The sequence below is a fragment of the Emydura macquarii genome, unplaced genomic scaffold (assembly GCF_026122565.2).
Source record: "Emydura macquarii macquarii isolate MOO-44397 ecotype Brisbane River unplaced genomic scaffold, CSIRO-AGI_Emac_v2 contig_320, whole genome shotgun sequence".
In the NCBI taxonomy this organism is placed as follows: domain Eukaryota; kingdom Metazoa; phylum Chordata; order Testudines; family Chelidae; genus Emydura; species Emydura macquarii.
In genome coordinates this window covers 6279648-6351736 of record NW_027130457.1, presented here as the reverse complement: position 1 = coordinate 6351736, position 72089 = coordinate 6279648, and the positions used below count along the sequence as shown (strand labels likewise).

General features: G+C 40.5%; 1 protein-coding gene across 1 annotated transcript; it reads right to left on the bottom strand.

The window, feature by feature from the left end:
- Positions 1-11988: 11988 nt before the first annotated feature.
- Positions 11989-43141, bottom strand: MARCHF11 (membrane associated ring-CH-type finger 11). Its single transcript, XM_067569271.1, has 4 exons — positions 42815-43141; positions 41236-41391; positions 19742-19934; positions 11989-12698 (listed from the first exon to the last, which is right to left on the bottom strand). The coding sequence occupies exons 1-4, from the start codon at positions 43139-43141 to the stop codon at positions 12376-12378; spliced, it is 999 nt and encodes a 332-aa protein (XP_067425372.1). The 3' UTR covers positions 11989-12375.
- Positions 43142-72089: the final 28948 nt, after the last annotated feature.

The following is a 72089-nucleotide window of genomic DNA, read 5'->3' as shown; positions in this document are numbered from 1 at the left end:
GCTTTTAAGTTCAACTTATAATTATCTGGTATTAGGAAGGAAGCATTACAGTTTCCCCTAGAGAGTGGGAAAAAGACCTAAATATTAGTTGGTTTCAGGTGGCTTGTTAGTGGTAGCCCAATACTTTCCTGACCAAAAAAAGGAAAGTTTTAAAAAAAAGTTTACTGGGGGAGCAGTGGTGGGAATATATAAATAGACTGTTTAAAAATACATTAAGAGGTAGAGAGGGATGGCTGCCTAAAACCAATAAGGTATGGAGCCAAGTGTCTATAAAGCTTGCTTTAGTAGTATTGCAAAAACTGTTTAGGAGCTCAGGACTCAGTATAGGTTAAATTTCAGCTCAAGGATTTCAGTCATATGTCTTCTTGGCCTTAGGGAAGAATTTTATGAAGGGAGGACTATTTCATATGTGTTGCTATTGAGACACTGTAAGTGAAAAAATCACTTTTTAAGGCTCTTAAATCCCTTATTTTGATATTTGTAACGGACTCCTGACTACTTTCAGTCTACTCGCTCTTCTGTATTTGAGTCTATATTCCACATTTCACATATTATAATTGTAGTGTGCTAATTTTAGAAGGGACTTATAATGTACTTTACACTGCTTGGCAGAATACAGTGACTTGTGATGGTCTCCTCTAGTGTCTGGAGCTCTTGAAAAAATTCCTACCACTAATTGCTATTGGTTATCTTTCTTTAGTGCAAGTAACAAAGCTGATGCTTTTAAATTAGCAGAATCTGATTCCTTTTTGACTGAATGAGAGTACAAACATATAGATCATTGCAAAAGATACTCTGTCATCTTCCACCAGATCCCATCAATAGGTTGTTTAAAATAAATAACTTGAAAAAACCAAAACTGTCATAACAGATCTGACAGCTCCATCTAGTCCAGTGTCCTGTTTCCAACAGTGGATTGTATCAGGTGTTTCAGAAGATAGACCATTAATTATGTAATAACCTGCCCGTCATGCCTTCTAAGAAGCTACTGGATAAAAAATGGTAGTACTGCATCTTCACTGAACTCTCAGTCCCTCTGCAGTCTAATAAATCAAACAGGAATTATGACTTATTTAGCACCACTCAAAGTTTTCCCTAATGGCTGATTACATTTATGTTGCTCTCTTTGGAACACTGTCAGTCAGGGCTTCAGTGGACCTTGAATGGAGTCTTGCATAACATTAACACTATGGTGTCTATTAACATTGTGCAGGTTTTTTAAAGGCTAAATAAAAAGTTCTCATATCATTGCACTTTAGAACAATGAAGAACTTAAAGTTCCTGTGAAATACGAAAAAATAAAAATGCTAAAAATCAATTTAAATAAAAATTAATAAAAACTTACTTTATCAATGCAAGATTAGTGAGCTGGCTAGATATAACAGTGATAGATGCCTAAAACAGATTGGACAAAATTAAGAAATTATTTACTTCTGACTGCTCTTTTCTTTTGCGCTCATGAAAAGGTGGTTGTGGTTAAGGCACAGAACTGGAATCCAGGGGATCTCGGCTCTACTCCCAGCTCTACCATGGGCTTCCTATGTGACCTTGGCCAAATCAATTAATCTCTGTGTAGCTCTGTACCTCCTCTGTAAATGGGGATAACAATAGCAACCACTGTCCTCCATACAACCCACCTCTTCAAACACGCTCTTCTCCCTTATCAATAATATTCTCATCCTCCATCCCATGTCCTATTGTTCTGTGCTATGAGTTTACTTATTTTGATTAGATTAGAAACTCTTATTGTAAACTCTTCAGGAAAGCGAACTTACCTTTATATGTGCGTATAAATTGCTGTGTATAGCGATGGTGCTATGTAAATGTTTCATCATGACAAATCTCACTGTTGCAAAGACTTTACTGATATTGGACTTAAAGTGTCCTTTAATTAGTAATTTTCATTACTCCTATTGTACCTTCTTGCTCCATCCTAAATAATTTCAATTCTTCCTTTATGCGTGCATCCTTCAAATATTTGTAAATGGTTATCTTGTCATCTCTTAGTCTCGGTTGACTGATCTTTCAATCTTTTCTTGTAAATCAATCCCTCCAACATCCTAATCACTTTTATTCCTTTTTTCCGAGTGCCTTTTAATGCCAGGGTATTTCTGATAATGAGGTGCCCAGAATATAAGAAGACATGTGATCTTCTAAATGCTGTTTAATATTGTATGTCCTGAAGAATGAAACGCTTGTATGGAAAGCAGAAGAGAGGGTTACTCACCTGGTGAAGGAGCTGAGATTTTTCAAGAGGTGTGTTCCTATGGGTGCTCAACTTTAGGTGTCATCATGTCCCTCACCCTCAATCAGAGATCTTTGCAACAACACTCGTCCAGGTCATGCATGCGCAGCTCTTGTCGCTTTTGGCGCATGTGCAAACCAATCGCCTCAGTTCCTTCTCTACCAAAGGGTCCTGTACAAGAACTACGAAGTAGAGGGAAGGAGAGTGGGTAATGGAACACCCACAGGGCTACACATATCTTGAAGAACCTCAGCTACTGCACCAGGTGAGTAACCCTTTCTTCTTCTTCAAGTGATGTCCCTGTGGGTGCTCCACTTTAGGTGACTATAGAGCAATACCCCTCATTTGGCAGAGGGACTTCAGGATCACTTGTTTGTACGGATGAGACAACAGTTAGTCCTAGTATGGCATCCCTACTAGATGCATGATCAATTGCACAGTATGTTGTGAAAGTGTATACAGAGGCCCATGTAGCTGCCTTGCATATGTCTGTTATGGGAATGTTGTTAAGGAACGTTACACAAGTGGATATTGCCCTGGTTGAGTGTGTTCTGGTTCCTACAGCGGCTTGTAAGTTCTTTTGTTTATAAATAGCTGGATGCATTCTTTTATCCATTTGGATAGTCTTTGACTAGATATAACTTGTACTTCTGTACATTCTGTGATTGATACAAAGAGCTTATCTGACTTTCAGAATGTTTTCGTTCTCTGTAACTAAAAGGCTAGCACTCCTCTGACGTCTAATGTGTGTAGCACCTCTTCTTGCACATTATTATGTGGTTTCTGGATAAAAGATAGATAACTTTATAGATTAGTTAATGTGAAAATCTGATACTATTTTTGCTAAAAATTTTGGGTAGGGTCTAAGAGTGATTTTATCTTTGTGAAAAATCATGTAGAGTAGGTGGGCCATAAGCGTGTTGATTTCTCCTATACGTCTGGCCGATGTGAAAGCTACTAAAACTGACACTTTCACTGACGTGGAGAAGTGAACATGTTGCTATGGGTTCAAATGGTGGCCTGGTAACGGCCTTTAATACTAAATATAGATCCCATGATGTGGTTGGAAATACTCTACGTAATACATTGAGGAAACGTTTTACCATTAGGTGAGTGAATACCATTGCATGATTAATCTTGTCATGGAAAACAGAAATTGCTGCTAGATGGACCTTCACGGAGCTAATTGATAAGCCTGATATTTTTAGTCCTAGGATATATTCTAAGATGGATGGATGGAATAGATGAAGATGCAGTGAGGATTTGTCTATGCTTGCACCAGGCATTGAATCTTCTCCATTTCTGCTGGTAAGTTTTTCTTATTGATGGTTTTCTACTATTTATTAATATATGGTTAACCTCTTCAGAGCATTCTAGCTCCTCTGGGCCGAAACAGTTAGGAACCATGCCGTTAGATGAAGTTTCTGTATTTCCGGGTGATAAATTCGACTGTTGTCCTGGTAAAGGAGATCACATCATAGAGGCAACATGATTGATTTGTATGTTGACATGTGCAGCAGGTCTGAATGCCATGTCTGTCTGGGCCAAGCAAGTACTATCATTATCACCGTCGCTTTGTCTACCCTGATTTCGTGAATGGCCTTGGTTATCATTGGGATGTCAAGTAGGACTGCATCTCCCATTGAGTTTGGCCCAAGTCCTGCCCTTAAGCAGAAGCGATGGCATTTGCAGTTTTGCTTTGTGGCAAAAAGGTCGACAGCTAGATAATCCCACTTCCAAAAAATGTTGTTCAGGACCTCGTTGTTCAGTTCCTACTCATGGTTCTGGCCAAAGCGCCTGCTGAGGCTGTCTGCAGTGATGTTCTGATTTCCAGGTAGGTATGCTTGCTGATATGTTGATGTTGTGTTGTATTCACCAGTTCCAGAGCTTTATTGCTTCACTGCATAGGGAGTGGGATCTTGCTGCTCCCTGATGATTGACATAAAACGTGCATGCGATTTTGTCTGTCATTATCCTTATTGACCTGTTTGTTATGAGTAGTAGACAGCATGCATTGTGCACTGCTTAGATCTCTAAGATATTTATGTGTAGTTTGGTCTCCATCTTTGACCATTGTCACTGTATCATATGGTCATGGAGGTGCGCTCTCCACCTCAATAGTGATGCATCTGTGGTGATCATAACTGATGGGGGACGTTGTGAGAATTGGACTTTGGCCATCATGTTGTTTTTTCTCTGGTCCACCAGAGTAGGGAATCTTTGACTTTGTCTGGTATTGTTAATATTCTGTTTAGATCGTGTCTGTAAGGACTGTAGTCGAGCATATTGGACCATGAATGTTGTTGCCGCCATGTGTCCCAGGAGTTGCATGACAATATGTGCTGTTATTGTTGCCTTGGCTATTCTTGTGTCCACTTGTGCTCATATGAATTCCAACCACTGTGTTGGATTGAAATTGGACTTTTTGTTTATATTGAGTCCTAGTTTTCTAAACAACACTCTGGTTTGGCAAGTGGCTTGTGTTGCTAGGGTTTGGCTGGTTGCTTTTATGAGATAATCATCCAGATATGGGAAAATTGTGATTCCCTTTCTCCTCAGATGAGCTGCAACTACTCCCAGCACCTTGGAAAAGACCCTCGGTGCTGTAGAGAGGCCAAATGGCAATACCTTGTATTGGTGATGATTGCCGGCCACCGTAAATCTTAGAAAGCAGCTGTGTGCGGTATGGATCATAATATGGAAATAAGCATCCTGCAGGTTGAGGGCTGAGAACCAGTCCCCTCTACAGTGCTGATATTATGGTGGACAATGTGACCATCTTGAATTTTGTTTCCTTGTGAACTTGTTTAGTGTCTCAGATCTAGTATTGGTCTCCATCCTCTGGTCTTTTTCTGAATCACAAAATAGTGGGAATAGAACCCTTTCCCTCTGTGTTGTAACGGTACATGCTCTATTGCTCCTAGTTGTACGAGATGTTCTACTTCTTGATGAAGTATTTACACGTGAGATGGGTCCCTGAAGACGGACGGGGAAGAGCTGTGGGTAGGAGGAATGGATGTGAATGGGATAGTGTATCCTGATTCAATGATTTCTAACACCCATCTGTCTGCTGTGATTGATGACCAATTGTGATGGAATTTTTGGAGGCAGAATTCAAAGTGTATGGTCAGTGATGGTGGCACTGTTTGATGAGTGGGGTCTCTCAGATTCTTAACCAAATTTTCAAAACTGCTGTTTGGACAACGCTGTTTGAGAGGTCGAAGGTGTTTGCTGTGACAGTCTACGTCTCTGTGTTCTTTGCTTCCCTCTTTCTGTTTCGTATTGTCTATACTGGGAAGGAAAAGGATATTTGCGGGTATATGGTTGAAATCTATGCTGTTTCCTCTTTGTTCCAGACATGTAGGTGCCTAGGATTCCAAGTGTTGCTCACGAATCCTTCATGGAATGAAGGACTTCATCTGTCTTTTCTGCGAAAAGCTGGACCTTGTCAAATAGGAGGTCTTCTATTTTCATTTGTAGCTCCCTGGGAAGGTCCGCCGAGTGGAACCATGAAGCCCTGTGCATAACAATGGCTGTGGCTGTTGTACTGGCCACAGTATCAGCTACATCTAATGAAGCCTGTAGTGATGTTCTAGTTACGAGATGACCTTCGTTAATGAGTGACCTAAACTGTTCTCTTTTGTTCTCCAGTATGCTGTTGGTAAATTCTGATACCTTCTCATAGATTTTTATGATCATAATTAGAGAGTAGAGCTGCATAATTAAATACTTTCATTAATACAATAATAATACAATACAATACAATACAATAATAAAATGGATGAGGAATAAACTTTTCTGCCTAGCAAATCTAGTTTCTTCCAATCTTTATCCTGTGGTGTTGGCTTGTAATTTGTTTGCTTGCCCTTCTGGTTTGCAGCATCAGTAACAAGGGAATTTGGAGGTGAATGGGTAAATAGGAATTCCATCCCCTTGGCAGGGATATAGTATTTCCTATCATTTCTTTTATTAATAGGTGGGATGGTGGCTGGTGTCTGCCATATTGTATTAGCTGGCTCCATCAGTGCTTTGTCCATAGGAAGTACAATTTTTGATGATGTTGCTGTATGAAAAATCTTCAGCAACTTATGATGTGATTCAGTAACCTCTTCAAGGGGAATTTCTAGATTTTCTGTGACCCTCTTGAAGAGGTCATAGATGACTCCAAACAATTCTATCTGTGTAAGTGTCGGAGGGATTACAGCTTTGTCCGGGGAGGATGAAGAGTGGTGTGTGGGAAGAGAGGTTTCTTGCTCCAGTCTCATGTCCCCTACCTGTATGTCTTCCACAGCTGTTGTTGATGCAGCTGGGAGTGAATGTCTGGAGGATCTCGCCCTGCATGTATGGGAACTGGGTGGTTTACTGTATGCCTTAGAGTAGGCTGATGAGGCATTCCAATTGTGCCATTGCATGTGTTATGGCATAGGAAGCTCGACCCATGGCAGAGTGTACCAAGGATATGCCCTGGTTCCCCTGCGAGGCACATATTCAGGTGCCTCTAATGATGGTCTGGTGGGGGAGGAGTGCTCCGATGAAAACTGAGCTTCCTCTACCTCACTGTCTTCTCTACTGAGAGAGTGCATTGGGGAGAATGCTTCGATGATTCCATCATCCCTAGTGTGGGTGACTGTGGGGATGATGTCACTATAGTCTCTGTTTGCTAGCAGTGGTGTTGTTTGTCCTTTTTCTTTAAGGATGGTGCTGCTGTCGGTGTCGCACTTCTTGTCGGCTCCATATTGGTGAATGGTGCCATCATCGGTACCTTGGAGATTTTCGGTGCTGTCATTGATTCCGGTGCCGACATGGATGCTGTGATCTCAACCGGTACCATGCTTTTTCTTGGTGCCGCACTCAGTGCTGTGGCCTCTGATGGTGCCATAGTCGGTGCCATTGACCATTGATCCAACAGTTTCTGCACCGTATCCTTCTTTGGTGCCATGCTGGAGAGGACCGTTTTTGTTTGTCTCTTGATTCTGCATCCGAACGTTTCGAGTCCTTAGTGCCATGGACTTGAGGAACCTGTCACCTCTGGTACTGGGCAAAGGGGATATCGACAGCCTTTTGGGTGAACGCCTTTTATTTGGTGCAGTAGTGGCTGGAAGCGTTGAGGCTCTCTTTCTTGGAGTGTGCTCAGTTTTTTCTGAGGATGGCTTGTCTGGTTAGAGGAGGGTCTGAGAGAGTTCGCCATAAGTCTGAGCTTCAACCTCAGGTCCCTATCACTCCTGGCCCTGGCCATAAGATTCTTACGAGTGCACTTCTGTGGCACATGTGTTTCACCCAGGCAGCATACACTTTGTGAATGGCCATCCGATGCTGGCATGACATCTCTACATGAGGTGCACCTTTTAAATCCTGGGTAACCTGGCAAATCTTATGCTTCTAATCTATTCTATTAGGAGAAAAAATTAACCTTTTTTGGCAGGGGGGTTAGGAAGGGAGGTAGGTAGGATAAATTACTGAACTGATCTAAACTAATCTAATTATAACTAAACTAAACTACTCCCTAATACTATTCTAGGTAAGACAAGTGAAAACTAAAGCTGCTGTTCTTGCTCCGTCTCCAGACTATGGACGGTTGAGAAGGAACCGAGGGGGTCGGGTTGCACATGCACCAAAAAAGCCACCAACAGTACCGCGAGACAAGAGCTGTGCGTGCACAACCCAGACAAGTACTGCTGCAATGATCTATGATTGAGGGCATGTGATGCGACAACATCTAAAGAGGAGCACCCACAGGGACATCACTTGAAGAAGGACTAGACTTCTTGGCTCTGCAAATCTCATGAGTACATGCTCTTACACAAGATAACTTATATATATCTACATATAGGCCAAAATTAGTCTACCTCATGGAATATTGGCTTTAAGTCATCAAAGATTTTGTTTGACCTTCCAAAAGTGTTGGTATGAGTTTTAGCAGAAGATTCAGGGAAGTTTTTATTTTATCCAGGCCATTTTGCCCATCCGAAAAACCATACTTACCTTTCATCCCTTAAGTCTCACTACATGATGCTCAAATGAGATAGGAGGATAATGCAGAATATATTATACATCCGTAAGCGTACAAGGATTCCATTATATTGGTTGGCTATTATGGGTTTCATTCTCCACTGCCTTGTACAGGTCTCATTACTTACACCTGTCCAAAGGGAGTGGTAGCATTTAACACCCACTTTGTATTTATTGTTACTCCAGTTTTATGGCAATGTAATTTTAATGGAATCAGTGGTTGTATCTTGGGTCCACTAGACACAGGTGAAAATTATTGTATAAAACGTGAGGCAGTAGAGACTCGTTCTTCATATATCCGTTGTGCACAGAATGGGTTATACCATGAGATGCTTTAATAAAGCTCTGTGTGTGTGTGTGTGTGTGTGTGTGTGTGTGTGTGTGTGTGTGTGTGTGTGTGTGTGCGCGTGTGCGCACGTGCACACAAAGCAGAGCTGTGATTATATTGGGCCTGATTTACTGCTGTTTCTCTCCAGTTTTATGCAGCTATAATTCCATTGGTTTCAAATAATTTACATTGGTGTAAAAGTCAAGCTCATATCTAATGATTCAAACTCTAAACTTTGTATAATGTATATATCTTATTCAGCAATGCAGTGAAAACAGCCATAATATAGTTCACTGTACATAAGTTGGCGCTTTAAATGACATTTCACAACAAACTTGTTTTTTCTTAATATATATATACAAATTTCAGTGACTATATCATGTTAAATAGAATCTCCTCCCTCTCCCATTTAGTTTCTGTTGGAGGGGAAGGATGCTTCAGTCCCCTTTCTTAGTTTGCCTGGAGGCACCAAGGAACCATCTCCCTGTTAGGTCTCTTATGCTCTTTTGTAGAAAATCCATAACTTTGCAATATCTGCCAATTCTTAAAATAAAATGTAATGTATTGAGTTATATGCATAATAGAATTTAAAAAATATCTAAAGTGATGGTGTGTCACCTGCTTGTCTCACTTAACTGATTGTCTTGTGACTCAAAAATGACTGAATAAGGTTTAATCACCCCAAGAAATATTTCTTTACGCTTTTTTGTTTACTCTTTAGTAAGTTGCAAGAGAACCACTGAAAATATGGTTTAGGTACATTACACTTTTATAATTCAGATTTTCCATTAAATTTCATTCAACTGGCATCTACAAAACTGTGGAAACTAAAGTGCTTAGGACACAACTCTGAGTATGTTGTGGTTGTGGAATTCCTGTCTTTGGAGGTTTTTAAGAACAGGTTAAACACACATCTGTCAGGAATGGTCTAGACTAGATAGCCTTCTTGAGCATCTCTGGCAATCCTAGTTTGGGCCAGTCCTTGTTCAGTTGATGACTACAAATGACATTAAATTGTTTGAAAAGTTCCAGAGGGGTAACCATGTTAGTCTGTATACAGCAAAAACAACGAGAGTCCTGTAGCACCTTAAAGACTGACAAATGGGAGGCAGGCCTATCTTTGCTTACAGACAGCCCCCCAACCTGAAGCAAATACTCACTAGCAACCGTACACCATACAACAAGAACACTAACCCAGGAAGCTATCCCTGCAACAAACCCCATTGACACCTCTGCCTGCACATCGACTCTAGTGACACCATCACAGGTCCTAACCACACCAGCCACACCATAAAGAGCTCATTCACCTGCACGTCTACTAATGTAATATATGCCATCACGTGCCAGCAATGCCCCTCTGCCATGTACATTGGCCAAACCGGGCTGTCACTATGCAAAAGAATAAATGGACACAAATTAGACATAAAGAATGGTAACATCCATAAAACAGTAGGAGAGCACATCAATCTCCCAGGACACTCTGTAGCTGACTTGAAAGTTGCCATACTTCTACAAAAAAGCTTTAAAAACAGACTTTAGCGAGAAATTGCAGAGCTGGAACTCATATACAAACTTGACACAATCAGAATGGGTCTGAATAGGGCCTTGGGGCTTGTCTACACTTACCTCGGAGATTCGGTGGCAGTCAACTGGAGTTACACAAACTACACAAAAAACTTGCATAACTCCTGTCAACTTCTGTGCTTCTGTTCTGCGCGCCGTCTTCACTGAACTGCGCCGACTAACGCAGCGCTGCACCACTTGAGAAGGTGGTCTTAATACGTCGATTTCTGGATCGACTGAGTGGGTCTTCACTGACCCCTCAGTTGATCCAGATAAGATGATCTGACAGCAGCAAATTTGCTGCCATCAGTGAAGACATAGCCTTGGAATGGTTATCTCATTACAAGAAGTAATTGTCACTGTTCACACATTCTCACCTTCTAATCAACGGTTGTGAATAGGCCTCATCTACTCTAGCTGAATTGACTTTAGCACATGCTTTCCCCATTGTTGTTTCTTACCCTTTTATGTATATATATACCTCCTATCTGTGATTTCCATTTCATGCATCTGATGAAGTGGGTTGCAGCCCATGAAAGCTTATGCCCGCAGGAATTTGTTAGTCTTTAAGATGCTACAGGATTCTCATTGTTTTTATTAAATTGTTTGATGACTTTTACATACAAATTACAAGCTACAGTAGACATTTATAAGTTGTCTATCATCAAAGTATGTGAGAGCACCCAGGATGAAAGCATCACATTCATTCACAGCATTTCAACACACTGATCTGTTAGCTTCCCTTTAAATGCTAATGACACTTTATAGGACGTATATTTTACTCCTCAAAAAACCCATTGTGCAATTGCAAAAATACCTTTTTACATTCATATTAAGACTTAAAGGGACATTTATGGACTATGTCATTAAGGTTCGCAGGATGTAGCCCTGTGATGGAGTGTGAACCCCACATGGTACTGAGAGAGTTAACAGGAGCCTGAGAGCTTAATTAACCCACCTGCTGGCACCTGGGGTGTGATAAGTAGGTTGATTAGCAGGTCCACCTGGAAAGGATACCTAAAAGAGAGGGGGTTGTGAGTTCCTACTCTCTGAGATTGGTCTGATAGACGTTAGGAGAGAGGAGAACTGGGAAAACCCACAGTAGGGAATTTAGCTCCATTATTGAGACCTAAAACAGCAGCTATAACTCCAGGGAGGCCGACAGAAGGTGAAAGACTAAAGTTCAAGCCCAAGAAGGGTGGAAGTAGTTTGTTTGTACTTCTGGTTTTGGGTTTGTTGGAGAACGCCAGAGAAGATTCCTGTGAGATGTAACCCTGAAGAAACAGCGATGTCTGAGTCCTTATAGTGCTGAGAGGAATACAGGTACACAGTGGTCCAGGAAGGGTCAGTAGGAAAGGCCTGCTGACAGGTTGAGGTAGGACAAAGTCTAGGGGGAAACAGGGGATGGGATTCTGAATAAACAGACCCTCCCTGCTCACTATAGATTTCCTGGGCTGGAACCCTATAGACCCTCCAAAAACAGAGCAATGACCCTGGAGACCACGGGTCGAAGGACTAGTATGTCTGGACTTGGACCATAAACACAGCATGAGGCTCTTGGACTTTAGTTTGTTGGACTTGCTCTCTTACCCCAGAAGAGGAGAACTATAAATGACCTGGCTGGAGGTTACGTCACATGAAGAAACAGACTGCTCCAGGACAGGACTATCAGCAGCAGAGGGCACTTGATGAGGAGAGCCTGCTATGTAATGCCCAGAGACAAGTGGGGTGCGGAGCAGTAAGTCTACTCTTCTACAAGCCTATATATATCATCTTTCTGAAATGACTGAACCTCTAAATAGTTGACACATTAAATGACGCATTTAAATATACCTAGAGTTAGTCACACAGACACCAGTCATCTATTTTCCTCAACTTATGCATTTGAAAAATTACATAGCTTTAAGTATATTTTTTCAACCTATGACAGATATTTTTGGTTTAAAAAGTTGGTTTCCTCATTATTGGAGGCAATGAGAGTTCAATTATATTTTTATAAACTTCAAGAACAAATTGACCAAAATATGTAATATACCAGACTATAAAAAAGCAAGCAACAACTTTTTCAGAAAAATGTATTTGCAATTCAACTGATCATATAAAAAGCATTAAAAAGTTGTATGTATTTTTAGAAGTGCTATGGTAGCACTGTTCATTGCAACTACATTCCAAAGTACTGTAAAGTCCAGGTCACATTATCCTTATTTGTGTAACACAGTGAGCATAATCTTTACACTGAGGTAACTCTCATCACAACCTCTCCAGAACTGTTATCTTCTGATGAATCCTCATGAGGTCTCATTCGATTGAACAGATGCAACAATACATAGCCACACTGAAATCTTGGAGAGGTTAACTGTGTTGGATGAACTAAATTTCTGTTTCTAAATGCAGTTAGCGGTAACCACAATGTCCTACCCGGTGAAGACTCTCTTCGATTGCTCTCTTCTATGTCTGTAGCTTTATCATAATTTAATACATCCCAGTGAAGATTAACAGCCCGCCAGCGCTTAAATACTCTGTAAACTGATGCACCTTCATGTACAATTAGTCCTGAAATTTAAAGAAAGAATAATTACTTACTATACAATACTCTTGGACAACATTTGAAGAGGAAATGAATACAGATGTAAGCTTAACTGCATTTATCCCGCTGCAACTGGCAAGTGCCTATCAAATTAAGATGAGGATCCCTGTGAATATCTTAACTCTGATAATACAAAAATTGTCCATAAAAGATACAGAGGGTTTATACAATCAACCATTAATTTATCTAAACTATTTGAAGTAAACTTTAGGTTGACTTGGAGTGTACATCACAATTCCCCCCCCCCCCCCCCGCCCCTCCACACTGTCAGTGTAATCAAAATCTAAACTTTCATTTAACAGTTTCTAGTCTTTATGGTTATGAAGAAAGCCTTCTGAATGTGAACTGAACAAAACCAATGTTATCTGTGTTATCTGAGGCTTTGTCTATGCTAGAAAAGTGCATTAATTTAACTTAATTGACATAAAAATCAATCATACCATTGCATTAGTAAATTATCAACCGAAACTGATTTAATCCTTGCTTACACTGATTTAAGTTTAGCTTAAGTGCTTCTATAATAGGGATTTTAACTAGAGACTGTGTCCTCATACAAACTGGCACAACCTCCTTCTGTCAACGCTATTCAATTAGTTTGAGTGGCTTATCTAAACTGATATAAGGCATTCAAATAGATTTAAGAGCATCCTCTATGTTTTTAGTTAAATGGGTACAACTTCTGTGTATAGATGCTGCCTGAAACAACAGTTATAATAAATGTGAATTCTCCTATTACTCTAATGTGGCATTAATCCTGAAAATTTTCTCAGGAAAATAACTGAGATGTCAACATTAACTATTACTTCACAAGCAGGGTTTGGAGTGGTGGACTTTATTCTTTCTGTTCAAATCCCAGAAGACTAGAGAACAGGAATCCATTCTTGAGATTTGCAGAGATCCAGAGAATTTTTTTAAGTATTCCTCAATGGAAACATGCCTCCTTTGCTCTCCTGCATAGAATGACTTACTCTTAAGCTCCCATCCAGCAAATATTTACAAATATGCTTAATTGTCAGTATGTGATTTGTTCCATTGACTTCAGTGGAATTATTCATATGTTCAAAGCTAAGCATGTGTTTAAGTGTTTACAGTATTGGGGCTTTACAAATGAGTTGTAATACTTATTACTGTGAGTAGCTTCATTGGCTGGATTCTGTTTGTAAGATCAAGGCCTCTCAGAGTAGCAGTTCATCAAAGAGTAAACACTCAAAAGAAAATAGATCTGAAGGCTTCAGACAAGTCATCCCCAATGAGTAACACCAGTGACTGAAAAGAAATAATTCTCATGGAGTAACCTTTGTTTTTTCCTTTTCTTCTTAAATTAAAAAACAAGAAAGAAAGAAAACTTGAGCAATTTTTTAAGAAGCACTGACAAATCTTCATAGAAAAAATTAAGGTATTTTTGTTTTGAGAGATGCATTTTTTCAAGGCTGCCAGCACTATTTTTCAATTGCAAATTTGGTTGGTTCCAACTAGTATTTTTTTGGTTTTGAAAAGAGAAACTTATAGTTTGTCACCATGAGGGTTTTTTTTCAAACTTTCTGTAAGGAAAAAACAAATGGGATGTGATGTCCTTAAATGATCAATGCTCCATACTGTCAATGTCAACAAAGCCAGCAGAATATTAGATGTTCACTGCTCCTCTCAAGTATGGATTCTTTTCATGTATCTATATGACATATTTTGAACTTGCAATAATATTGCTTCATGTTTTATAACTCTGCTGCCTATGTATTTAGGAAATTGATGTATATTGAAAATGAAATTAGCCATTGATTGCCATATTCACCTGACAATTATCAGGACTCTGATTATCATCAGTGAAGGAATTACTGGCAAGGAAAAGATACCAAATACCATTACTGAAATACTTGCTTAATGTAACTCTATTTTTCATCAATATTTAAAGGTTTCTAAGATTATTTGCTATTCTGCTTGTGACTATAGCTTCTAGGAAACATCATTTTTCCACTCTTGTCCATATGAAAAATTATCTGTATAATAAATGACTGATGACCACCAGGGATGGATTAGTTCATGAATAGATACTTGTTCATCAAGAGATGATCCAGGACATAAACAGATTGATAGAAAATGCAATTGATTGCTTTGTAAGACAGCCAGGACCTCAATGCTTATTGCTTGTCTGAATCATTAGAAAGTATGCAATTCACTGGATTTCTTAAAGAAAAAGCTACCTTGTATTCTGGTCCGCCTTGTTTCCCAGTAGTAAAATCCTAGAGTTGTTACTGTGTAGCCAGCCAATCATTAGAAGTATGATTGAATAGATGGTGTCAGGCCCAGAATCAAAAGTATGAGGCAAGAGGACAAATGGAAAATTCTGAACCTGAGGATTCCGAGCTTTTTCTGTCATCTTCTTAGTGAAAAACAGGCACTTAGGGTATGGGAGACCAGGGAGGGAGAGAGAAGGTGTTAACAGTAATTGATTTCTTAATGTATTCTTTTCATAGAGTCTAATTGTAGGAGTTGTATGCTTAGCCAGGAAGCCACAAAAATATTTAAGAATAGTAGCTGGCTTTTGAGAGCTCACACTATTGCCGTGATCCCAATATTCTATAAATATCTGATCCCCTCTAACCATCCTTCAATTCCCCTCCACCTGCAAAAGCCCTATTGTACTTGGGATCCAAAACAGAAGAAAAGGTCAGTGTTGCTGTGTGGAGGGAATATGTTTGAGAACAGAGTTGCTGTTTCTCCTTCTGACACTACCTCCCCAGAATCCCACTGTAGAAGACTAGCTAGCACTGACTCCCTGAGGACAGTTGGGAAGTCCTGCTAGCTAAACAAGTACTTGAACCATGGTCTTTTCAAAGCCAGTTTCTGCTCTTGATGCCATTTTAGGAAAGAGTGATTTGTAACTATGTGAACTGAACTTCCTGTAGTAGCATAAAGATTTCAGGGAAGGGCACGCTGTGGATATAGGATATCAAAGCTGAGATCCTCCTAAAGTGAGTGAATCCTGAGCTTCAGCTGGTTCATAATGACTGACTGTATAGTCTTCAGCTGGTTCATAATAACTGGCAGAATAGTCTTTCCACTTAGTTTTTGACCTGAGATGGTTTAACTTTCTACAAAGGCTACAGATGACCTCTTCAACTTTCTAAATTGCTTAGTCCTGTCGAAATAATAGTAGCTCTCTGGATATATGGTGTACAACTTTTCCTTCCAAAACTTTAGACATTCTGGTGACATGAAGATAAACAGTGATATAAACTAACTGAGATCAAAGCCCCACGCAATTCTTATCAGAAATTTGAAGTGATGCCCAAATGCAGTTATGCTAGAATGTGTAGGTTAAATTGTTGTCTATAGAACACTGTCCTGTGAATAGAGAGTAAGAATAGTCTTGTAATGCAAGACCACTTTATTCTTTGTCAAATGTTACAAAAGTGGACTTCCTTTAAACTGGGTAGGTTGCAAATGGAATTGAACAGATAATTCACAGAAGTTATTTAGTGGGCGGCATGTTGGTGAGTTTAGACAGATTTCTCTTGGTACAAATGAATGACAAGGCTGGCAGATTAAATGTAGGCAACATTTTTTAATATTCCTTACTGGATAGGGGAGTAGATTGATGTAATATAAAATCACACTTAAGGGAAAATACTAAAAATAATCTGTTAGTTTCTAAATGTACAGGCATTTAGTATAACTACAGTTCTCACTAGGCAATGATTGAACAACTGTATTTCAAAATTATAAAAACAATAACACACTTTAAATAGTGCAGATATTTAGATTTCTCGGGTAGCTGAAAACATTTTATCGTTTATGCACAGCCATAGGTGTGCATGACTTTAGACAATTAGAATAGGTCTTTAGTCATGAAGTTTACAACTCGGGCACTGACCCAGCAATTAATCCATGAGCACATCTTTGTGCCTATGCAGATCCCTATTGAAGTCAGTGGGGCTTTTCTGTGTGTGGGTTCCTGCACACATGAGAGTTTATTGCAGGATTAGGGCCTCATTGAGACATGACAAAATAATGGATAACCACAAAGGGGTGGGGCACAATTTTTAGATTTGTGCTTCATAACACTTCTGTAGGCTGCATCAACACTGCACAGGCCATAGTGTGTGAGGAACAGAGTATAGTATACACCTACTTGTTAGTCCTTTTACGTAATTAGTGCCCTACCAAATTCATGTCTGTGAAAAATGCATCATAGACTGTGAAATCATGGCAGGGGAGAGGAGGGGCAGGGCTGGGGATGCCCAAGCCAGGGATCCTACCATGCGCTGAGCTCCAGCTGCTAGTCCTGGCCTGGGCTAAGAAGGGACTTCCTCTTCTCCTGCAGGGGCTGATCCTGGAGCTGGGTCAGATCCACTTCCAGGAACCTCCCCCAGCTGCAGGAAGCTCCATGGTTGCTGGCTGGGAGCCTAGCTCTGACGGCTGCACAGACGTGAGGGTAGCTGTCAGACCCCTGACCCGGACGAGAGGCTGTGGCTCCAGCTGTCAGTCCATGACCCGGGCAAGAGGTTGCAGCTACAGCCATAACCCTGCCGCATGTACAGGCTGCCATTCAAGCTGTTAGCCCCCAACCCAAGTGGGAGGCTGAGGTTCCAGCTGTCAATCCCCTGGGCAAGGAAACCCATACATATAGTAATCTACCTCCTCCCCTGCTACCCCCAGATATCCTGCAACCCTCACTTCTGTGCTGCTGATGGTGGCACTAGCTTTAGAGCTTAGCACCCACTGCCAGTTATGAAGGCAGCATCCCTGCCAGTGGTAGGGCAGAAGTAAGGGTGGTAATCCCCCTACAATAGCCTTGTAATACGCACACCCCTTCCCTCCCACGACACCCTTTTGGGTTGGGACCCCCCATAGTTACAACACCATGAAATTTCAGATGTAAACATCTGAAACCTTAAAATTGACTATTTTAAAAATCCTATGACCATGAAATTGACTAATATGGACCATGAATTTAGTAGGGCCCTGTACATAATTTAGAGCTAGTACATAAGAATTGAAGAGTCAGACAAAAATTTCCTGATGTAATAAAATCATTGTCCACTGAACTGCTGTTGGAAAGTTACATCTGTCGCTAGATTGTCCTGTGGCTTTTCATTCAGAAATGTAAACAACACTTGCATTCCAAGGAACTTAATTCAAACGTTTTCAGTTAAAACAAATTACTCAGATTAAAGTCCTTGAGCCTATGGAAGTTACAATAACAAATACTTGTAACAAAGAGTGAAGTTGGAGATGCTAATAAATATTTTTTAAATTTATATAAGTGGCCTTGGACGCACATGTTTAAAATACAATAGGCTGCAGAAGATTACCTGAAATTATACTGGATTTGAATGGTCTGAGCTAATCAGAAGCAAAGGAATGCTGCACAATTACCAAACTAGTTACTCAGTTATTTTTTTAACTCCCAGACACAAGTTTAGTAACTTAATCTTAGTACGTAGGGTTTTTTTTTTAAAGTTACCTAATAACTTTATCATTAATTAAAATGTAATGTTCAAGTAAGGAAAATATAATTACAAAAATGTAGATAAAGATTCTAATTAATGCTAGTAGTATTAATTATAATACTGTAGTTATATGCATATATTTAGATATCCAAGGCCTCTAGCAAGTTCCCAAGTATCACTAAATCTAAATGTGAAAATTCACATTGGACATTCCAATGACAACTTTATAGCTCTTAGTAGTCCTTTCTCAGAATTGAATTTTCTCATTAGCACATCCTTGACCCTGTTCCATTGATACATTAGTGTATTTATCAATAGCATTAAATCTATTTTTATCTGTCTACAGATACTAGCAATACATTTTGAACTTATAAGAATTTGATTTTTGTAACAAATCAAACCAGTGAAAAAAAATGCTTTAACAAAATTAGTTTCAAATAACTATGTTATAAACTGAACTGTATGATAATGTATACATGGTGTAAATAAGAGGCAATGGGCAATAAGAGCAGGAGACGATGAGTGAGGAATTCTAGGTTTTATTCCTGACTCTGCCATTGTCATACTATGTGACCTTGCACAAGTCACTACTCTTTCCCTGAGTTTCCCCATATATAAAATTGAATTAGCATCAACATTTGTAAAGCATTTTGAGATTTTTTAATGAAAAGCATTATATACAGCATTTCATCATGTTATTGATATGAATATCCTGGGAATCTTAGTTCAAATTACTATACCTTTCACATTTACTCCAAGAGTGACTAAAATCCCTTTATTTTTCTTTAGCATTCATAGTTGCTTTACTAACTTTTTTAAGTTTTTATTTAAACATTTTTGGATCAATATATTAAAGCAAACATGCAAAAAAGCCAAATAGCTTTCAGTAAGTTGCATCTTCCTTTTTTAAGTGTTCTGATGGCATCTTATACCACTTGTGCCCTGCTTTCATGGTATCATTAATAAATTAAAATACTTAGCACTTATAGTGCTTTTGATCTGTTTAGGATGTCAACAGAACTCTTCAATTAATTCCTTCATCTCACTGCAGCAGTACAGTCTATCTATTATTCTCTATTTCTAACATAGTGATTCACATAACTCTGTTCAATGTAGTTTTGGATGTGTTGTCCTATAAGAAAATCCTTCTGGGACCTATTCTATCCTTGATGCAAATATCTAACTCTAATTAGGATCAAAAGAGGGTTTTGATGAGAGAACAAAACTCTCATTAGTCCTTTTCATCAAATTGTTGTTATAATTTCACCTATTAACCCTCCTACACTTTACTATCCTTTTAAATTTCCAAATAGGGAAAACTGATTGTGGTTCTGGGAATTTAACATTTAGGGCAAGTGCTTTGATCAGTCTGAGGGCTAAGTTTTTGTTTGGTTCCCCTATCATGGTGTCTCTACTTTTATAAAGTCAAGTGTTTGCTAAATATATCAGCTAAAAATAAATAAAAAGAGAATTGGAGAGCTAAGGAACTTTGACCCACCACAGAGAGTAAAATTATACTCTTAAATCACAGTTTGTGCAGTTTAATGATTTGAGCTTACCTATGCACACTAGATCCATAAAACCATACATTCCATAACAGATCTGAAAAAGGATGTCCTTTCTTTGCCATACTGCATAGGGGCTGAAGGCTGACCATAGAAGCCAAGTCACACTTGCTACTAAGAACAGAGATCCTAGGATTACAGCAATCATCTGCACTTTCTCAACCAGTGTTATAGTAATGCTTTGCCACTAGAAGAGAAACAAAGTAGTGTAAGATAAAATGTTACTTTTTGCAAATTTACATTCAACTCAAGTTTTCTCCTGAAACCAGAAATCATTTTAATATTCACACAAATTTTCGCTAATATTCTTGACACTAAAATTTATGAAAGGAAAAGACAGAATAGTAGTATAGAAACTGGTTATGTTAATTTTTTAAAATGTTATTGTCCATATCACCATCTAGAAATGTACTTTGGAAGACTTACACTTATTTTAATCCTGCTATGACTATGTAGGACAAAAATATTCAACATCAGGAAATGCAACTTGCCTTTCGCATCTGTATAACAAATAGCACTGAGACACTGTGGGGAGGACAATATCAAAGCCTTAGATTACAGCCCAGGGAAAGGATGTGTAACTTAGTGGGCTTCATACAGAATGGGAGTCCAAGTAATAAACTTCACTGGCAAAAAAATGTTTAAAATAAACATTATACCAAGAGGATGAATTTGCAGAAGATGGCCTAATGGCAATCTAGTCACAGTGACATATTATGAAGGATTAGATTTCTACAACTAAGATACTGTACATATACATTAAATTTTAATTTAGTCAGTATTTAAAATCTTTAAAACTATATATGGATTTTATTAGGGTCATGAATTCGGTAGCAAAATAATTTCATACTTCTCAGTTACTGCCACATAGCACCTTTAGCAGTTTTCTGCTCTGCAATGCTATCAGTTACAGACATTTCTATTCTTTTCTTCTCATATTTACCAAAGTGAGACAGAACCAAAATAACTGTGTTTGTGCTAAATGTTAGAAATCAGAACAACACACTTAAATGTAATAAAAAATAAGTTTCATGAGTCACATAATTGTTAAGAATAAATACTAAATTGTTTCCAATAAGTGGAAAAGGTTGGTGATAAATAACCTTAGCACTAAAATAAACAGCAAAACCTTCACAATGCAATTTTTGGCAAACTTGAGGTTCCTTATAAAATAAACTTATGGTCATATGAGTGTGTCTCTGATTTTGATTTTTGTTATGTTTAATTTAAAAGAAAATTAATTACCTGTTATAATTTTTCTTTGATAATATCATCATTAAAAGTTTTCTCTCTGGAGGGGAAAGGGAATGCTGGTGCTTGGTTGCAGGACTATAATCCTCCCCCTGTATTACTGAAGGACTTCATCAGTGGTTCCCATTTGGATTAAGGGTGACATTAATTGGTGGGGGGAGGGAATTGCTTTTCATAAGTGAGTAAATTGTATTTTGCAAATATAATTTGATAATTGGCAATCTTCATTTCCAGGATGGCTGGTACTCTTTTATCTACTCTTTGATGTTGAAAGCAGAAATGTAGGTGTGAGATAAAATCCCTGGAGGAGTCTTAGGGACTTAAGTTTCCACTAATAAAGTTCCCTAGATGCCAGAATTTCTCCTGGTGGGCAGGCACAATAGCACCTAAAGCCTGATGCCACTGAGCTGCTGGGCATGCCAGCTCATGTCTAATCCCTGCTGGGATTCACAAACTAAGTATTCCCTTGCCTATCACACTAGCATGAGCTGATCTGGTAACCATACACTAAGCATGCCTAACCACACCAAAGACAGCTGGGGGATAGAGCAAGCAAGTCCCATTATCGCCACCAGCCCTGTGGTAAGAGCAATGTGGGAGACCCAGATTTGAATCACTGCTCAGCTTGATTTGGAGCAGGGACTTAGGCCCATGTCTTCCAGGGTGAGTGCCCTAATTACCCAGCTACTGCATACCGTGCCTAGGGCTCTTTCAATCACTCTTGTTGAAGCAGTTCCACTTGGTATAACTAATGAGATATTCATTAGGCTAGAAAGAGAATGACAATTATTGTGTAAGCCAGAGGTTAGAGCACTTATCTGGAAGATAGGAGAACTGTTCCAATTCAGGCAGAACAGGGATTTGAAAACAGGTCTTCCAGGTAAGTACCTAATCACTGGGCTGTGAGATGTAATGGTGTAGGGTTCTGTGATGGGATGCATAAATCCCATACCACGGAGATGATGGTGAATGAACTTCTCTGGCCTCAAGCAGCCCTGCCCCACCACACTTGCAAGTCATGTCAGGCCTGGAGAGAAGATATAAAAGGTAAAATCTCTGATAGTGGGAGGTCTGGGAGGAAAATAGACCTTTACTTTTCAGCCGCAAAGTGCCTTGGTGCTTTGATGACTGCCTTTTGAGGCCCTCATCAAGACAAAGGAGGGCTTGAGGCTGAACCGGTATTTTGGTGCTATTACAGAGACTTGCTGGTAAGTGCCAAACTGGGACTCTGGCTTATCAGCTCTCTAAAAGAAGAGTGTCCTGCCATGACCTTGTGTTAGGTGATTTGTGTTTGATTTGCATTTTGATCTTTGACAGCCCTGGAAGGGGTGGACTCCCACAGTTTCAGTTGGCTGGCTGTTTCCCACAACCAGACCTGTGCTTTTGGCTGCCTGGTGATGGAAAACCAAAGGCCAGGTGAGTTCAGAACCCTGTCATGCCTATAGAGGAACCAACCATGTAACAGGGCCTTTGTGTTTTGTGGTGTTAGAGAGGACTGACCTGACTTCATTACCTAAATCTAAAAAAGTTAACGTTGCTTTGAATCCTGCGTGGAGGGAGGTGCCTTTTGAGGGGCAGGGTGTAAGTTCTGTCTCTATATAGCATTTCCTATGGGCTAGCTTAGGTGGATTCCTGCTCAGTTTCTTTCTTGAGTACTGAACTCTCCCCATGCATTATATAGAATGCCTTCAGTGTTCAAAGTGTTGCAACGCCTAAGTCCCTTTGCAGACCTAGCCCATAGTGACTAATGCGTGCATATACTATTTGGCAGTGCATGAAGATATTTAAATCTCTACCCATGCTGCACATAAAATGGTTGGGAGCATGTTACAGCAACACTAGTTAAATTAAATTAAATTTGTTAGTCTTTAAAGTGCTACAGGACTCTTGTTGTTTTTACTAGTTTCTGCAATAATTTATGTAGAAGGCCAGTGTAATTGTAAGAACAAAAAAAATATTTAACCATCTTTTGCACAACATGCTAGTTCTGATCTACCTAAAATGTTAAAAATAGTATAGCTGTGGTGGTGTGAGTGGTAGGAGGAACTAGCTGCCCCAAGTACATGCCTATGATCTTGGCTGAATACATACTCAGTGCAGCTTGTCCCTCCCATCACTCGTGCTGCCACAGCACCACTCTGTTTTTAGTATGCTAGCTTGATGAGAGATAGTACAGGTATGTCTCTTCCAACTGGGAATCACATCCCTAGCTTGAAATGTTGACGGACCTTTTGACTGAAGATATTTTTGGAGATGCAGCAGGGATGCGGTTCATCCATTTCAAAAGTGTGGTAGACCCAGAGATCAGGTACTGATAGGTACCTTAGAAATATCATGAATTAATAGACATCTATCTGCAACTACAATTTTTTTTTTTAATGCTAATGTTGTCTCTTCCTATTGGACTGAGTCCTATTTGATCCTATTGGACCAAAACTTTGCATTACAGAAGTGCCCAAGCTGTAAATACTAATTTCTGTCATACAGAGTCTAATCTTGAAAGCTCTGTACATAGAGGTTCCATTGTTTTGTGAGTTTCATGTATGAAGGGTTTGTAGCATGGGACCCAAATTTTCTATTTCTGTACACTGTACAAATTTTTGACTACAGCCAAAATTGTGGAAGAACCCAAAAATCTCCAAATAAAACCTATCCAGACGTAAGATTTCCAGTGGTTCGGTTTATGTCCGTTTTTAGTTAGTGGCCAGTTATTGTGAATTGATAATATTTAGAAGTAGGTATAGTAACAATCAAAAATACTTGTTTTAGTTTAGTCCAAAAATGACCCTTCTGTATCTGTGTCCTTTGTTATGACACACTATAATACATTCTCTCAGAAATGAGATTGCATAAATATATACTACAGAACGTCTATTTCCATCAATCACAAAGCACAACTAGCATTAAAGTTAGTTTCTCTGCAACTTATCTGAAATGCAGTTACAGTAATATCATATGACTAAGCCCTTTCTTGTAGGCATCCACTAGCTCAGCAACTGAAGACTTTTTGTCAGAAGAATAAGACACATTTATTAAATCAAAAGCTATTTAAGCTTTGTCTAATTGGCTATAATTATTTACAGCACTTTACTACACAACATGTTGCATGCTATTGCAATCACTTAATCTTTTAACATCACATGAATTACTTACCATCAGGAAGTTTTGTCAGTGTAATAGAGACAAACAGAGCAACAAACTTTTAATGGGAGTTAATGTTGAGAGGCTGCACTAAGTATTTTATAAACTGAATGATTTACCATTCAAGATCAAATTAATCTAATTATCAAAATGAACATTGTAATTCTAATTTAAACCATTATATTTGCAACAAATATTTTTCATTTTCTTAATTTGGTAATTTATCTAAGGAATTATGAAGCATGAATATAGTTTCTTCCCCTTTTAATCGGTAAAACTTTTGATTTGCTGACTGCACATTCTCTAATTAGAAACATCATTTTAGCAAAGCGCTTTGCAAGTTAAAAAAATCTAAAGATGCTTTTTCAATATAGACATGTGGAAAAGGTGGAGGAAGACACCCTGAAAAATATTGTAGAAAAGGTTAAATTTTTCTTGAAGAGAAATCATCTTTAAATATAACGGTTTATAGTCTCACAACTGTATTAACCCTGTCTGATAACTATTTTACCTCTAAGTTGGCATAGCCAGAAAAATATTTGCTGTGTCAATCTTTGAATAAAACCACTTTAATCCATGTTAGAAACCATCGGACAGGGCTGTTGAGTAAGCTGTACTAGTGCAATCCACAATTTACATGCATGCATAGAGTTTACACTACTAGACTGCACTCACACAGCTACTTCAGATTAGCTAAAATGATGGTTAAAATCTTCATTTTAGACATAGCCCTTACAGAGAAAACAACTCATAAATGCAGAATTTTGATTTGGTAGCATTTTACATCCACTTTGCCAGGTGCATACAACTACACAAGGTAAAAGGCAGTGGGAAATTGGGCTACTTATATTCTTTAGACACTGTTCCACTAATCTCACCTATAAGTAATTAACTGCTTAGGTGATTGATTGGCTAGAGAGCACCTGATCTGATAAAAGGCTACCAGAATGCAGTTAAAGAGGTGCCCTCAGAAAAAGGAGGCTCCTAAGGAAAGCATCTTAGAGATGGCTTTTCTAGATAGCTGCAGTAGGCATAGCTTGCGTGGAGCTGCATGCTACTTAAAGAGAAGCTGCAGCTGGCAGGAAGGTCCTGGCTCAAAGGAAGAACTCACGGTTGAGTACCTTGTGAGTAAAGGGCCTCATATGGGACTGATAAAGTCAAATGGAGTTTGCCTCCCTGCTAAGAAGCTTTGGTGAAGCTCACTCTTGTGCTTCTGTTGATCTTTCCTTTTAACAAAGAGACACTCAGAAGGGTGGGCAGGAGAGGATCTGCTGTTTGGTGCATAAAAACTTGCTGAACTTATTGACAAATAAACTGGAGAAATTATGACAGGGTGTACCTGATGTCAGCAATCCCTCGATGCAAGGATGATCTCTACCATGGATCTACATATGAGTATTGAGATGACTCAGGAATCCAATCTTGGAACCACAGATCTGCCCGCAATAGGTACAGACATTTCCTAGCGGGTCAGCTGTTTGCTGAAAGAAAGTTCTTTCTTTTTCCTTCCTTCTCCCTCTCTTTTCAGTTTCAAGGGCAAGACATTTCTTCCTCAAAGAGGATCACTGCCTGATGGAGGATATGACACTATTGAGGTCAGTTGGTGGCTTGCTCCTTCCAGCTAATAATGTCCACATCAGTTTTCTTAAGAGATGCTTTCCGTATATCTTTGTAGCATTTCCGCTGACCACCACAAGATTTTTGACTAGTGGTAAGACGAGAGTAGAGTATTTATTTTGGGAGGTGAAAAAATCTGGCATCTGCACACAATGTCCAGCCCAGCATAGTTGGTGCATAAGAATCATTGCTTCAATGCTGATGACATTGTCTTCAATAAGGATGCTGGTATTAATGCGGTGATTTTCCTACTTGATGTGAAGGATCCCCTGAAGGCATCATTGGTGATACCTCGCCAAACTTTTTAAAGTGTTGTCAATAGGTCACCCAGGTTTCACATCTATAAAGGAATGTAGGGATAGATCTTGATATCCTTCCATAGGTCATGATCTTTGAAAATGCATTGGAGCAATTTCGCAAAGGGAGCACTGTGCACTGGATCCTGTGCTGAATCTCACTGTCAATTTTTGCATTTTGAGAGAGTTGGCCACCAGGGTAGTAGAAATGCTCCACTATCTCCAAAGTCTGTCCCTCGACAGTAATTTGTGGTGGATCATGTGCAAGAACTGAGGCAGGTTGATAGAGGACTTTAGTCTTCTTGATGTTAAGTGAAAATCCTAGATAGCTTTGGTAGCTTGTGCAAAAAAATCCACTGTGGACTGAAGGTCATTCTCAGTATGTGCAAGAATAGCATCATCAGCATACTGCTGTACCTGCAGTTCTACACCTAGCTGCAAGGGGGCACATGGGAATGGCATATGCCTTTTATTCTTCCATAAGCAGAAATACTGCAGAACTTCTGAACTCTTTAAAAGTTCAGACTTTTCATAAATTGAAAGACTCCTACTGCTAAGAAGGACTAGCTATCTAATTAAAGAACATGAGGTTGATTCAACTAGGTCTATGCCTTTAATACCAGCACATCAGAGAAGATAGGTTTTCCCAAAAATCTATCATTTTATGGGTTACACATAAATATCAGCCTCACATTCTTTGACTGGATAATTAATTAAACACACTGATCAGGAATACTATTTCATCATCTGTTATGTCTGAAACTCATAAAAGTCCACTTATTGTGCAAGCTGTAAGGTTCAAAAATAATGTAAAATACGCACTGAGTGAAAACAGAAGTTATATGCGGAATACAACCATAGCACAAAAAACCCTCCACAAAGAAACTGGGGTTTTGGCAACTTGTAGTTTGTTTAGTGTGTTGTTGGGGTCTTTTTGTACATCCTTTATAACGAACATTAAAGTATTCCTTATGGCACCAAAAATGAGATGGGACAGGATCTTACCTCTATATTTTATTATTTAATTAGCTGTCTGAGATATCTAACCTTTCTTTTTGAGAATGAGCAACAGGTGATGAAAGAGAAGTCTACAAGAGCTGTTATAAGTATGTAAAGGGAAAAAATACTATATTGTGTTAAGTAAAAACCATATCACACTTTCTCCAAGTTGGGACTCTGTTAATACTGGATAGTTTGTTTGTCACTTTAAAAAAAGGCCAGATCTGCAAATGATGTAAACTTACATAGCTACATTAAAGTAAATGTAGCTGATTTACAGCACCTGAGGACCCTGTAAGTCCAATATATTTAAAGATTTTAAAACATTTAAAAAAGAAGTTGGCTTTCAAAACAGAAATGGAATACATGTGCAGACTAAAGGTGAATGGCTCAAGTATGCCTCATAGCCACAACCCTAAGCTGTAGGTAATGTAGAGGTACACCACCCCAGTAAAAGATCCAGGAAGCATTGTACCTCAGAGATAGAAATTTCCCAACGTTCTCTGGAGCACACTGTAGAGCTCACAGAGGGAGCATGCAACTGGTAACCTCCTTAAGGTGATAAAATATACATTTCTTTCTGTAACAACCCAGTTAAGGTGGCTATTGTAGAGGGTTTAAGGACATGGTCCTTTTGAGGAGGAGAGTTAGAGGCACTAACCCCATACAGTCCTTGAACTCAGGAGTGCAAGGACTGTAACTATGGTTGGGCTCTATATAAAGGCTAAAAAAGGAGGCTTCTTATCGTCTTCAGGCCCCTCCCCATCCCATGCCTATTTGCACCTATGCAGGGCTAGTCACAATATGGCCCCCAAATAAATACTTGTTAAGGTACACTGAGACGATGTTGCATGCCAAGATCAATCATGGCTTTGTGTTTCTCTTGCAAGAGCTGCTAACAATATAATCTTGCTTTTGATGATCAACATTTGCTTTGTGTTAGCTGTGAACAAAGGTGCTGTGCATTTACGTTCAGTGCCTCAGATATCTGAGTGATATTACACATATATACCTCACAGACATTCATGTCTGATGTACTGTCTGAGGTGATGAAGTCACCACATCTTTCAGCATCACTTAATTTGATATGGAAATAACGCTATTGCACATTTAAATGGTAAAGTAACTTGGTATTCAGCTTTGTGATGTATGGAATAATCACTGAGATATATACAGAAGAGCTGTCATACTGGGTCATGGACCAATGGTCCATCTACCCCAGTGTTGTGTCTCTGACAGTGGCCCATACCCAAGCTTCAGGGGAAGTGTACTGAATAGGGCAGTTTGAGTGATCCATCCCTGTCTTCCCCATTCAGCTTCTGGAAGCCAAAGGTTTAGAGTTGCACTGAACATGGGCTTGCATCCCTGGCCATCTTGGCTAATAGCTATTGATGGGCCTATCCATCCTTTTTGCAAGTGTTCTTTAAACAGGAATTCATGGAAATTGTTTTTACAAAAGTTTCTCAACTGTAGCAACAGGTAGTGAATATTAGGCAATAGGCAGATGAACAGGAGCAAGACACCAAAACTATGTTGTAAATCTCTCTCTTTCTTCAGGACTTGCAACCTGAAGCACCAAGAAATGTACTGGGCCTGATTCTTCTGAGTTACCACTGTGTAAATCAGGAGTGGTATTTCTGAAGTTAGTGCAGTTTCTCTGGTGTAAAACCAGTGTAAAGTGAGCTTGATTCTCATCTCACTGCCTTTCGATCTCAGGAGACACCTTAGCGTATCTGACAGTCTTACCATTCTTTAAATGTGTCAATAAAATAGTGGACAAAAGAGAAGCAGTTGACATAATTTATTTGAACGTTCAAAAAACCTTTGAAAAGTACTTCACAAGAGACTACTAAGCACTCTTGGAAGTGAAAGGAAAAAGTACCGTCATGGATCAGAAACTGGCTAACACAGAAAACAAAGAATAGGAATAAACAGTCAATTTTCATCATGGCAAAAGATTAATATTGGGGAGCCATGTTGTACCATACAAAGCTAAGTGATGTTCAACATACGTATTACATGGAGATGAGCAGTAAGATGAATTTGCAGATGACACAATTATTTAGATTCCTCAAGAGCAGAGAAGACTAAAGAAATTTGTATGGACCTTAGCAAGCTAGATGAATGGAAGATTAAATCCAATGCTGACAAATGCAAAATATGCACACGGGAGGGAATAACTTAAACTACTCATACACCTAACTAGGTTCTAAATAAACTGTAACTACTCAAAAGAGATGGGCGCTACTGTGAGCAGCCCCAAGTCATTTTGGAATATCACTTTGTTAAAGATGTCGCCTCAACAGCAGTGAACAAAAAAGCAAAGTGTTAAGACTCATAAGGAATTGGGTAATGAGTAATACTAAAAACACTACACTGTCATTATCCAAATCAATGATGTGTACTTATGTGGAATAATGTGTTCAGTATAGTTCACCTTATCTCAGAAAGGGGTTCAGGGATGAGTAATCTCAATTTTGTTGGAGGCATGGGAAAAACTCTCATACAAAGAGAGATTGAAAAGATTGGGATTACTTGCACTAGAGGAAATGAATGAGAAGTTATGATAAAAAAGTTATACAAAAAAGTAATGGTATGGTGAAGGTAGACTGGGCACTGATATTTGCCCATTCTCATACTACAAGTATAAGAAGACATTCAATGAAATTGAATGGAACACATTTAAAACTGAAAAAGGAAATACTTTTTCCTGTGATACACAACTAGCCTGTGAACTTCAGTGTTACAAGATATCACTGAGGCCAAGAGTTTAGCAGGATTCAAAAAACCATTGTTTTATAAGGCCAATAAGAATATCAAATATTATTATTGTAAGGATTTTTTAAATGTTTTGGCGTGGATATAAACACTTATACTTCAGGACATAAAGCAACCTCTAACTACTGGGAGTTAGAAAGAAAACTTGTGAATCAGTAACTCCATAAGTGGCTTCTGTAGGGTTTTTGAATCATCCACTGAAATACCAGCTGTTAGCCACTAGTCTGATCAAGCATGACAATTCCATTGTTCCTATGCTGGAGAAATCAGAGTTACTGTAGAACCCCACTAGACATAGCATGGCTCTATGGAAGGGTAAGCAAGTGTCTTTGAATATATATATTGTGCAGTTTTGCAAAATGTTAAAAATTTTATTTCAAGGATTATTTAGAATACCTAAAATCCGCAAAACCACACAATGTACTACAGCTGCTCTATACTGTTCGGGGGAGAAACAAACTTAAGATACCAGAACCAGTCCTTGGGGAATACCTCTGGTGTAATAGCCAATGCCGAATAGACCTACAAAGAGGGTTGGTTATTCTGAGCTCTGGAACTGCTCGAGGGCCATTGCAGTTGAGAGTAAGTTAGAGTGGTCCTGAGGCCAGACTAAAACAGCCAGGGAGGTCCAAAGGTGAAGTTGTTTTTGTTTTTTGCTGTTAGTTTAAGTACCTCAGAAGCAGGATGCCTGCCAAACAGTCAGTGGGGCCAGTGGACAATCAAGGTGCTAAAAGAGTACTTGAGGAAGACAAGGCTGTTGCAGATAACCTAAATCCTTTGACATCTCAGTCTGGGACAGTTCCTTAGGTTTATTTCCTAAAAAGAATGGCTGTGGTGTGGGAATTTTCCTCACAAAAGGAGGAATTCTGTAGGAACTCTGGGGTGAATACCATCTGGTCTTGGTGACTTATTACTGTTAAATTTATCAGTTTGTTCCAAAACTTCACCCACTGACACCTCAGTCTGGACAGTTCCTCAGATTTATCTCCTAAAAAGAATGGTTGGGATGTGGGAATCTCCTTCACATCCTCTGCAGTGAAGATTGAGGCAGAGAATTCATTTAGGTTTTCTGCAACAGCCTTGTCTTCCTTGAATGCTCCTTTAGCACCTCAATCATCCAGTGGCCCCACTGACTGTTTGGCAAGCATCCTGTTTCTGATGTACTTACACTTTTTTTCCCTGCTAGTTTGTCTTTAGCTAGTTGCTCTTCCTCTGAAGTATCTGGCACTGGCCACAGACAAAGGCAGGAGACTGGGCTAGATGGACTCTGGGTCTGACCCAGAATGGGCGTTCTTATGTCATGGATGCAGATGCAGTTGCGGATGTAGCTGAGTCCTGTCCTACTGATAGTCTTCATCTTCAAGGTCAAGACCTTGAGCCAGCAGTCTCCTGATTCCTAGTGCAGTGTCCTGTTCACTGGACCACAGCTAGCAATGTCTTTTTATTGCATATAAACTACATACTCAGACTTTAAGGCCAGAAGGAACTATCATGATCACAGGCTGACCTCAAGCACATCGCAGGCCACAGAACCTTACCCACCCACTCCTGCAATAGTCCCATAATCTCTGGCTGAGTTACTGAAGTCCTCAAATCTCGATTTAAGGATTTCATACTACAGAGAATTCACCAGTTAGCCTAGTTTAACCCATGCCGCAGAGGAAGGTGAAAAAAACATCCCTCCCAGCCCTAAATATGGCAAGACCCACTAGCCAGACCCCTGAGAAAGAATTCTCTATAATAATTCAGTCTTCCCCATCTAGTGTCCCACCTCTGGTAAAATTAAACTGAGTGAAAGTCTGTAAATATTTCTTACATTCAGAGTCCAGTTCTGCAGTTCTATTGCTCTTTTTTTAAAATAAAGGTTGATCCTCCTACTGTCCAATTTTCCTCTTTTGTATTCTTCTTTCCATGTGAATCCATTTCCTCCAACAGTAAATGCTGGATGTGGATCCATATGGAGTCAGATGATTCAGATGATCAGAAAAATTGCTAAGAACTCTAGTAGAAAGTGATTAGAAATGTTCCTTCTAGAGAGAGACTTATTCTAGAGCCCAGGGTTAGGTCACTCATCTCAGATGTGGGAGACCAAGGTCTCAGTCCCTGCTCCACTCAGGAATTTGAACCTGGGTCTCCCATATTCTGGGTGAGTTCTATGTAGGGCTTGAGCTGGTAGATATGTTCTGAAGCAGTGCCTCCACACATGTACTGGATCAGGCCCCACAGGTGGAGAAGATCCTACTTTGTGAATTCTGTCACTGCTTAATTCTGAGTTAGGTCTCGAACTGCTTGGTAGTGTCAGGAGTGAGGCAACTGCGTACATACCCACCAGCAGAAAATGAGGTGCCTAGGGGACTTTTATCAATGGAAATTTAGGTACCTTGTGAATATAGGACTTTTAGAGTTAAACAGGGCTGAGCAGGAATACCAGTGGCTCCAAAATATTGGATGTAGGTGTCTAAAAGGGGCCACTACCATTTTGAATACAAGCTCCACACAGGAACCTCATAAATCCTTCCCTTCTCCACAAAAGATGTATGTCCAAGCCCTTAAAGAGTCAATAGCAACAATTCATCTGCATATGTACTGACAACACTGGCACATATCTATATGCCCCTTTTCCTGCACTTTTTGCTGCTTGGAGAACAATCAAGATTAATTCATTACTTTATTTTCTATTTGGAAATTATATTTGAGCATGGATGCTGTAGAACACTAATAAGACACTTTTGGGGGTGAGTCATATATGACAAATACATCAACAGACTAAACGTATGCTAAAGTTACACAGCTGCTTAAGTGCTCTCTTGGACAGAAACCTAAGTCCTTGTAACAAGTAAAGAGCCATGCACACCTATAACATTATATAACTACATCAAGCCTGTGGACCTGATTCAACTCTCCTTGAAGTCAATGGAAGCCTTTCCACTGCTTTCAATGTGAATTGGATAGAACACTTATGCACAATTATAGCAGGCTAAAGAAGATGAATTATATGATCATAATGGATGGAGGAAAGTAACAACAGAAACTGCTGCAGATCAGTTTAACAAATCTAGAAAAATAACCTTTATAGTTACACTATATTCCAAAGGTCTAAACAAGAAATAACTGATTTTTACATGCCAGTTGAATATCAACTCTCTTAAGACTGGATGAATCACTTGGGTTACTGTGTCAGCTGGTTATACTCATTTAAGATGACTTTTAAAATCTGATCTAAATTCTTTATAACAAATATTTTAAGATTCCATGCAGATCTGTGATGATAACTATATTTTGAGAAAAGGTTAATAAGTTAGGGGCGGATTGTGGCTCTACAGCTGCAGGCCATATTGGAGCTGGTAGTGAAGCATGATACCATCTGATTTCAGAGGGAGTGAGACTGCCCCCCAAAAAGGGTAGTGTATGCTCAGCTTTGCTGACCTATGTGGAAAAGGTGCTGCCTGCCCACTTTTGGAATCTAGTGCTGCTGGAGGCATTAAGACTCCTGTGGTTTCCCCACCCTAAGCATAAGGATTATGATTGTATCTGCTCTTGGAAGAATAATACAAGGAGGGGAAAACCTTGTACCCTCTGCTCACCTAGCACACCTGAATAGGGACAGATACCATCTAACCCTTTACATTTTAGTATTCTCAAAGCATAAAAGCACATGAAACCAAGCACTTCTTCCCAAGACACATTTTTAGCAAGTGCTATTGTACCTAATTCCTGCTTCCCCCCGCCCCCCATTTTGGTAAGAATCTCCTATTAAACTAGCAGGGCAAAATTCTGCCCCCCATAGATAGATAGATAGATATAGGTGTGTATGTAACACTTTGAAGTCAGTGTGCATTGCCCATGTGTATTTGACAGAAGAACTTTTACCTTAGAGCATAATATTCCAAACTCTATTAGCTCATATGATTTTGAGTAATTTCTTAATTTTTCTGTGCCTCAGTTCACCTGTATGTCAAATGGTTTTATTAATACTTGCTTGTTCCTCAGAGGTGTTTGGAAGATTATTGGTTTGCTTTGAAATCCTAAGATAAAAGGCATCAATATAAGTGAAATATTATTGAAACAATGAAAATTTCCTTTGTTGCAAGCTGCAGCAGTACTATTGCCTTTGGTTGCAACTGATCTGCCCTTGATAACATTCTCTGGAAGATGTCAGGTCTGGGAGAAGAGGAAGGACTGGAGGTGACTGTTGCATTCTGGGTTAATTTTTTTTAAAGGTGATCCGCAAAGCTAAACTGGAAATTGGCTAAAAGAATAGATCACTGCTGCTGGGGTATGTCATATTCCTGAAAAAACAATCAGAAGACACCAAACTTGACTTTCTAATGTAAGTTAGTCACAGCAACTTGAATCTGTACATGAATCTGTGGAAAGATCACTAACAGGATTCATGTCAATCCAGAATGTCCAGCCACTGGGGAAGGTCAACTGTGCTATTGAGTTTGAATCTGGATGCCTCTCTGTACACATGAAGAAAGTATTGTGGAGAAATCTCAAATACAGAAACAGACGAGTGGATTTCTTTCTTTTGTTTTTCTCTCCCCACTCACTGGAAGGAAAAATATACAGCACTATCTGGATCACTTGATAAACTGGGCCTATTCAGCCAAATGCAAAGTTATGCATCTAGGAACAAGGAATGCGGCCATTCCCACAGAATGTGTGATTGTATACTGGAAAGCAGTGACTCTGAAAAGAATTTAGGGGGTCACAGTGGACAAGCAACTGAACATAAGTTCCCATTGTGATACTGTGGCAAAAAGGGCTAATATCTTCTACATATGTGATGAGGAGTAAGGAGGTGATTTTTACTTCTGTATATGCATTGGTGAGACTAGTTCTGGAATAGTGTGTACAGTTCTGGTGTCTACATTTTTAAAAGAATGCCGAAAAATTGAAGAAAATGCAGAAAACAGCCACACAAACAATTCAAGAGTTGGATAAAATGCCTTACAATGTGAGGTATGTCTGCACTGCAATTGGGAGATGTGACTGCAGAATGTGTAGATGTATTCAAGATAGCTAGTTTAAATAGAGTGATGCCACAGCAGCATGTGTGGCAGCCACTCAAATAAGTACCCAGGGTCCTGAGCAGGCGGGACTAGCCTATGCAGCCATCTATGCTGCTATAGCTTCACTGCTATTATGTGCGCTAACTTTCATCTAGCGACATCAAAGCTACTAAGGTGCCACAAAGATGTCCTGGCTCCATGTGACAAGATACCCTCCACTTGCCCTAGTAACCCCATCCCATCTTTTGATCTCCCTCATGACCTCTCATCCCCTGACTTACTCTTCTCCTTAACATTTTATTATCCTCTGGCTGTTTCCCCTCACAATACAAGCATGCTTTAGTCTTTCTCATCTTAAAAAGTCCTACCCTTGATCCCACTTGCCTCTTCAACTACCGTTCCTTCTCCTTTTAATCTCTAAAGTCACTGAGCATACTATTTACAGTCACTGTCTAGAATTCCTCTCTTCCAATTTCAGCCTAGATCCAGTGGTGCTGGAACTAGGGGTGTTGGGATGCTGCTGCATTCTCTGGCTTGAAGGAGTAATAATGAACACCAAAGACATGGCTTTTATCAGCAGCACCCCCACTATAAAAATTGTTCCAGCAGTCCTGCCTAGAACTTCTCCAATCTGGCTTCTGCCCCTTGCACTCCACTCCCTTGTTGTCTACAAAGTCTCTGATTACTCCTTTCTAACCAAAGTTCAGAATCAGTACCCCATTCTCCTCCTCCTTGACCTGTCAGTCCCTTTCTATTCTGTCGACCATGTTCATATTGAAATCTTGCCCAATTTTGGCTTCCATGTCTCTGTCCTCTCCAGGCTCTCCTCCTACCTTTTAATCTCTCCTTCTGCCTGTCCTTCGGAAAATTCCCTGTCCTCCAATTTTCTGTGAGGGGTTCCACAGGGCTTGGTCCTTGGTCCCCTTCTGTTCTCCCTCAGTATCTTATTTCTAGTAATTTCATCTGCATACACAAATTCAACTACCATCCTTATGCTGTCAACTCACAAGCTACCTCTCTACTCTAGACCTATTGTCTTCTTTCAGTCTAAACTAAAATCTAGGCCTGTCTTTCTGATATCACCTCATGGATGTGTAACTATCAGCTCAAGTTCAACATGGCTAAAACAGAGTACTTAGGGTATGTCTACACCGCCAGTGACATTGTCAGCAGTGCAGGATCGATCCACGGGATCAATTGAGCAGCAGTGGAGGCCTGCTCAATCGAACCCAGAAGTCAACGCCATTAATCCACCCCACAAAAAGAGTAACGCTGCATCGACCGGAGGGCATTTTCCATTGGCACAGTGCAGTGGGGACACCATGGTAAGTAGAAGTTAGTAAGTTGACTTTACGTAGCTTGCGTATCTCCCGTCGACTGACGCCAAAATCTGCCAGCAGCGTAGACCAGACCCCAATCTCTTTCTACCCCTGCCAACCTCTTTTCTTTGGATATCACCACTATCCTGCCTTTCACTCAGGCATGTAATCTGGGCATCATCTTCAGCTCAGACTTCTCTTTGTCCTCACATCCAGGCTATGTATAAAATATCTTACTGATTCTTTCTGCTTAACTTCTAAGATGTTTTCCTCAACTTAACATTTAATCAGCTTCTAAATTAATCAGCTTTTAAATTACTACACTCCTAGGACTCATCTTTCTTGAAAAGTAACAAATTATGTTAACTGATTCATATTTCTTGCATTTCCATCCACAAATGATAGTAATTCTATGATCAAATATAACAGTTTAAAATATAAAACATTTCAGAAAAAGTAGTCTATTACTCTCTTTCATAGCCCCAAAGCAACACATGAACCAGGGAAAGATAGGCATTTCTCCAGTTAATTTGCCTTCAGGGCCCAATCCAGTAAGTATATTCAGGGCTTGCCTATCTGATCAGATCCCAATAGAGAAGCTTACACAAAATACAAGGAAGGAAACACATCCTCATAGTGTTTTGCCCAGTGGTTAAGATACTCACCTGAGATGTAGAAGACCCCCAGTTCAAGTTCTTCTTCTTCTTGAGTGGGAATAAAGAATATGAACTGATACCCACTGCTTCTCAGGTGGATGCCCTAGCCTTATGGGCTATGGGATATTCTGATGTAGGACTCCCTCAGTCTCTCCTGTTTAAGCTGTTCCACTCTAGATAAATAATTTTTAAAAACTCATTGGCGCAAAAGGGTTGGATCCTGGGTCTCCCACAGGAGTGCTCTAACCACCAAGCTACAGAATCATTCTCATGCATATACATACCCCCACACCCTCTGTTCCACTGAATAAAAAATGAAAGAATCATTGGGCCAGAAAGCAAGCAAGAATTAGAACAAATTCTTCCCTGCTCTAAGGAGGAGCAATTCCATTGACTTTATCATTTACTGTTAGAGTTATGCTTGTTTACATCTGGCTTAATCTGACTCACTGAGAGGACAGGATCCTGGAGAAAAAAATGCACAGCTTGCATCTCTCCAATTCATTTGTGATCTACTTCTCCTACTGCCAGCAAATCAGTTGACTAATCTTAAAAGTAAATATGAATTTTTTCATCCTATGTAATTATGCTTTGGTGCCTAATCCTGTCAGCATGTTCTTGCATGTTTCCAGGAGTGGGCCCCTTGATGGTAGTTAACTGGTAAGTGGTGAAATGTCCACCATGACAAAATATACTGAAAAAGAGATTACTTACCAGTCTAAACTTTGTTCTCTGAATCTACTGCTTCCATAGAGATCCACGCTGAGATTACATGTCATGCAGCAACAGAAACCATACAAAGCAGCTGGATGCTGGAAGAAATGTTCACGTGGCTGGCTGTTGCAACATTCTAAAACTAAGAGTTATGAAAAACCCAGCTCCTAATTTTTCCTCTCTAATTCTGAGCACATCCTGTAAATCTCTGAAGTAGAAGGAGAAAGGGAGGATTGGTGTGGCTCTGGAAAGGCAATACATTTCAGAACAAAAGTTATTTGGGTAAATGAACCATCTTTCTCTTTCATGACACTATCTATCCAGATCCCATCAGTGAGAGTTTAGATAGTAGTGACATTTCTCAGGAGAAGGGTTGAGGAATAGTGATAATTGAAAAGTGACTGAAATATCCCTCTCCCAAATGGAGTATCTCATCTGAACTGGACTCAGTATTGAGAGAATAACATTTTGTAAAGTTTTAATCAAACTTCAGGTTGCATCTTCGCAGATCTCAACAATCATTATATGACTAAGAAGATGCTGGAGAACCAGCTACTTCTTTGGTAAAACTGTATTAGATCCTGATTGAACAGGAACTTCAGGGAGTGTTTAGCCTGTCTGAATGTAAAATTTTATCCACTTGGATCATCCCTGGATTGAAATGAACTGGGCCTTAGCTTTTCACCAAAAGGCACAAATTACCGTAGACTTTGTCCTGTCAAGAAAATGGCTAGTAGCTTCTCTTAACAGCAAAAGTGTGGAACCAATCTTAAAAGGATTATAAGGCTTAGTAAATCCTAGTAAAAAAGTTGCCTGATTTTAATGAAAGTCCAAGACCACCATAATCAAGAATTTGAGATATATTAGGACTACTTTATCATTGTGAAAATTTGCATAAGGAGGATCTACTATCAAAGACTGGTGGTTCTGAAAATCTTCTGGTAGGTACTATAGCCACAGGAGAAAGAAACTTCAATGATTGATGCTAGCGGAAACAAGTACCAAGAGGCACAAAAGGAGCTTCCATAAGCCCTATGAGAACCAATAGTTTAGCCCTATTGATATGTTATAATATGAAAATATATTGTCATAGAATCTTTTTAATATACTATTTTCTAAAGGATTAAAGAAAGACTGAGCTCATTTGCACAAATAAAGGGAAGACAGAGATGATAGCCCAAATAACTTTTTGTTGTATCTAAGGACAAACCTGAATCCATCGAGGACAAAAAAAACTAAAATAATTGAAGAGACAAGAGACTGGATTTCTCTCTTTAGGCTCTCCAAATTTTGAAACTGTTTTCACTTAGGCGTCCACCTTTGTAGCAGTTGTTTGTCCAAAGGTATTACATATTCTGTAATGATCCAAATAGTATCCCCACTGAAGCTGATGTACTTTCTGTACTTCTGTTTTCCAGAGATATAGATGTATGTATCCTGAAACTTGATGGTCTTGACCAATCCTGAGAATGTAAAAGCAGGGGCTATATTGCCCAGTTGTACAGTAAACCTGTGGCACTCACACCAATTATATAGTCTCTGAATTTACAGAAGAGATCAGACCTCATCACTTAAGAGCATGAAGAAATGACTCCATGGAGAAAAATGGAAAGGAGATTGGGTTTTGGCATGAGCTCAAACTGATGGGCATGTCACGATTCAATAAATTCCAAAACCCATTGCTCCAAAGAGATCCTGCCATGCCTGTAAAAATATGCATAACCAGGAACTGAAATTAAAAGTGACTGGATCCTCTGGCAAAACTACAGCAAAGCTGTACGCACAGAAAAAGCCAATGGACCCAAAACCGTGTAGTTTTTGGTAACCTCTGAAATGTGTTTTTACTGACTGATCATATAAAGAATCATACTTGACATGGAAAGTACTTGAAGTAGAGTGGCCTCACTGATACCAGAAAGACTGACCCAATCTCAGTAACCTAGCAGTTAATCTGGTCAGAGAATTCCATAACCAAGAAGGCTTACACCAGAAGAAAGGCATAGATAAGGACCTACTCATCAAGTCTAACCTGTATTTTGAGACCCTCTACCCTTCTCTAACAGTGAAAAGAGACTCCAACTTTTTGCCTTCCAGAATATGCACCAAGGGAACACCTTAGCTTAGAATAAGTAGCAACCTATAGCTTCCCCATCATTTGCAGTTTCTAAGATCAAAGCCACAAAAGAATATGCCTTCCTCCCATGTTGGTCCTTTCAGAGACTATCAACACAATCAATGAATCCAGGTGGAATATTGTCTGGTAAAAGGAAACGGATTCCTGTTTGCTGAGAGAATAGAGTTGATAGTGATAGGCCAAATATCCAGCAGAAGGTCAGCTTGAACAAACAGCATCCTGTGTTGGGCAACCAAGCTGGCAAATGTGCCCCAGAAATTGTATCAGAAGGATACCTACTAGAATCTATGCTTTTATCCTCTGGAACCTTACTCATGTCTCCGTTACCTGTGATGAGATGCAAAGCCAGGTTTGGAAATAGTAGATTCCCCCAACATCCTTTAAATCTGAAATATGGATTAGTTTGGGAGAGAACCTGTAGAATCTATGTAGAACCTGAAAGAATAGGCCTTGTATCTGGATAAAGGAGCCGAATGTCTTGAACCTAAGGAAGCCCTTTCACTTCCAGACTCCTAGGATCTGACAGAAATTAAGCACCTTGGATCCATTGAAAGCCCATCACTCTCAAACTCACAGATTCAAGGAAATGACCTGAGTGCCTTGGCTCTCTGGACTCATGAGATCCAACAAATTATACAAATATCTTAGATTGGACTCCGGCACGCAATGCTCAGACTTATAGGGCTCATAGTTCCTTTAAACCATTTTGTCAGTGCAAAGGAGCCATTAAGCTGGCCTAATTGACTAACTAAGGGTTTTCTCAGAAGGGCTGGCTCTACACTATTCTATATAGGAGCTTCTTGGTGTGCTCAGGAAAAAGAAGGCTTGGCCAAAGTGCTACTCCATGCTTCAGCTTCTGGAACAGCTACTGGGGGATTGCTGCATTTAGACAACACTTAGAGCATGTGCTCCTATACTGCTGTACGTTGTGGCAGGGGTTGAAGTGTTCCATAGCTGAATGTAGGAGTGGGAAAGTTTAAAAGTAGCATCAAGCCACCTATTGTCCCTCACCTCAGACTTGCAGAACTTGGCCAAGCCCCAAAATAGGACCCGAAGGATAAGACTGGGACTGCTTTAGATCCAAGAAGGCCTTATCACTTTTGGATCCATAATGGTAGGGCATATATGGAGCCAATCTTTGATTGAGTCTTTACCAGATCCAGAGAACTAATGCATATTACTAGATGACTGTTTAACCCCAACACTTCCTGCATGTTGTTGAAGAAGCTGGCTGCAGGATACATCCTGAGACCTTAGAGGAGCTGGCTTCACTGCTTATAGGCAATGAATGCAAAGAGCTCTTGTTGTGGTGGAGGTAAGAACTTCTTCTGTAAATAGGCTTAGGCAAGAAGAGTCCCTACTAAATGATTGAATCCTACTCTGATGTGTACGCTTCCCCAGTGACTAAGCACTTTGAAATGGGGTCCAGTGCTTCAAAGCAGGGCATGCACTCTCACAGTGGTGATCTTTTGAGACAGCGTTCAGGAGAATAAACTGATATTTTATAAAATCTTCTTGTGTGCCATAAATCAACATTTGCAAGTCTCTGAAATAAACTAAGTAGTTACCTGGCAAGGTTTTTTCATTTTAATTGCTATAACGTGGTATCTATAACAGCAGAGTTCACAGGTCCACGACCCTCTTTCACTGATCCACTTTAAGAGGCACAACTGATGTGTGTATCGTACTGACCCATCACATCGGCAAGGATTTAACAATTCACCCTGAAACAAGACAAAAATAAATGTCAAGAAGGATTTATTTGTTTTCTTGCACAATATTTCATGTTTCCTGGTCTGGACAAATGAGTTTGTTTTAGTCAATATTCTAAACTTTGGTATTCTTGGCTAGAATAAAACTCAAAAGTTAGAGCTACTTTAAAGATATTATTATCTCCAACTTAAGTATTCCATCATATTTCAAAAAGCAGGTATCTGTCACTGCATGTGTAATTATTATGCCAATGATCACATTGGGTGAATAGCGGTACTATTTATTCTCTCTTTCTAATAAATTTAGATGGATGGTTAGATGCATTTCCTCTGCAGTTATTCTTAATCATGTGTATGAAAGAAATGCATGACATCCTAGTGAAGGACATGCTTACAGTAGCATTTGTACTGTAAAGAGTGTTGACCCTCAGAAATTACGCCATCAAATTCTTTACTGAATGAACACTTTAAAAATTAATCTAAATATGTCTTTGCTATCAGAATTACATCCTACAACAAATTATTATTTACTGAAAAATGCATAAATGGCTTTGTGCTTGGTTGAAGCTTTCTTATTTCTATGATACTATTTCTAAAATGTAATAGGCTACCTGTCATGCTAACAATAGCCCTCAATTATGTTCTAAAATAAAACAAAAGGCTAGTCATCTCATATATTAAAGTCTACCTGGACAATACAAATAATATCTTTCTTTTTCTGGTTTTTTTTTCTTTCTTTTTAATAGAGAAAATAAAGTATAACCAAATCCCGGTTTAGGTCTTAATGGCCCTCGGTGCTGTCAGAAGCTGGCCAGCTCCGCTGAGCGGTATAGAATAAAATGCTAGTGGAAGGGTCTAGTAATGATCAGTTATGAAATCTTTTCTCCATAAGACGATTTGGAAACTAGTAATGGTTAGTCACAGTTTAGAAGAGAAGACGCCTGGAGCATGTGCTTTCTCCCTCGAAGTCTTCGAGGGGAGAGGCTGCGCTCTGCCTAAGCCAGCAGCCAACTCGTTCTCTGCCTTTCGAGATTGGCAGGGGAGGCTGGCAAAGCTCTTCCCCCGGCTGGCCACAGCCCCCCAGCGCTGGCACCCAGGGTGCAGCTCCGCGACTGCGTTTGCCCCACGCTCTCGCTGAGCTGAGCTGAGCTACGAGCCGACGCGGGGCGGCCTCGCAAAACCGAACCGGCCGGACCGGGCCGGGTTGGGGCCGGTTTTCCAGCCCAGCGGAGGCGAAACCCGAGGCGCGGGGCCGGGCGCGGAGCCCTGTCCGAGGTGCTGATCGCGGCGGGCTGCCGAGCTGCAGCCTCCAGCAACCTGCCCCTGGCCGCGCGCGCGAGAGAGACGCAGGCGGCGCCGGTGCGGGGTCTCGCAGTCCGTCGGTCGGTCCGTCCGTCCGTCCCGCCCAGGGGCGGGGGAGGGGTCCGGCTCTCACCTGCTCGGCGCCCTGGAAGCAGATCTTGCAGATGGGGCCGGCGCCGCCGGGGTTGCTGTCGCTGCCGCTGTCGCTGCCGCACACGGAGCGGGTCTCGGGTTTGTCGCCGCGCCCGGCCCCCACCTCCGAGCCGCCCGGGGAAGTCCCGCCGCTGCCGCTGCTCTGCCCCGCCCCGGGGGGGTCGCCGGCCGCAGGCTCCTCCTGGGGCTGCAGCCGCCGCAGCCCCGCGCTCTCCTCCGCGGCCGGCGGCTCCAGGGGGGCGGCGGCGGCGGGGTCTCGCTGCGGCTCCCCGGGGCGGAGGCTGCTGCTCACCCCGCCGCAGCTCATCTCCCCCCCGGCCCCGTCCCTCTTGCCCGGGACACCCGAGCCGGACCCGGGAGCGGGGAGCCCGCTCTGCGCCCTCAGAGCCGCCGGGAAGGTGGCCGGGGCCGCGGCGGGGGGCGGGTCCCGCTGTCAGGGCGGCTCGCGCCGGTCCGGCTCCAGACGCAAACAGCCGCCTCCGAACCGAGCGAGCGAGAGAGACGGTTACACGGCGCGAGCCGGGCGGGGGGGGCGGGGGGGGAGGGAGCGACTCGAGCGCGAGACAGTCACTGCAACCGCCTCGCGGCACTGACACCGAGACGCCTCCCCCGCCCCCGCCCTCACTGTCACCCCCGTGGCCCCGCCACCGTCGCAGACACAGTCGGGTCCCTCCGAGGGCCAAAAAACCCGGGGCGTCCGGCATGACCCTGAGCCCATACAACCCGGACAGTGGGCACTGAGCATCCTGCAGAGTGCCCACCACAGCGGCCTCAAACGCGGGCTGACCCTGGAGAAATCCGGACTGGTGGCAGCCCTACGCCCTCTGCACACCCACCCCGCCCACACACACACCAAGGTCACTGTCACCTCCCCCCTTTGGAAAATTGTTCATATTCAAACCCCTGTTCCCTTCCAGCACCATCACCTTTCATGCACACAGCCACCTGCCCCCTTCCACACAACTTCCCCCTATGGCCCCAGTCATCTTCCCACCAACGAAGTCTCTTCTGACAGTCTGTCACTTCCCCACCTAATAGACAAACACCTGCTCCTCCTTTTCAACATATTCTCCTTGGACAATCACCTATTCCCCTTAAAACTCCTCACACACGCATTCCTGCCCCCTTCAAAAATTATCTCCTCCCTACACAAATCATCCATTGCATCGCCATTACCTCGCTCTGATAAATAATCATCTTCCTTCCAACGCTAGCCATCTTATTCTCACCTCCTCTTATGAGACATCACCACACTCCACTGCAGGATTTATCCTTTGTAAATAAAGTCTACAATAGTATAAAGCTATTGCCACAAAACACTGCAGTAACACTCGCATGCTGAAGCATCTTGAACTGTTACTGGAGACAAAAAAAATAGGAGTGGGGCCTGGGTAAGTGACATCAATTCAGACTGATCTGTTAACAAACAAATGGCCTTCATATTTTCTACTGCTTGCAGTTTCCCTTTCTGCTCTACAGCTACATTGGAAAGTGCCCATCTTCTTCCCCAGGAGACAGAGCTAGTCATGTCAGACATAAATTCATATTTAAGGCTAAAATCAGGTTTCTTGCTAACCCATAGGAGAGAGAGAGAGAGAGAGAGTCAGGCAATCACTCAATGAACAGACTTCAAATATTTTGTTCCCTTCTAGTACTTTGCTGTCTTTTAGCGGCATTTCATCTACCTGTACTGCCAGCCCTACTGTATATGACAGAATTGGCCTGGCTTGAGAGCACAGTTTCAGAAATTTACACCCCCACTCCCTACACACACCCTTCCTGGAAAAGAAAATGGAAAAAAAAATCTGTCTATTCATCTTGAAGAGTGAAAAGTCAACAGTACATATTTCATTTCTTGCCCCCTTCCTCCATTCTGTCTTTGGTTCAAGAGTTACATTGTGAGTTCTTTTTCACTCCCCTTTTTCCTAAAAACAAAGATTTAGTCATAATTCGTATACTAGAGCATTATCATAGCACTGCTAAAGCTTTTGGAATGACCTGAGAGGAGAAGAAAGGAATGCAATCAAGATTAAATCTCTGCTTATTTTGAGAGAGTGCGAATGACTGTGCATTTATGTATAAGGGAAGAGGTACATTTTGAAGAAGTGTAAGGGAAAAGCAAGATTTTCTAGCTACGTATTGTTGATGATCCTTGGAGAATGGGAGTGGCATAGTTGGCAAGTGGCCTCTCCTCCCCAGGGACCAGTGATTCATTTCTTTTATCAGAGTGGACTGCAGGGATTGTGTTTGTAAAATAGTAATTGAAAAATGCAGTGGTAAATCGTAAAATAGTAGTCCCTGGATTCTTTTGCTGACGTCCATTTAAAAAAAAAAAAAAAAAAAGCATGCTTTTACAAGTTTATAAAATCACCATATTCTTGAAAATATTTTTAATCTGCTAACAGTCATGAACAAATTCCTTGTACAAAGACCCATTCTGGCTAAAAATATATTTTCAGAAAGTACTTTATTATAATATCTTTAAATCCCATATATTTACAATTTTGTAAACTTTTACCAGGTTTGATTAAGTATCTAAGAAATTCTATAAGTAAAAACAATGGATTTTTCATCTTATAAAAGAGGAAGCAAAAGGACTTAACAAAAAATAAAAAAGGAAATCAAAAGGCAACTATCTAGCCAGACAGGTATACTCACTTCTTATCATTTAAGAAGAAATAAATGACAAAAGATGAGAAAGGGCCTGTGATAGGGTTTGACAGAAGATTGCTGTGAGGGCCTGTGATAGGGTTTACAAACCTGAGGTACTGCTTTGAGCCTAATTAGCCCTGCCCACAACATCTGTAGTAGATGTTAGGGAGGAAGGGTGGGGGTAAAAGGGGAGAATGCAACCAGTAGAAAGTAGTGAAAAGCAACAGCTTCCCTGGGGGAGAAAAGGTGGGTAGGAGTGCTGCCTGATCAAGGCTATCTGAAAGGAAGGTAGCTCTTGACGGGACTATTTGGATATATACAGATTCTGCTGATGGTCTTAAACCAAGCTATGGCAAATAGTGTCCTGCCACAGGAGCGGGATGGAGAGCTAAGCCCATAGGCTGAATGGATGAATGACCTCAGAAAGGTTGACAATTAAGACCAGCTGGGGCAAAGACTCCTCTACTTAGAGAATGTGGGTGGGTAGAGTTTTTTTGTTTGTTTGGTTGTGGTTTTTGCCTGTGAGTTTGGGCTGGGATTGAGCTTTTGTGCTGACCTGACTGGATGGCTGAGTCACATAAACCACCAGAGCAGGTAGGAAATACTGGTTGGGTAAACTGAGGCAGAGAGTCTGCATCACTATGTCTTGTCATAAGGAATGGTACTGCGGTGGTAACCTGCTCATGGGGCCATCTCAGCTACATTAGAAAGAGTAGGGAGATGTACCACTACTGGTGGTTCTGAAGTACAATGTTAATCTTCCTCTGGTATTAACATCTTAATCCAATTCACATCACTGAAGGCATTTGCTAAAAAAGAAACCCAATGTATTGGCTGTTTGTCACTATGATTTCAAAGGGAGCTAAACTCCTAGGCACTTTTGAAAATCCTACTTGGCACCTCTCTGCATCTTTAGGGGCCTAAATATCTTTAACAAATCTGGTTCTGTAGGGTAAATCCTGTAGTCTTAGGTTTTATTCAGTCATTACTCAGGCAAAAATCTCACTCACCTCAGTGCTTAGTTTGTTGACTGGATTTTTTTCCTTAGAAAAAACTGAATTAAGACTTCAGAATTTGTATATTGAGCCAGAAGTGCTTTCTTCAACTGATGCCTCCTTTATCTGGATAGTGATTAAATGGTTTATATAAAAATATGCAGAAGAATAGGGGAAATGTCTGACAATATAAAAGTGGGGAAACTGGAAGCATCAGTATGGGGGAAGGGGGAAAATAATACACACAATGATAAAAAAAAATCAATGCATTTCAAAAGGCAGAGGGAGAAAGAGACCAAAATCAAAGGGTGAGCAAAATGCAGAGGAGACAGAAAAACAGAGGCCAAAAAGAAGAAGAAGAAGAAGAAAAAATCAACGCAATGGATAACTAGTTTCTGGCTACCTAAAATTTCCTTTGTAACTTCAATTTTCAAACTTCTGTTTACTTGTGTTCCAGAAAATTGTTGTGTTTAGTTATGGACACAGAACAACATATTTAACCCCATGAGTGGCTGCATTTCAGTACTGATGACTGATCCATATATATGCACTAATCTATATCATACACCGAGATTCTTCAAGATAGTGTTATAAAATAAGTTATTGTTATTGGAGACTGAACAAAAGAGACCAAATAGAAATGGAGGTATAATCTAACACAGACACATAGTCAGGAAAGATGAAAATACAGTAAAAATGAAAGAATAAGAACTATCAAAACAAAAATAGATTAAAAAATATTGAAGGAGAGAGAAATTAGGAAGCTAAAAACATTTAGAAACAAGTGGTGAAACAAGAGGATTGAAAAGGTGAAATGGATACTGCAAGGCTATTGTAGTCAATATAATGGAACAATAATGTATCAGTATCAGTCTGTATAAAGTTCTGATTTTCATTCTCTTTCCCTTTTGTATCCCAAAAAAATTCAGAAGAGAACTCAATTTTTAGAAAGAACCAGCTTGAAAATAAAAACATCAAAGTAGAAATTGGGCCATTGTTTTCTTCATATCAGAAGAGGAAGAAATAAATATGATTGAGATGTACAGAATAATGAGTAAAGAAGGCTAGTTGGGTGATTCTATTTAACTTTTCCCATAATGCAAGTACAAAAAGGGTATTCAATCAAAGGTAGCAACTCTGAAATGGATTAAAGGAATTATACATAACATGTAGAATTCATTGCCACAGGATATTTTTGGCAAATAATTTAGTAAGATTTTTAAAGGGTTACCTATTTATCTCTCTAGGAAAATTTGCAGTTACACAAATTAAAATAAAATTGCAAAGACTAAGATCTTTATGCTTCAGAGTTTATCTATGTTTTTCAGCATGCCAAGTGATGGGAGGAGAAGCAAAGGAAAAGAGCAGAAGGGGTGGAGAACATTACATGACACATCCTCCACCCCAGGCAGCATGCAGCTTCTGGTGAGTGGGAAACAGTTATGGGAGCCAAAAAACAAGAGGGAAAAAGCAAAAAGGAGAAAAATAAAAGCAGAGACAGATTCTGGAGATGTTGTGGTAGATTTTAGTAATAGTATCAATGTGGGGGGTGGAAAGAAGAAGAGTTGAAAAGAGGAAGGATGTTCCAGTGTTTAAGACAACAGCCTGGAACTCAGGAAATTCGTGTTCAATTCCTAGCTGCTGCAGACTTTAAGTAAGTCATTTAATCGCTCTGTACCTCAATTCCCTATCTGTTCAATGGAAATAATACTTCCTTTATCTTTTTCTTCTATTATGATTGTAAACTTTCATTGGAGGGGATTGTTTCTTACTGTGTCTGTACAGTACCTAGCACAATGGGCGCTTGATCTTGCTTGAGGCCTCTATGCACTACCATCATACAAATAATAAAAAATGATAAAAACAAACAGATACAGAGGTGGTAAAACAGTCAGAAAAGTGGAGCTGTCAGCAGTTAACGGAGAAGGTAGGGGGAATGCAACCACTGAGGGAGATGAATGACATCTGTCCACCAACATTTTACTATCCTGTCTATTCTCATTCTTCTCCCTTTCCATCTTCCAGCCCAACCCAACCTTTTTCATGTGGGTGCAGCAGGGATTGGGAGGAAAGATTATTCCAGTTTTTGACATGTTGAGTATGAATTGTAGGTGGGACATCCAGGAGGAGATGTCAAAGAGTACTCAGAGGGAGTTCTTGAAGAGAAGAAATTGTTAGGGGTAGATAAATAGTTCTTTGAGTCTTCAGCAGAGTCACTGTAATTAAAGGCATGTGACTGGATGAAGTTACCTAGAAATAAAGTGTAAAGGTGATGGTCAAGGAGAGGTCCTTAAGGGACACAAATAGAGTGGATATGGTATATTATTGCACACTTAGTTACCAGATCTTGCTCTTTTAACAAAACAGTTCCCTGATGCACCGGCATTTGCCATTGTCAGGCAGAATAATGTACTGGATGGATCATTGGTCTGTTTCATTTTGACAATTCCTATGTTTCTGTGAAAAGATACAAAGCATCTTTTTTGTTTTTATAAAAGAGAAAAGAAAACAATTACCAACATGTTAAAATATTAGCTGAACTCTAATGAGATAAACAAAGGGCAAAATGAACTCACTTGGAAAGGAAAGTGGAAAAAATGATATAACCATAAAATGTATGTTGAATAATGCAGGAACCTAATGCAGTTCTATTAAATACGTACTTTGATGTGCAAAGCAGTACACCTAACCAAGGACAATCATCTGTACTTTTAAAAAATGCATTCTTAGAATAATTGAACGTTCAGATTTAATTTTAAGTATGTTTTACATGTTTGGACTAACATAAAATGTGTTCATGAATAAGACTGCCATCTGTTAAACAGACATTTTAAATCATTCAGCAACAATGCAACATTAGAAAATGTGAACAGATGGTTAATTGCAGTGCTTGTGATTGTATATCATTTGCTTATTCATACAATGTTACTATTTTCTGTTATGAACACACACTCATCCTGCAAGGGAGGCTTTTATGGTTATTTCAACCAATTAATGTCCCCTGTATTGTAGAAACCTATTGTGTTGTTAAACCTTTAATTCTTAGTTGCTCTTCTCAGTGTCTTGGAAATACTTATTTAGTGCCCTACCCACCCGGTATTGATCCACAGCTGATGGGACTCTAGAACTGCACTTGCACCTAAGAACAAGAAGCCAAAAGGTTGATCCTGATTCTGAGTGAAGTCTTGCCTGTTCAGGGATTCTGTGACCACCCAAGACTCCCATGAGGCTGTGGAAAAAGGGGCAATTACATGATAGATGCTCTTTTTAGTGATTTTATAAACATCAATACATCATCAATAGGACTTGTCAAGGACAGGGGTGTGGGAACAATTTTTATAGCAGGTTGCTGAGAACCATTGAACCAAATTGTATATAATGGAAACCACTTCAAGCCAGGTGGTGCAGCAGCACCCTCCACACGCTTAGTTCCAGCACCTATGGTCCAGGATGCTTTGTGACTCTCCCAACATCCTAATGCAGACTAGTACAGTAGCTGAAATAGTCTTCACAGGATGACAACCCAAAGATACAGCAGGACTACATTTTAAAGCAAAGCCATGCAGCTCAAAGATTATGTCCACCTAAAAACTGGTGTTTAAGAAGACCTCCCCATGTTGTTACCAGTAAGATTTCTTCTGAGAATGAATGAATGAACTGTGGCTTCTTTCTAGGCATTTTCCAAGTCTCTGAAAGGAGCCTTTTTGTACATCTTCAATAGCAGCAGCTAGTTCTAGGGCTTGGCCCTGCAAACTCTATGTATGTCAATGGGAGTTCTGCGCACAGAGGTTTTTACAGGATTATGCCCCCTGTTTCTTAGTGTTTGTGCTTTTGGGGCAAATAACCTGCATCTTTGCAGCTCCAGAGGCCCATTGGTAGTGGAACTAATGTTCTTCTGCTGTGCAAGGGCAGAGAACTGAATGCAGAGTAACCCTCTCTGAGTGGCACACAGAGGCAGGAACAAGTGGAACATGGGTAGCCTGAGGCATTGACTGGGACATGACTGGAGGATTTGCTATTGCATGGGTCCCCTTGTCCTTTCTTCCCTTACAAGGGGGATGTGTAATGGGCCATGGAGTCTACCTCAGACATTGAGCTGAAGCAGGCTCCATGGAGCAGCTGCTCTGCTGCCTGGGGAGAGGATGTTTCCCGTCACCACTGTAGCCTCTAGGAGGGTTGTTTGGTTATGTTAAGTAGAAATATGTTAAAGTGTAAATAGAAATTAGGCTTTGGCCTAAGTTAGGCTAACTATAAAGGAGTATCGGAAATTGAGCTTTTTAGTGTAAGTAAAAGTTAGAGATAAGTTGGAAACAGTAAGATGAGAAAACTGAAGTTAGTAAGGACATGATCTCAAGTTACGTTGAGGCTTTGTTTTGGTTATAATTGGTTTTAGCAGGACTTTTAATGAATGTTTTTGAGAATTTTGAATATTTTATTACAATGTTATTTATATTATTTATAGGACGAGCATTGATGCAGATGTTTAAATAATGTATAGTGTAAACAGCCTATGAAGAGGTGGCAGAAATGGTAATGGATAGGTTTAATGCTAATTAGTATTATCATAGAATCATAGAGTTGGAAGGGACCTCAGGAGATCATCTAGTCCAACCCACTGCTCAAAGCAGGACTAACCTCAGCTAAATAATCCCAGCGAGGGTTTTGTCAAGACGCAGCTTAAAAATCTCTAAAGATGGAGATTCCACTACCTCCCTAGGTAACCCATTCCAGTGCTCCACCACCCTCCTAGTGGAAAAACATTTTCCTAATGTCCAACCTAGACCTCCCCCACTGCAACTTGAGACCACTGCTCCTTGTTCTGTCATCTGCTACCACTGAGAACAGCCTAGCTCCATCCTCCCTGGAACCCCCTTTCAGGTAGTTAAAGGCTACTATCAAATCCCCCCTCATTCTTCTCTTCTGTAGACTGAACAAGCCTAGTTCCCTCAGCCTCTCCTCATAAGTCTTGTGCTCCAGCCCCCTAATCATTTTTGTTGCCCTCCGCTGGACTCTCTACAACCTCTCAACATCCTTTTTGTAGTGGGGGGCCCAAAACTGGACACAATACTCCAAATGCGGCCTCACCAATGCCGAATAGAGGGGAATAATCACTTCCTGCGATCTGCTGGAAATGCTCCTACTAATAAAGCCCAATATGCTATTACCTTCTTGACAACCAGGGCATACTGCTGACTCATATCCCACTTCTTATCCACTGTAACCCCAGGTCCTTTTCTGCAGAACTGCTGCCTAGCTCGTCGGTCCCCAGTCTGTAGCTGTGCATGGGATTCTTCTGTCCTAAGTGGAGGACTCTGCACTTGTCCTTGTTGAACCTCATCAGATTTCTTTTGGCCCAATCCTCCAGTTTGTTTAGGTCCTTCTGTATCCTATCCCTACCTTCCACGTTATCTACCACTCCCCCTAGTTTATAAAGGGTTATAAAAAGGAGTAGCTTGGCTAAATTGGGGAGAGCTCCAGTTAACATCAAAAGAGTTAACATTAGGTTACAGAATTATAAAGCTATACTTTATTCTGTTGTCAATGGACTGATCGCCCACTGATACCCCTTTCCATCTTTGAATGTGAGTATAACTGTATGAAAGATAATTGTGATGACTCTTTGCTTAACCAGTCATTTTTCTCTTAAATACAGTTTAGTTCTATCATTAAAGTGACAGCCAGGATTTTCTATTGAATTAAATGGTCTGTAACCAACCTAGCAGCTCAAACCGTAAAGCTAAGTTTAATTTATTTCAGCCTTATCTTTATTAATTGGGAATATTTAAACTTCGAGATTACACCACACCTCGCATCTGCCTGATACTCTGCCCAGCTACTTGAGCTGGATGATGGGGTCTGGATTACACTTTATACATGGGATTAATATTTTAATTCCTTGTTAAAACATAAGAGATGTGAATTCCATTTCCTGTTCTGCTACAGACTTTTTGGGCAGTAAACTTAACTTTTCTGTGCCTTAGTTTCCTCATCTGTGAAATGGGGAGACTAACTTTTTCCTACTTCACATGGTTGTGAGGAGGTCAAATTCATGAATGTTTTTAAAGTACTTTTATAGCACATTCCATGGAAAAATCTGACAGTCTAAAGTATTATAATTCAGTTCTTATTTGAATTTTATAATGCATCTCTTTTTTTTTTTTAAATCCTTGAGGTCCAGCCTTATTTGCAAGAATACCACTTTTCAGAATAGCTATCTTATTTTCACAACTTTCACCTATTGTATATGAACTTTTCTCCAGCAAAAAAGTATATTCAACCTTTTTGTTCTTCAACCAAATTGTTTACTGAGTTTGCCTGTTTCGGTATTTGGTTTAAAAATCTTAAAACAGTTTCATGAATTAAATAATCATTGTTTTCAAACAACTTTAGTTCCTTAATTTCTTTCAGAAGTGGATCTGCTGGCATGGTGATCTTAGAGGGCAACATATTTGAGTTCAGTTTATTGAAACAGAAATGATAGAATGTCAATTTGCTTTCCTGCCACATGCTATATATAAGAATCAAATAAACAATTGTGCAAGGCCAAACTGAATTTTTTTCAATATCAGACAGATGAGGACTATTTTGTTTACAGTAAAGAAACCTCTTCTGTGAGCAACTAACACATTCCAACTTATTTATTACTGGTAACTAGTACAATGCATACAGGTAAGTTGGTAATATGGGAATTGGACTCAAACACATTTCATATATGGGCTACCAAATATCCATTAAATGGGAACAGTTTTTACCCCTGCTGAATTGAGCAGGAGTCACACAAGTGACCCAGGAGTGAAAGACTTTTTACAGCTCATTAGCAATGCCTGGAGGCCCCCATAAGCATTAATGTTATACCTGTGAGAATAAGGATTGCTTTCTAGAAAGGTAATTTATCAACTCAAGTTTTGAGCTTCTTGGATCTGACACAGGCCGTGTCTTTCACTCACTGTGCACGCAGACAAAACCTCCCATACACAGCTCACAGTCCTAAACACTTTTAATCTTAGAGACAGCTCCCATTAATCAAATACCAATAATAAAAATACAGCAGTAAAATAAATATTAGAATAATATCCAAATTAATATCTAAATACAGTGTTTTGCAATATAAAGCTATTCCAACAATTATTCCAGTGTTCTTATCCATACACACATACACCACAAGAGTCCTCAGCAGGGTTAGAATCCATAGTGCACACCTTTTCTAGTTGAGCTGTAAGAGTAATGTGGTCAGGGGCGAGTATATTGTTCTCTATAAGTACGGCTACACTTACGATAACATGTAGAGTACAGAGATTGCATGCCCAGCTAGGAGGGTATAAATAGCAATGTAGACAATAAGGCGTTACTTAGGCAAGTAAAGTAGAGAGACACTAGGATACATACCCTACGTGCTCTCTATATGCCCAAATCATGCCTTCCATGTCTACACTAGTGTCCCATTGCCAGACCACCATACTGAAAAGGCTCTAGCAGTGGGGAAAGACCCTGGAAGCTCCCTGCTAGTGGAGCCTTTCCTGGCTGCCTCCCACCAGCAAGAGCCCTATACTGCTTCGTGTAGCTACACGCCACAGCGTGGCTGCAGCTTGCTTGTCACTCTGGCGTGTAGCCACACATACCCTATATGCTACTGCCAGTGAAGACCAGGAGTACGTGGACCAGCCCAAAAAGGAAATATAACATTCCCATTGCCAGTGGGTTATACTCCTGTTTATGTAATGGCAGTGGAATGCTAGGCATCAAGATTCTTGGTTTTCATTCCTGGCTCTGGGAGCAGATTGTGGTCTAGTGGTTACAGATGTCATAGCCAAATACAGCACAAACACTATTTCAGTTGTCTGTGGGGATTGAATCCATGAGCGCTGGAAGGAAAAGCATGAGCCTCTATGATTTCAGCTAAAGATTTCAGCCCTCTTAACATGCAACAGTAGAGTCTTAAATTTCTCTATGGGTACATTGTCACAGCAATTAAACACCCCTGGCTGGCCCAGGTCAGCTGGCTCAGGCTGTGACACTGTAACATTGGTGTGTAGAAGTTCAGGTTCAAACTGGAGCCTGGGCTCTGGGACCACGCAAGGGTTCCAGAGCCCAGGCTCCAGCCCAAGTTGGAACTTCTACAAAGTAATTTTTAGCACTGCAAGCCTGAATCAGTTGTCCTGAACCAGCTGCATCTGTGTCATGGCTCTTTTATTCCAGTGTAAACATACCCTATGTGGGCTAGGCATTAAAGGGTGACCCAGCTACACTATATTAGTATGAAGTACAGAAATACATAATTTAGTGTGCTCCTGAAACACTGTATGGCAAAGTACATGAAAGTTAGCTCTGTATTACAGAAATGAGTGCTATTTCCAGCTGGGCCAGAAGTGATTCTGAACAAGCTCTTTTACATTATCAGTGAAATTGCTGAATGATAGGAACTCCCTGAAAGGTATGAAACCTCGACTCAATAATGAGGGTTGTAAAGGGTGCAGAAATAGTTGATGGGGCTAGAATCCATCATCTCCATGCTTGCAGCTCAGTGCTCCTTCCACTAAATGATAATGTATTGTGTGCTAGGTCTTCTTTCTTCCACCCTCCCCCATCAAAATCTGTGAAGGATGAAACTTTTGTGTGATTGCCTGTATCAGGGGCCAAAATCAGGCTTCCCTTGATAAATTCACAAGATTCTGTGATGAGGTGATCATACCCCAAACTGGATTAGGCAGGGAAGGGGTTAAATCCCTTCAAAGATATTCAGACAGAGGGCCTGCCCAACCAAACAACTGGCTGTGCTTGCCAGTTAAGGAAAGAATTTCCACCTGGACTCAGAGAGGCAGTTACTTAAGCCAGAGGAGGAAGCACCTTTTACTCATGTCAAGGGGAAAGTAGGAAATGTTCTGTTCCTGATTGCCTCAATCTGATAAGGCAGAATTGAGCAGTTCCCAGGGCTGAGAGAAGCAGGGGCCTGGATGTCTACAGCAACAGTTACTACAATCCAATCAGAGATGAAAATTGCTAAATTGAGATCTCAGCAAAATGTTGCTTTGATTTTTTTTTAGCTTAATTGCACTCAGCTGGAGAAGTCTGCAGCCAGGGTGTTTTTTTAAAAGGCAGGTCTACCAACCACTGTGTAGGGAAGTAGTTGGGGGAGGGGAATATAGCTGGTGTTTGTGGTGGAAGCATAAGGTTGCCTTTTCTAGCTAAGGCTAGTGGGCTGGAATGTGTGGTTTGGGAAGGGCATGGATTCACCTACATCTTGGTGCTGATTCCTGGGGGTTGGCGGGCACTCTAGCAGACAAGGGCTCAAGAGCTACCTGTGAAGAAAATCCTTAATTTGGCTGGAGGGGCATTCTACCTTACCAGAAGAGGAAGATTTGGACTAGTGAGGGGAAAGTGAGTCATGGGCACCTCCATTGATGAGGTAAAATTGTGCTGGGCATCATACAAACACAAATAAAGAAATAACCTCTGTCCAGGAGGTTGTGCATTCTTGTGGAGGACTGTTTCAAAATGCACATCAGAGAGCCATTTGCTCCAAGGGGCTGGACCACCTTGTAAGAATGGGCCTTAAATGTGCGTGATTATTATGGCTGTTTTGGTAGGACAGAGGGCTGCAAGAGGCTCTAAGGAGCAGCTATGCTCTGCAGTATGCTCCCATTGGGACCAAGTGGATTATTGTGATCATAGGCACTTGGATGGATCAATGTAATCTATGGTTTTTTACATTATCATTTTATCCCTCTGGAAGCTATTACTGGTGGCAATAGCTATAACGTTCCTCTCTGCCTTTTCTTCTCTATGATTCCTTAATATAAAACTCAGAGAATGACAGTGCAGCTCTGAAGGCAGAGTTTGACTCATTATCCTTCTTTGGTTTCTACAAAAGTACAGATAAAGACATGTAAAGAAAATTGGATTTTTTTTGTGTAGGACTTGTGTCCATTTATAGAACTGATATTTGAAAAGAGATTTTCACAAACCATGCCACTGATTTGATCAGAAAATGCAATGATCAGTTATCTGACTGGAAAAATGGTTCAGCAATTTGTCTGCTTGCCAGTATGTGGTTTATTTTTAAGATTACTATATGCAGTGCAGGTAATGACTTCTATGGCTAGGGTTGCCTGATGCTTTCCATTAAGAGCCTGTGTTCAGTTTGCTAAACTTAACTATTTGGGCTGACACTTTCTATGTCAGGTGTGTGCCTCTTGCTGAATTCTTTGGGAAGTTTCAGTTAAAACAGTTCAGCCATCTCCAAAAAAGAGGCTAAAAGGAGAGAGGGGGGTGGTTCTCTTTTTTTTTTTTCTTCTTCTGGTCAAGTCACATGAAACAAGTTTTCACAACTTGGCCAATACCTGTTGCTCACTCTCTGACTAATTAAGCTGAGGTCTGATTTGCAGAAATGCTGAGTGCTTGAAAATGACGTGGTCAATAGGGGCTCTGCACTGAATTTATAAAATGCTAAATTCTCTGAAAAATTATACTCTAGGCTTCTCATATAAGACACTCAAAATTTGTTGATGCTTTTGAATTCTATAAAGAGCTACCCTCTTTTGAGATGGCTGCCATCTCCATTTATTCTCAATGGGTCTGAGTATCTCACCTCCTGACAGCACCAAAGGCTACCATTTTCCCTGGTGCAGAGCAGTGTGGTGGAAGGCAGCAGGGAGATGCTAATAGGGTGGTATGTTCAGGGGTGGAAGGGAGAATATGGAGATCTGGAGCTTGAGGAAATGGGCTAGCATGTTATGGCTGTTCTGTGTGGTGCTCCAAGATGGTATAAAGCAACCAGAATGTACTGGAAAATCTGTCCTAAAAGTTAGGTTTAAGATAGACATGCCATCTTTTTTTAATTCTATCTTCAAACCACTGGAAATATATCACAACTTTCTTTGAGGATTTTTTATTTAGTTCTCATGTATGAAACTTTTTAAGTAAACAAACTAATTCCCAGACAAAAGCTGTTAAGTAGGCGGTAAGGCTGAATACATAGCAGGGTAAAGGGATGTTGTAACTATCCACAAAACAAGTATTAAACTATAGGAAATTCAGCATTTAAGCATCTTGTAGAAAGGATATTATGTGGGCCAAATCAGCTCTGTTTCAGTGGAGTTGCTCCTGATTTACATTGTAAGTAAATTTTTCTAGATTTACACCCAAAATTACTAAAATGGTGTTGTGCATGCTAGTCCTCAACTGGCATGTGCATACAGGGAACTGCATGCATTCAATAGTACATGTAGACTCTGACGTTTGAACTCTAATATCCAGGCAAGTGATTACTTGAGGCAAACAAAAAACATACAAATTGTATCATGGATTAAGGGGGTGTGTGTGTGTGTGTGTGTGTGTGTGTGTGTGAGAGAGATGAATAAACCAAAAGCCCATTAATAGTCTGTCAGCTTCTGCCTTCAATAGATGTCAAGCAATAGCTGATAAAGGTAGATCTATAGCTATATATTCTCCAACCCATTTAGTATAGTGTATAAAATGTATCTTGAAAAACTCAATAGTTTTTTGTCTGGTGCACATTGCTGCTGCTTCTGCACAAGACATATTTTTGCCAGATTCATAGTCACTAGGTTATTGCTAGCCTAGAATAAAATATGTTCCTCTGGTTTCTGTTGGCTTCCAATATATAATTCAATGCAAATAACTGTTAAAAGATTTTTTTTTTTTTTTTTTTTTTCAGTGATGCACAACGAATCACTTAAAGTAAGGAAATACCATACAACTCCAACTCTGCTCCCTTTAGTGCATGGATTTTGACATCAAATTTAATTACATTATTTCAAGCTAGCTTTTTCCACAGTACTTCTATCTCACTCAGTACACCGGCTGATTGGTACTTAATGGGTGATGCAACTGTTAATTTTTTTTATCCTCACTGTTCAATTAATGAACTTTCTTCATTCACTCAAGCCCTTCCAAATTGCACACTGAATGAAGCGGAGGTCCAGAGTATGCCCACCTCATTTACTACACCCCTGCCTCATACTGCATGTGTTCATCCAAGCCCACTGAGGGTCCAAGTGTACTCATTTGTACAGATGTAATTTAAGATTGTCTATTAGTTACCATGGTAACTGCAAATAGAAATTGGCTTAAAGGCACAGAGCTACAGAACCCCCCTATTTCACTAAATATCTGTCCTTGGTTCATGCACTGAATACTGTCCAGCCTGCACAATGAATGAAGCTAGGGTCCTGTAGAGAAAATTGCATAAAATCACAGGATTAACTTTATAATGCATGTGTACAGCAAGGGTACAGAATTAAGGTTGTCTGACCACCTTAACTCATTTTCTCTCTGCTAAAGTAGCCAGCTGTAGCAGCTTGTAGATGATGCTGGAGATGTACGGGGGCAGTTTCACTTGGCTACCCATGACTTGGATCTCTGCACAGTGTTTCTGAGTTAAGAACTATGTTCATTTGGAACTCTTAAGCTAACTATCCAGTTCTGTACAGTCTTATCCTTTTGGAGGCAAGATCTTTTCAGTAGATGTCCCTTGTCACTCAAACTCACTCCTAACAAATGCATCTAAACTGACTCTAGCCACATTCAGAAATCATCCTAAAATCTATATTTCTCTAGGTTTTTTGCTAACTGACTAATCCACTACCATTAACTTGTCTACTTCAAGGTTTTCCTCTGTCTTTCAACCTTGTAGTGCTGAGGGATGTGTATTGGCACCTTATGTTTGGAAAATGTTTTGTCTTTGTAATTTAAACCTGTAAGGTATACTCAGATTCTAGGGCACAGGTGCTATAAAATGGTCTTAAAAATTCCAATGAGCTATTCTATCACAAAGTTCCTTGACACTTCTAGCTGTCTTTATTTTTCGGTAACAAATGTTTATTACTCTAATACCAATTGTTGATGAGAGAAACAATTACTTTTTTGTTTGCAATGTTGTGGCTATGTTGGTCCCAAGATATTAAAGAGACAAGGAGGGGGAGGTAATATCTCTTACTGGACCAACTTGTGGTTGGTGAAAGGAACAAGCTTTTGAGCTCATGCAGATCTGTTCTTCAGGTCTGGGAAAGTTTATCAGATTATCAGAGCTTGAAACAGATTGTTTCCACCTTGTATTTAGCTGTGACACAGAGTACCTTTCCCAGACCTGAAGAAGAGCTCTGTAAGTTCCAAAGCTAGTCTTTCACCAATGAATAAGAGAGCTTAGCTCACCCACCCACCTTGTGTCTCTAAGCAAGTACTTTCTTTGGTATGTTTTTGCTGCCAATGTCTTACCAGAACTATAAACACAAATTGCTTCTCTCTGTGTCCTCATGGGACACCTTCATTTACTCCTGAATTGCAACTCTGACTTCAGTTTGGTGCATTTGAACAGAGGTGGAAGAAAGCCACCAATGGCAGAACCAATTCAAGAACTCTTGCTAAGGATAACAGGATCCATCAGTACACCTGTCTTAAGAGGTTGAATCTTCTGATCATTTAGCAGGTGCCAAACCTTGCCCAGATTTGGGGAGGGGGGCAGGGAAATCAAATAGTTTTCTACCCCCAAACAGCTTTTCCCATTTAAAAAAAAATGGCTCTAAGATGCAGAATTACAAGAACTAGAAACTAAGAGTGTTTCTTTAACAGTGACCACAAGCTAGTTTAGCTGGTGTGTGGTGTGGAGAGGGGGGAAATGGGGAATTCTATTCACATACACTGCAGTATGTTTTGCTATGTGTCCTAATGCTATAATAATCCCAATGCTTGAGAGAATAGATGAGACACTTACAAAGGAACTTGATCTGCAAGAATTAAGAGACCTTGGGATAATTACAAGGATCTTTTTCATCGTTCAAAATCAGATGGAGAACTTGGCATTTATTTTACTGATGAATGTCATACAGAAAATGTCATGCATTTAAAAATGGCATCTGTACAACTTGCGTATTTAAAAACTAATCACTATCCCTTATTGAATTAGAATTCATGAATATGCATGGAGAACTGTATTTGTCATTAGGTGAAGTAGGGCAGTCACCAAGAACTGCATGTGATTGACTGTGAGATTTTGAAATTCTGCATGTTCCATAGCCTACAAAGTCTCCTTTCAGTTGACAGCTAGAAATGGAGCAGTACTTTAAAAATAAGCTTGAGCATTTAAATAAAATCTGAAAAAGATATTTGAATATGTTAACCTAATTTTCAGTCCTTCATCTGATTTCTTCATAATACTTGATATACATATGGATGTTACCTTCTTTTGAAATTGATCTTCCTTTGTTTGTTTGTAATAACTCCTAAAACTTCATAAACTATGAAGAGAGGGTTATGGGAAGTGGGACGCGATGATTTATTGGGTGAAGAGTAATTCCAAATGATTTTACCTCTGGTATCTGGTTTCATATTCACTTGAATTGCAAGGAAAAAATATTTGATAAAGATTACAAAAAAAAACCCTATTTGTTCTTCTGGGATTTGTATACAGCTTTCCATGGTGGACAATTGATGCATTTGGTGGATCTATGAGAAGTTATTATGGCTTTCCCTACAGCTAACTCTAATCAGTACTTATAGGCCCTAGTAAAGCAGTCCTACTTGAGGGCTAAATTCAGCAGAATGGTGATCTTTGTATGAAAAGATCATATATGTTATCTATATACCTAGTAACTGGATTTTTTAAATGGAAAAATAACATGCATCTCTGTTCTCATTGTTCATCTGATCCAGTTATAGCTAGGTTTTTTAAATCAAGCTTGAAGTTTCACTTAAAATAAGAAACATGACTGAAAATAGAAATAGTATAAAAGAGTTTGGATTCCAGCACAAATAAATGAACAGAAGTCTACAGTACCTGGAAATAGTCATAGGAATATAGGTTTCAACATACCAAACAGATCAATGTCTAGCTCAGTAGTTCTCAACAAGGGGTATGCTGAGGTCTTCCAGGGGGTATATCAACTCATCTAGATATTTGCCTAGTTTTATAACAGGCTACATAAAAAGCACTAGCAAAATCAGTACAAACTAAAATTTTCATAGACAATGAATTGTTTATACTGCTCTACATACCATACACTGAAATGTAAGTACAATATTTATATTCCAGTTGATTTTATTTTTAACTATATGGTAAAAATGAGAACCACAGCAATTTTTCTGCAATGGTGTGCTATGACACTTTGTATTTTTATGTCTGATTTTGTAAGCAAGTAGTTTTTAAGTGAGGTGAAACTTGAGGTATGCAAGAGAAATCAGACTCCTCAAAAGGGTATAGTAGTCTGGCACTGGTCTCAACTGGAAGGTTGAGAGCCACTGGTCTAGCCACTCCAACATCCTGCCTTTGGGAGTGCCCTTCAATTGCTCTTTCAAAGAAAGGTTAAAATGTCCTATTTTCATTCTTGATCATCCTCATTTGGGAGGAAATACATACTCAAATCCTAGCCCTACAAGTGATCGACTTATGCCCTAAAGCACGAAGGAGCTTGCTTTGCTAAGCCATCCTAGATTTGATTTCTCCTCCCCTCTCTTCTCCCTTCCCCTTCTCCCTGTTCTCTTCAGAACACCTTTGGTTCCAAGTACCACAGAGATTAAAATCAATGCAGAAAACTAGATTTCTTTGACTAGAGGGTTTTAGGTGTTCACCTCTCTCAATTGCATAGGTTTCAGCAACAGGAATTGTAAAATTCTAGAGCACAAAATTTAATTACTCCACATATTTATCCAGATACTTTCCTTGCGAGATGCATTCCTAGTATTACTGCCTTAACTCATAGCTAATAGAGGTCATGCTCTGGGTTAATAGCCTGCAGCTCAACATTCATTAAGTCATGCATTGACCATTAAAACATCCTGAAAGGGCTTTGTGTTGAAGTTTTAATAGCTGTAATATATGAAAGCTTGGTGTTCTAAAATACTAATGTTCTCAAGATGGCCAGAAAGTATTTGCATACAGCAAATGACATTAATCTCCAATATCAGTTTATTTCTCTTGTCTTGGAGTTACTGTACTAGAATTTGTGCCTTTTTTGTTTTGTTTTTAAATCGGGCCCCAGGAGACAGCATTTGGATGACTAATGTTTTCAAGCTGAGGAATTTCCTCAGGTGAGGGGGTGGAAATGATTAGAAATGCATTCAAAACAATGAATTACAGAAGACTGGATAATTTAACCCTCTTAAGTTTCATTTTGGACACTTTTACAAGGGTGGTTTCTTTTTTTGTGTGTGTTCCCCTCCCGCCCCCCCTCTCCCCCCCATGGCTGCTAAAGGGAGGGAGGCTTCTTAAGTTGCATCTTGGCTTATAGTACTTCTAAACATTAAACAGTGACACTGTAGAGGCTGAGTATCACCAGGTCTAACTGCAGGTGCCTAGAAAAATCACTGAGCAACACAAAGCTGCAGTTCAGCCCCAACGTGCCCTATACGATGAATGAGGAGAGAGATGCACCTCAGAATGGGAGTCGCAAAAGCCAGCATGCTATATGGCTTCTCACCTAGAATAGCCAATGGCAGATGCCAAGCTGACGGGTATGTGTGAAATCCCACCCCTCTCTTGGACATGTGGGACCTAAATCCAGGCACCTCCCTAAACTTTGGTTTCTCTGCTGCAAACCCTCTCTTGGGGTTAGATGCCTATGCTCTTTTAGCAAGAAGCTGGGAAAGGGAAGGAAGAGCTCCCTCATAGCATTTAGCCCAGTGGTTCGGGTATTCATATGGATGTGGGAGACCCCTTGGTTTAGGTCTGACCCTGCCCCCCTACCCCTCCCACACAAAAGAAAAGCAAGAAGGGATTTGACCAGGAATCTGCCACCTCTCAGGTAAGTGAGCTAGCCACTGGACTGTGGGGTATTCTGGTAGGAAGAACCCGCACACTCTCCTGCTGCAGTTTTCACTCTGAATAAATAATTTTTAAAAAGTCACTGGAGTGGAGGGATTGTATCCTGTGTCTCCCAGGTGAGTCCTTAGACCACTAGGCTACAGAGTCATTCCTATGCTTGCATCCTCTCTCTCTCGTCTAATTTTTTTCATGATTTATCCAAAGTAGAGCAGCTTCAACATTGGGCCACAGAGAGAGGAGAGCATGAGGTTGACTTTGTAGCCTGGTGGTTGTTGAAACAGGGTTTTTATAGGCTGTAATGACCCATGGAAAGTGTGTGTATAAGGGGAAAATTGTTTGCTAAAAGATAGAGAAATAAAAACGTAAGAAATTAATGATTGATTTTTATCAGGGGAACATAGCAGTGTCGGCACAAAAATCCCAGACAAGGCCACAGTTTTAGTAAATAAAAAGTCTATATACAAAATCAGGCTGCCTGACCGTGACCTGGAATAAGGCGAGTGATAAAGTCCTAACCAAGGAAAAGAATAGCAGGGGAATTTGGAACATTTGAGAAAAACAATCCCTAATAAGGAATCGGATGTATAGGCAGGAGTGGAGATATAAGGGGTGTCAACCAAAGCCAACCTTCAGAGAAGGTAGGGGAGAAGCATTTTTCCCATGGACGGCTTGATCACCCAATCCACCTCTCTCTGGCTCATCGTATCCTTGGGGTCGTCAATATCAAAGAAAAGAAAAGAAAAGCAGGATCCAGAAAGCTAGCTATAAGGCCAGGGATGTGGTGGCAACTACTTCTCCTGATAACGTATGTCTTTGCTTGTGTATAGTCAGTGTATTTGCCAATATTCAAAGTCTAACGCCACTTGCATACCTGGGGTAATTGTTTTAACCACCGGCGTTGTAACAGTGCTAGGAAGAATATTGGTGATATTGTTTTGCGTGTTTTATTTGTATACTTAAAGTATGTAAGAGAATTAAAGAAGATAATTTTATTATATTGTTTCCTCTATTACCACAAATTAATTGAATTGTTTAAACAAACTGACTTGGACTCTGTCTTAAACCTAATCCGTAAAAAACCAAACCAAACCCGGTGAACGACCTACCCTTACTTGGGTTCGGTATTTCCACCGACAGTGGTTAGCGCACTCACATGTGAAGTGGTAGACCTAGGATCCCTGCCATGTTTGGGTAAGTGTCCAAAAACACATTTTACCTATATCTGTTAAACTGTTATATGCTGTCTGCATTTCCTTTCACATCAGAGCTAATAGTCAAATAGCAGTGTGCATCTAGATGCTCAAATATTGGGGCAATAAATGAATCTCAGTGGAATAAAACAACTTCTCCTTTTGCTCAGTTAACTCAGTATTTCTACAATCCACTGCTTGTGACTTAATTCACTATCATGAAAGCAAATGTGCTATGACCATTTAATGGGCATTACTGTGTAAATCCTGGAGGGTAGGACATGCTGAATATGAATGATTAAAGCTGCCAAATCCAAATGATTGTAAAGGAGATGGGGGAGGGAAAGAATGGTTAAAATATGATACAAAGCTTGTAGTTTCAGTTTTGAGTGGCCCTCAAATGCCTATGAAGTTATGTTTATATCTTTATTAATTGATTCTTCTCAAAACTAGTTATAGGTTTTGATCCTGCGAAATCACATGTGAGTGAATTCAAAAGGGGAGTACTATCATGCATCATTACTTACAGAATTGTTTGCAACATTGGCATCTTAGAGCAAAAGTTTGAGTTTTGGAAACTTAGAAGCATAATGTGTTAGAGGCTAATTCTACCAACTATTAATAGTAAATTAAATTATCACTGAAATTGATGGTATAGGCCTAGCATCAGGCTTTAGTAGTTTTTTACTCTTATGACCAATCTCAGTGAAGTAGTTACTCACAGTAGTAAGTACTATATTAATGGATTTTGGATGAAACCCTAAAGACAATGAAGCCAGTCAGTTGACTTTAATGGTTTTGAGATTATGCCTATAAACAATGTTTGTAAGACTGGGCCTTTTTTAAGGTAAATTCTTCACTTGTGTTTTAAATAAAAACATGACAAATGAACTGAAGTGGTAATATTAAATTTACATCTAAAATTCCTGGATGCCCATTGGGGTTCAATGCTGTTATAATCTAGTTAATCTTTATTGATATTATAGTGACCCAATCTTGTCACTGTTGCACTAAGTATCCCTTATTCTTTAAATAGTCACATTTCACAAATTCCAGGACCAGAAAGTCAAGATTTGAAATAAAGTGAGTGGTTCCATTGATTTTTAGTTGGGACTGTTGACAGAGTAAAGTACTACTCAGTATGAGTCGGTCTGTTGGAATCTGGCCCAATATAATCAACAACCAGTTCAATGCCATTGAAAAACCTACATCAAGACAAGATTGCTGTCAAGCTATTTTTTAAATAAGGATATGTAAAATAATATCCTTATACAAGAATAAGAGGAACAGATGGCACATGGAGAATGTGTTCCAACTAATTTATAGTAAATATGGAGTGTTGTCTCTAGTTCGGTAGTAATTGTTGTCTAAAAAACCAAGTCATACCCCCCATCACTGGTTTCTAATGCTTGATGATTTTTTTCTTATAAAGTTGATTGGCAGCTGAACTCAAGGATAGCAAAGCCTTAAATCAGAAATCCTAATCTTCCTTTCATCACTTTTATGCTTCATTTTAGAAAATGTACTGATGAAAGTATGTCTGGGTAAATAAGTGGCTGAAGCAATATTGCTTTTATTTTACATAGTGATTCAACTCCAGTATGTAGTTCTAAGAGAAATAAAGGGAGAAATATAAGAGGCAATTCAACCCATCAAAGCGTATTCCTTTCTCTGTTTCCTCTGAGATACCATCTAATTGTTTCCTAAATTTCTCCAATGGTCTCAATAACCTTGCCTGGTGTCCACTTACAAATGCACATTGTTTTTTAAATTGCTTCCTGAAAACTTCTTGGAATTTTTCTGTAATTTATATTTATACCTCTGATATATTTTGCATAAAACAAAATGCTGTCAATTAAAATAAAAAATTGCTTGCCTTTCAGTGTGAAGTTAATTTTTTATTTTTCACATCCAAATCTACTTTCTTTCATCTCTTGCTTTTCAAGGTAAAGCATTCTCTTCTTTATGATTATTTTAATGCTCATAAAGAAATGAATATCAAAAGGTAAATGACTCACATCTTCTATAGAATCATAGAATAGGGACCTCAGGACGTCATCTAGTCCAACCCCCTGCTCAAAGCAGGACTCACCTCAGCTACATCATCCCAGCGAGGGCTTTGTCAAGCCTCAGCTTAAAAACCTCTGAGGATGGAGATTCCACCACCTCCCTAGGTAATCCATTCCAGTGCTTCACCACCCTCCTAGTGAAAAACCTTTTCCTAATGTCCAACCTAGACCTCCCCCCCTGCAACTTGAGACCATTGCTCCTTGTCCTGTCATCTGCCACCACCGAGAACAGCCTAGCCCCATCCTCCCTGGAACCCCCTTTCAGGTAGTTAAAGGCTGCTATCAAATCCCCCCTCATTATTCTCTTTTGCAGACTAAACAAGCCTAGTTCCCTTAGCCTCTCCTCATAAGTCCTGTGCTCCAGCCCCCTAATCATTTTTGTTGCCCTCCACTGTACTCTCTCCAACTTGTCTACATCCTTTTTGTAGTGGGGGCCCAAAACTGGACACAATACTCTAAATGCGGCCTCACCAATGCCGAATAGAGGGGAATAATCACTTCCCGCGTCCTGCTGGCAATGCCCCTCCTAATGCAGCCCAATATGCTATTAGCCTTCTTGACAACCAGGGCACACTGCTGACTCATATCCAGCTTTTTATCCACTGTTAGCCCTAGGTCCTTTTCTGCAGAACTGCTGCCTAGCTCGTCGGTCCCCAGTCTATAGGAAGGAAGAATCCCATGCACAGCTAAGTGGAGGATTCTGCACTTTTCTTTGCTGAACCTCATTAGATTACTTTTGGCCCAATCCTCCAGTTTGTTTAGGTCCTTCTGTATCCTCTCCCTACCTTCCAGGGTGTCTACCACTCCCCCCATCTTAGTGTCATCTGCAAACTTGCTGAGGGTGCAATCTACCCCATCCTCCAGATCATTAATGAAGATGTTGAACAAAACCGGCCCCAGGACCGACCCCTGGGGCACTCTGCTTGTGACTGGTTGCCAGCTAGACATGGAGCCATTGATTACTACTCATTGAGCCCTATGCTCTAGCCAGTTCTCTATCCATTTTATAGACCATTCATCCAACCCATACTTCTTTAACTTGCTGATAAGAATACTGTGAGAGACAGTATCAAAAGCTTTGCTAAAGTCAAGGTATATCACATCCACCGCCTTCCCTACATCCACAGAGCCAGTCACCTCATCATAGAAAGCAATCAGGTTGGTCAGGCATGACTTTCCCTTGGTGAATCCATGTTGATTGTTCCTGATCACCTTCCTCTTTTTCCAAGTGCCTTAAAATGGATTTCTTAAGGACCTGCCTCCATGACTTTTCCAGGGATTGAGGTGAGGCTGACCGGTCTGTAGTTCCCTGGATCCTCTTTCCTCCCTTTTTTGAAGATGGGCACTATATTTGCTTTTTTCCAGTCCTCAGGGACCTCCCCCTGTTGCCACAAGCTTTCAAAGATAATAGCCAATGGCTCTGAAATCACCTCAGCTGATTCCCTCAGCACCCTCGGGTGCATTGCATCTGGCCTCATGGACTTGTGTATGTCCAATCCTTCTAAATAGTCTTGGACCTGTTCCTGCAGCACTGCGGGATGTTTGCCTCCTTGCCATTCTGTGCCACCCAGTACAGTAGTCTGGGAGCTGATCTTGTCTGTGAAGACAGAGGCAAAAAAGGCATTGAGTACCTCAGATTTCTCCACATCCTCTGTCACTAGGTTACCTCCCCCATTCTTGAAGGGGCCCACACTTTCCCTAATCTTCCTCTTGTTGACAACATGGCTGTAGAAACCCTTCTTGTTCCCTTTCACGTTCTTTGCTAGCTGCAACTCCAATTGTGCTTTGGCCTTCCTGATTTCATTCCTGCACGTTCGAGCAGTGTTTTTATAATCCTCCCTAGTCATCTGACCAAGCTTCCACTTCTTGTAAGCTTCTTTTCTGCGTTTAAGTTCGCCAAAGACTTCTTTGTTAAGCCAAGCTGGATGCTTACCATATTTGCTATTCTTTCTGCACATCGGGATGGTTTTGCTCCTGTGCCCGCAATAAGGTCTCTTTAAAATATAGCCAGCTCTCTTGGATTCCTTTCCCCCTCATATTAGCCTCCCAGGGAATCCTGCCCATCAGTTCCCTGAGGGAGTCAAAGTCCACTTTTCTGAAGTCCATGGTCCATATCCTGCTGTTCTCCTTTCTTCCTTTTGTCAGGATCCTGAACTCGACCATCTCATGGTCACTGCTGCCTAGGTTGCCACCCACTTCTACTTCCCCTACCAAATCTTCCCTGTTTGTGAGCAGCAGGTCAAGAGAAGCATGGCCCCTAGTTGGTTGCTCCAGCACTTGCACCAGGAAATTCTGTGACACTCTCCAAAAACTTCCTGGATTGTTTGTGCCCTGCTGTATTGCTCTTCCAGCAGATGTCAGGGTGATTGAAGTCCCCCATGAGAAACAGGTCCTATGAACTGGAAACTTTCCCTAGCTGAGTAAAGAAAGCCTCATCTACCTTGTCCTCCTGGTCTGGTGGTCTGTAACAGACATCCACCACGACATCACCTTTATTGTTCTTGCTTCTAAGCTTAACCCAGAGACACTCAACTGACTATCTCCAGTTTCATATTGGAGCTCAGAGCAATCATAGTGCTCTCTTACATACAGTGCAACTCTTCCACCCCTTCACCCCTGCCTGTCCTTCCTGAACAGTTTATACCCATCCATGACAGTGCTCCAGTGGAGTAACTCACACGACCAAGTCTGTTATTCCAATCATGTCATAGTTTCTTGACTGTGCCAGGACTTCCAGTTCCTCCTGCTTGTTTCCCAGGCTTCTTGCTTTTGTGTACAAGCACTTGAGATAAGTAGCCGATTGGCCTACTTTCATAGTATGAATCAGGAGGCCTCCCCTGCTGCACCCTCCTCCTTCTGCTTCCTTGTGGTGTCCCTCTTCCCCACTTACCTTCGGGCTTAGGTCTCCATCCCCGGTCGAACCTCGTTTAAAGCCCTCCTCACTAGGTTAGCCAGCCTGTCCACGAAGATACTCTTCCCTGTCTTTGTAGGTGAATCGTGTCTTTTCCTAGTAATCCTTTTTCCTGGAACAACATTCCATGATCGAAGAATCCAAAGCCTTCTCTTTGACACCACCTGCGTAACCACGCATTTACTTCCGCAATGTGACGGTCCCTAGCTGGGCCTTTTCTCTGAACAGGGAGGATGGACGAGAACACCACTTGCGCTTCAAACTCCTTTATCTCTTTTCCCAGAGCCACATAGTCTGCAGTGATCCGCTCAAGATCATTCTTGGCAGTGTCATGGGTGCCCACGTGGAGAAGTAGGAAGGGGTAGCGGTCTGAGGACTTGATAAGTTTTGGCAGTCTTTCCGTCACATCCCTAATCCTAGCTCCAGGCAAGCAGCACACTTCTTTAGTTTCCCGGTCCAGATGGCAGATGGATGACTCCGTCCCCCTTAGGAGGGAGTCCCTGACCACCATCACCCTTCTCTTCCTCTTGGGAATGGTGGTCGTGGAACCCCCGCCCCTAGGACAATGTATCCCTTGCCTTCTGATCAAACGGGTCTCCTTCTGATCCATTCCCTCCGAAGGGTCCTCCAAATCGTTCTCCGCCGTAGTACTTGTGCAGAGAGGATGAAAACGATACCTTGCTTCTAGCGGCATGGTGGGCACATAGGTTCTCTTTCTTCGGGAGGTCACATGCTGCCAATTTTCTTCCCCGTTCTTCAGTTTTGCCTGCCCAGCCTTCTCTGAATCTTCCTTACACTGTGCCTGTGCCCGATGGAGAAAGACATTGATTTCTTTAATGCAATGCAGGGTTGATATTTGGGCCTCTAGTCCTTTAACCTTCTCTTCCAATAAGGAAACCAGCCTGCACTTGGTACAGATGAAGTCATCTGTATCCTGTGGGAGGAAGACAAACATAGCACATCCAGTGCAGGTGACAACAACAGATCGCTCCCTCTCCATATCTTTCCTCTGAGAGCCTCCACAGATGCTGTGCTTCGTGCTCAGCAATGTTTGAGAGGCAAAAACCCCCTGTGGGCTTCCTCCTCAGGCAAACTCCCTCCATCTGTTAGCCGCCCGTCTGTTCGCCGCTCAGCTGGTTCGCAGCTGGCTGCTTTTTACCACATAACACACATTTCACAAGATATCCCATAAAATTATTCAATTAACGCACCTTTACATCTTGTTAAAGCTGCAAGCCCAGACAATAAAAAAATTGGATATTACACAGACATAATGTGTTAAGGTGAGAGTAACAATCTTTTTAAAAAAAAAAACAAAAAAAAACCCCCAAAATAAAAACGACACCAAAAAAAACTTACACAAAGAGACAAAAAAGGGACAGGAGAGGGGGAGAGAGAAAGCACAAAGGTCAAGTGGACTGGACATCTAGCATTATTTAAGTTACCTCAACATTCTATATCCAAATGTAGCAACAGATAGCATCCAAATTTATTTGAAATCATATAATTGCTCTCTACCTCAATAAAAAATTTTCACTTCTACCTGAGGCAGGACCAAATACCACTATTCTATTTCAAGCATAAACATGCTCCTCTATTTTTTTTTTATTTTTGTAAAATCATGCACTTGGTAACTAATGAGGCCATCAAGAACAAAATCTTTGTGTTTTGGATTTAAATCCAGAGTAGTAGGTATGTAGGCTAGGGTATAATTTTTAGATGAAGTTTGGGTGCTGAAGCCAAGCTCTGGTGTATCTATCTCCATCCACAGTGGTCTGACTGTTGACCAGACCCCTAGCACATGCATCATGGCTCTTTTTCAGAGACAACAACTAACAGAGGGCAAGGCCCACTGTCTTGCACAATCTGTGTGTCATCCAATACATTTTTAATAGAGTATTTTGCTGTATCACATGTAGCCTGAGATGCACAAAACTATAAGAAGGACGTAGGAAGAAAGTACTGAGGGATCGGGGGGCAAGAAAGATAGTAACCAGAACTAGTTGAGTCCCAGCGTGTGCAGAAATCTCAAGGACAGGAGACTTCTGGTCCTTCATGAAAGGCCTAAAGATAGAGAAGCACAATATGTAAGATTGCTGTACAAGACTGTATTGGTGGTTGGTGATGAGAATGTAATTAAAGCAGCTGAAGTTGCCACTTACTGGACAAAGTCTCTGAGAGGTTTCTGAGGCATGAGAGGATGGGGATGGAACACACCCCTTTACAGGACCAAATTGATATATCAGCAAGTGTTTTTGCTTTAAGAACTGCTGCTTCTTTAGGAGGCCTCAAAAAAGCCAAAGCCCTCATCCTTGACTAACTGGAAATCATATGATGCCTTTGCTCATCCAGGTCTTTGAAATTATAACTATTTTCCCCCCATTTGCAAGTCTGGGGTACCTGAGCTAGATGTTTTTTCCATGATGGTAAGGATGAAATTGGTACCACTTACCTAAAACAGCCCTGCCCCTTCTCACGGCCACTGCTGTAGGCACCTTATTTTTCTCCATTGGACAAAAGAGGAACTAAGCAGATCAGCAGGGTAAATTGGATGCATTAATAACTGTTCAGTTTTCAATCACTTGGATATAAGGGTTTTAGCATGTTGGGCATAGGAGCCAGCATTTGACATATGTGACAAGATAAATGCATAACAGTAATCTT

Excerpts from the sequence above, each read along its gene's own strand:
- MARCHF11 (XM_067569271.1), bottom strand. The coding sequence starts at position 43,141 with ATGAGCTGCGGCGGGGTGAGCAGCAGCCTCCGCCCCGGGGAGCCGCAG. Across the intron at positions 41,392-42,814 it reads GCTTCCAGGGCGCCGAGCAG|GGTGAATTGTTAAATCCTTG; the intron begins GTGAGAGCCGGA and ends GTCTTGTTTCAG. Across the intron at positions 12,699-19,741 it reads TATGGATCTAGTGTGCATAG|GACTAATTGTACATGAAGGT; the intron begins GTAAGCTCAAAT and ends TTTAAATTTCAG.